This window comes from Telopea speciosissima, chromosome 2 (assembly GCF_018873765.1).
Source record: "Telopea speciosissima isolate NSW1024214 ecotype Mountain lineage chromosome 2, Tspe_v1, whole genome shotgun sequence".
Lineage (NCBI taxonomy): Eukaryota > Viridiplantae > Streptophyta > Magnoliopsida > Proteales > Proteaceae > Telopea > Telopea speciosissima.
This window is the reverse complement of record NC_057917.1, coordinates 48,689,836-48,761,924: the sequence shown is the minus strand read 5'-3', so window position 1 is coordinate 48,761,924 and position 72,089 is coordinate 48,689,836. Positions and strand designations below refer to the sequence as shown.

The following is a 72,089-nucleotide window of genomic DNA, read 5'->3' as shown; positions in this document are numbered from 1 at the left end:
TAGGTGCTATCAATAAATGACAGAATGTTCTCTCTAAACTTTTATAAAAAAAAAAAAATAATAATAATAAAAGAATATAATAAAAAAAAAATGTACAAAACAAAATACAAAAAAAATAAATAAATAAATAAATACCATAATATGTTTGTCTGGCTAACCCTTGTGTGTACTAACCGCATCATGCATAGTGCTCGAAGTGAAATCAAATGACAAGGGTACTCCCTGTCATGCCTTTACCCCCGGGGAGGTGAGGCACGTCATGCTAAGTACTCTGAGATCGGATGATAGCCGCTTCCTGTACCACTTTCTTGCACACATACATTGCATGGGAACCCCTCTTACCCCCGTAGTTAGTCGTTGGACCCCATGAGTAGTCATGGGTAATTCACGGTGAAGCTACAACCCTTGATATTTACTGTACGAGTTTAGATTCACCAGCGAGGGTATTCACTAGTGTGTTGTGGAGTGCTTTGCCACTCAAAAAAGCCACTAGCTCGATTACTCTGAGTTTGTATGACCTATTCTCTAGGTATATCAAAAGAACCACGTGCCTACAATTCACGATCACGAGCGATAGGTATATCGGTTCTGTCAAGGGTGGCCTTGTTTTGTCCTATGGAAGCCTACCTATTACATGCATCATGTAGGAAAATAGACCACATATGATTAGGGTACGATACAAACTAACCTTTGTTAGCTGTAAGAAAGATCGAGTTTAGGGTCATTTGACGATTAACCTAGTTTTGATATGAGATGCCACCAAAGATAAGGAATTCCATAGTCCCACGATGGTCCCTCAAAGAAAAATGGAAGTCCACTTCCATATAATGGAACCTTACATGTCCCTCGAAAAAAGAGGGCATCTCATTTTGACTCCAGATATAATCGTCAATAACCCGGTAACTAAGATCTTTCTTCTGTTTGTTTTTTTTTTTGTGTGTTAAAAAATGCTTGGGCAATGACGGCATTCGAAGTCTGGTCTCAGAAGGAGTCTGTTGAAACTCTGATGACCACTCCGATTACTTGAGTCGAATAAAATAATAAAATAATATGAAACAAATGTTATAAAATACCAAAAAATCATAAAAAACTCAAAAGGAAAAAATGATAAAAAAAATAAAATTCTGGTCTAAACTAGGTATTCTTCTCTCTTTCGTAGAAGCACGATTCCGTCCTTATCCATCTGGGTCCAATGCGACGGAAGGTTGACTCGAGCCAGCCCACCATTCTCCTCAAGATCCCTGATTCCTTCTCATTCTTCTAGTTCATCTTCTGAGATATCACTTGTGAGTAACATGAATCCTCCGGAGGATCACTTGTCTGAAAGTCACGTCGAAGATCGAGTGGATAGGCTGCAAGTAGATATGGCCGAAATGCGGCAACTCATGGCACAACTAGTTCAGTCGGTCAATGAACTATCTAGGGGTGGATCCATAGCTGGACCAGCAGAGCAAGAAGTCTGAAAAACCAACCTCGACACCCTCAAGACTCCAATCATCATACCAGCAGAAGAAGGGGAAGATAGCCACCCTATGGACCCTCCTGAGACTGAACGGGAGAAGAAAATGAGAGAAAAAGTAGCCGAGTTGGAAGTGGTTGTCAAGGGCAAAGTCAAAGAAAAAGATGAGGAAGACCTGGTGTTCTTTCCCGAAGGGAAAATCCCCGAAGATTTCAAATGGAAATTGGATAAGTTCGACGGATCGGGAGATCCTAGGGCTCATCTCAAGATTTTTGCCACTATTGTCAAATCATGGGGACTTTCTGAAAACCAAATGGGACAGGCGTTCTTGTATTCTTTGGCCGAATCTGCTTTGAGGTGGTTAACCCAGCTTGATCACACTCAAACCCAGTCATGGGCCTCTGTGGTTAAAGCCTTCACTAAACAATATTCATACAACACCGAGATGGATATTACTCGAAGAGAATTGGAAACCTTGAGGCAAGAACCAAGTGAAGAGTTCTCAAACTACATCATGCGGTTCAGGGAGAAGGCCGCAAAAATGTGGAACCGCCCTACTAAGGAGAAGCAGGTCGAGATATTGTTAGAAAATCTATACAGGGAGTACCGTGAGAAGCTATATTACCAACATATCAAGACATTTGATGCTTTTATGACAATTGGGAAGAAGATTGAAGATAAGATCTTTCAAGAAAGGTAGAATCAGGGTATGACCCGTGAAGCATCAGGAAGCTATTCGGCAAGGAAAAGCCCTAGAGCCAAAAGAGGAAATACTATAGGGACAAGCAGCCAGGCGGCAGAAGTCCAGGTGGTAGCCACAGGATCTACCCCTCTTGTGATCCAAACTGAATCTGAAGCATCCAGGAGGAATTTTAACTTTGAAGGAATGACACCCTCGTTGTTATTCACCAAGCTCAAGAAGCAGGGAATGATCAATTTAGTTCCTCCTAGGCCTATGGATTTGAACAATCCACCTACCTAGTATAAGCCCAATCTGTACTGTCATTACCACGACCAATAAGGCCATCATACGGATAGATGCCTAGCTTTTAAGCATGCGATCCATGACTTGATTGACGAGGGCAAAATTGAACTTCAGAAGAAGCAGTCGCCAAATGTCACCACAAATCCTCTGCCTAACCATGGAGTAAACATACTTCAAGAGGATGCCGAGCAAGCAGATCCTACCACTTTGATCCATCTAGTCGAGAAGAGGAAGCTAATGAAGGCACACGTCTATATAGCAATGTTGACCAAGAAACTTAAGGAGGGAAAAGAGCCACAGATTTGACAAGAGGTGTCTCAGGAAGTGGATCGGCCCAATTCCCCTTTCTATCATCCAAAGTCAGAAGGTGCCACATGGGTAGAAAACCAGATACCTGCATGGAAAATCTCACAACCACTGGTGAAGGGGACCTATTCCCCAGAGTCATCTACAGGGTTAGTAAACATGTTGCAGGAAGAGACACCATTCTAAGATCCTACTACATTGATCTAGCCCATCCCGTGGTATTTAGGAAAAGATGAGCAGTCATGGCAAGCACGGGCAGAAAGGATGCAGGTTTGCATTTACTGCGCCCGAACCAACTGTGATGGGAATATCCGAATAGGCGGGCAACCATGTGATCAAGGCAGAGGTATAACATCCGTCAACCGACTTCGAAAGTTGGATTTCTTGGAGTATGGATTAGAGGGTCTCGAGACAATGACACCATTGTGCAAGTATGGTTTCTCATCATCCAAAATGTGTCACCTGATTCCTGAAGAAGAAGAAGGGACTGAAATCACTAGAGTCACACCTCAGCTCCTTAAAGCAGTCTCAGCACTAGCTATTGGATAAGCTCTGACCAAAGAAGTCTCTCTTATCCATATAGGAGGGGATACTGACAATAGCTCAGATGAGGTAGACGATCGAGAAATCCACGAGGGATGGATAGAGTATGCCGAGCAAAGTCCAACGATGGAGGACGAAGGAGTAGAAGCGATGGATTGGGTAAATAACATCGAATGCGATGATAATAATGACCCTACCAGCCTTATTCAACCCATATCATTAGATGAGGATGAAAGCAGAGATGATGAGGAGATATCATCTCCAGAGGTTCCCAAAGGCGATAGGACAGTGTCCAGAGAAGATTTCGAGCGTTGGAACATGAGCGCCTTCTACCAGGTCACAGATATACTCGATGTTTCCACCAATACTCAAGAGATCTTGTACAAGGCTACTTCTCTATTTCCAGATCTGGTGTGTAGTAACTTCACAGCATGTTGTGAGAGCTTGGTGATGCCAAATGAGAGCGATGTACTGGCTCGAACCCTCCATGAGCTGAAAAACATGACTTGGTTAGTCAATGCTTTGGCTTGTGATCTGTTCGAAACTCCTCTAGAAGACCTGATCTTGTATTCAGATTCATTCTCCTATCCGGATCCACCCCGAAGAAGTGAAACATGGGATGCATGGATCAATGATATCAACCTCGAGGAATTTTAGATTGACCCCACCAGAGGTATCTTTCCTATGGATATCGATGATGAAGAAGAAGGACAATCATCTGAAGAAGATGAAAGTGAGCAAGAATCTGCATCAGAGGAATCCAATGATGAAGTGTTCGAAGGGGAAGAAGAAACAGAGGATGAGGAACCTTGGCAACTAAGGACGCGCCTGGAGAAGTATGAGAACATTTGTGGACCTGCGCCATGGGACTTATCGTTTCAGGTGAAAAAGATCCACCGGGACATAGATAAAATCTAGGAAATGCTCATGAGAACGGTGTTCTTGGATGATAAGTACTAGGAGGAGCTTCAACAGCTAGAACCTATTAGAGAATAGTGGGCGCTCCCTCAAGCAATTCGTCATTTGGAAAACTCTATAAAGCTAACTTTGGCCTTGGCACAAGACCTATGTGGGACTCCTCCCCCATCTCCGTATCAAGGTAACAGAGAATACTATGCGTGGGCAAGAGCACATGATGATTTCTATATGTGTCATGTCAATGAGGGAGGAACAATAAATGACCCAACAGGGAATATCCATCCAGTTATTTCAAGCCTGGAAGAGAGGTCCGAAAGTTCGGTTTCTCAAGGAGAAAAGAAGGATCATAACTTCTATAAGTCATTGGTGGAAGCAAGGAAGATGTACCAAGCGGCTTCGGAAGCCTTTCATGCCATTGGCCAATTGATACCAGAAGAATCCCATACAGTCCAGCAGGTTGCTAAAAAGCAAGAAACCCTGTCGGGAATCCTAAATCAAGCCCGGAAGTCTATTATGACCTTATCTGGTGAAGAAGGTAAAACCCAAATTTACCCAAAGGGTCCTCTTATCATCACTGATAGTGACGAAGAAGATGGAGACTTTTGCCTAGTCCGATTGGTTATCAAAGAAAGAGAGTTAGATGTGCCAAAAACCAGGAGTGGCCGAAACTTCAAGAATAAAGAGTTGACAGTGGAAAAATATCGGTCTAGCCAATCAACGGCGGTTTTTGAGCCAGAAAACTGAGTGCTAGACCAATTGAAGAAAGCCCAAGCTAATATCTCAATCTAGGGATAATTAATGGCGTCACCAACCCACCGAGAAGCTGTTTTGAAAGCTCTTACCAAGGTTCAAGTGCCCATAGAAATGGGGCTTGAGGAATTATCTCACATAGTGGGGGCCACTTATGCCATCCAGTTACTCTTTTTCTCAGAAGAGGATTTACCCCCAGGAGAAAAGAATCACAACCGGGCACTTTACATTACTGTGGAATATAACAAGAATCATGTCCCCCAGGTTCTGATAGACAATGGGTCCGCCCTCAATGTAATGCCCCTCAAAGCAGCCAGATGCATGGGTTTATCTCTAGACAAGATGAAGTCGTCCAGTCAAACCATCAGGGCATACGACAATTCCAGAAGGGAGGTAATTGGAATTCTTACCACCAATGTCAAGATTGGACCAACCTGCTTTACCATAGACTTCCAAGTCATCGACATTCAAGCATCCTTCAATATGTTGCTTGGAAGACCATGGCTGCATTCAACGGGAGCCCTAGCATCAAGTCTTCATCAAAAGCTGAAGTTCATATATGACCAGAAAGTAATTACCATCTTTGGAGACCCAGAAATGGTACACACTTTGGCCAACATTGAAGTAGGTGGTTCATCCTCACAGGAAGTGCAGCTGGGTGGGTTTGAAATTGGCCACATTTGTACTACTTCTGCAAGTGAAGAAGATCAGAGTCTAGGGAAAATCCTGACAATGTGGAGCGAGGCCTCTGTAAAGATTATGAAAAAGATGAAATATTTCCCTGGATTAGGATTGGGAAAAAACTAACGGGGGTACCGGCATTCTCAAAGATACCAGCCAATGCCAACCGTTGTGGATTAGGGTTTAACTTGAAGAACCCAAGGAAGAAAGCAACAGGACAGAAGAATAGTGCGGCAAATGTTGAGCCATACTTCAAGACTCTAAATGGATACTTCGTGAAAGAGGGAGAAGACTTCCCTTACTGTGGAAATCAAGAACCATGGTTCGATTAAGAGCAGGGCAAACGTCTGCCAGGCCTTAAAATATTCTTCGAAGATAAAGTGGACTGGATTGCCATGGAATTGGATCAAGCTAGCAAGAAAGAAGCTCAAGGAGATCATCGAATTGATGAGCTATTCGATGTGGCGGTGATCATTGAAGAAGAGGAAGAAGGACCGGCACCACATCTTCTCATACAACCTCTCCAAGGATCCATAGCAAATTGGGCAAGAATGATGGAAGATTTCCATATTAATGAGTCTGAAGTTGTAACCAGCTCTAGCATAGTCCTGTCTAAGTCTATCTTTGAGTCTGTATCTGAGTCCTATGGAAACGTCCAGTCCATTGGGTCCGTTTGTACTCTTCCCCTTATCATGAATGAAATTGCTGATTCTGAGTATGTTTCTTCTTCTTCTTCCTATTCTTCTGATGATGATAATGTCTTAGAACATCGTAATCTATTAGAACAATTGGAGCAAGGAAGAGCTTAACCCGTCCAAGAGGACACCCACCCCGTAAATATAGGGACCAATCAATACCCTCGAATAATCAAAATTGGTGCTTCTCTCAACAATGATGAAACATCCTAAATGATCTCTCTCCTTAAGGAATTTGAGGAAGTCTTTGCCTGGTCCTACAAGGATATGCCCGACATCGATCCAAAGATTGTGCAACATGAACTACCAACATATCCGGAGGCTCCCCCAGTCAAGCAGAAGTTAAGAAGGATGCGGCCGAAATGGAGTGAGAAGATCAGGGAAGAAGTCATCAAACAATGGAATGTAGGATTTCTTCAAGTAACCCAGTACCCTCAATGGTTGTCCAATATTGTCCCAGTCCCTAAGAAAGACGGGAAGGACAGAATGTGTGTGGATTTTCGTGACCTAAACAGGGTCAGCTCGAAGGATGATTTTCTGTTACCCCACATTGACATTTTGGTAGACAACACTGCAGGCCATGCTCTACTGTCATTCATGGATAGTTTCTCAGGATATAACCAAATTAGTATGTGCCCAAAGGACAGGGAGAAAACTGCCTTCACCACACCCTGGGGCACATTTTGTTACAGAGTAATGCCTTTTGGGTTGAAAAATGCTGGGGCAACATATCAGAGAGCGGTCACGGCTATCCTACAAGACATGATACACAAAGAAGTAGAGGTATATGTTGATGATATGATAGTCAAATCTATTGACCGACAAGGCCATTTTGCAGCTCTCAGAAAGTTTTTTTAAAGAATCAAAGAATACAAGCTAAGGCTGAACCCTCAGAAATGTGTGTTTGGGGCCAAAGCAGGAAAATTACTGGGGTTTCTTGTCAGCGAAAGAGGGATAGAAGTAGACCCTGACAAGATAAAAGCCATCATGGAAATGCCACCACTCCAGACAGAAAAAGAGGTACGAGGGTTTTTGGGCCGCATCCAGTACATAAACAGATTCATATCTTGGTTGACATCCACTTATGAACCTATCTTCAAACTCCTAAGGAAGAAAGAGCCGAAAGAATGGAACGAGAAATGCCAGGATGCCTTTATGAAAATCAAAGAATATCTACTTTCTCCTCCTATACTTGTCCCTCTAGTGTTCGGTGAACCTTTTCTCCTATATTTGTCAGTAGGAGAAACAGCGGTCGGATCAATGATGGCCCAAGTTGGCAAGGCGGATGGAGAAGAGCATGCAATCTACTATGTAAGCAGGAAAATCCTCGAGTATGAAACTCGATATGCTCCAGTAGAAAAGACATATACATCTCTGGTTTGGGTAACTAAGCGCCTGAGGCACTACATGGTGTCACATCCCATCAGGTTGATCTCTCGAATGGATCCAATTAAGTACCTCTTTGAGAAACCAGCATTGACAGGGAGAATGGCTAGGTGGTTGTTGCTATTATCGAAATTTGACATAACTTATGTCAGTCAAAAGTCTATGAAAGGGCGGGCAATCTCCGACCATCTAGCAGCATTTCCCTCGGAGGATGATTCCCGAGCAACAGAGGACCTCTTCCCAGATGAAGATTTGCACTCCATAGAAGCCGAACCAACTAGAGGTTGGCAATTGTACTTTGATGGAGCCGTCAATCAAAAAGGATTTGGCGCAGGGGTATTATTGATAACCCCAGAGGACTTTTACTTGCAAATGGTCTTTAGATTGGAATTTAGTTGTACCAATAACATAGCAGAGTATGAAGCTTTTGCTATTGGGTTAGAAATGACTCTGTCTGTAGGAGTTGACAAAATTAAAGTTTACGGAGATTCCTCTGTTGTGATCTGTCAAACACAAGGAAAGTGGAAGGCTAAGGATGAGAAGCTGAAGCCCTACCAAGTTTATCTGGAACAACTGACACAATGCTTCAAGGAAGTTTCTTTTGAGTATCTGCCCAGGGATAGCAATCGGTTTGCCGATGCTTTAGCCACTTTGGCATCCATGGTAGAATGTGATGCTCGGGACAAGATCCAGCCCTTCCTAATAGAAAGAAGGACCCGCCCAGCATATGGAGAACCAGTCAATGCACTCACCGAGGATGGAAGGCCTTGGTATGCTCCAGTGGTCAACTACATCAAGGAAAAGAGGTACCCTAATGAGTTTTCAGAAAGAGAGAAGAGGCATTTGCGAAAATATGCTACTCAATTTATCCTCCAAGGAAACTTGTTGTATAAGAGATCTTATGATGGTATCCAACTATTATGTGTAGATGAGGATCATGCTTGAATCATTATGGAAGAAATCCATCAAGGAATATGTGGACCACACATGAATGCAAGGATGCTGGCCAAGAAAATTCTCAGGATGGGATACTATTGGGTCACTATAGAGGCTGAGTGTGCTGCCTTCGTAAGGCGATGTCATAAATGTTAGATATTTACCAACATCATTCATATTCCTTCGACAGAGTTGCACTCATTAAATGCCCCTTGGCCATTTTCTACCTGGGGAATTGATGTAGTTGGTAAAATAACTCCAAAGGCTTCAAATGGACATCATTCGTGTTAGTCACCATCGACTATTTCACAAAATGGGTAGAGGCTCAATCTTATGCAGCTCTAACTTTCGCCAAGGTGGCAAAGTTCATAAAAGAGAATCTCATCTGCAGATACGGTGTGCTGCAACAATTGATTTCAGATCAAGGCCTGCATTTCAGGGGCAAAGTGGAAGAACTCTGTAACCAATTTGGCATTAAGAGGCATAAGTCTACTACTTACCGGCCACATACTAATGGAGCAGTAGAAGCAGCCAACAAGAATATGAAGGTCATATTGCAAAAGATGGCAGATACACACAATGACTGGGCAGAGAAACTTTCACTAGCCTTATGGGCATATCGGACATCCATCTGAACCTCTACCGAAGCTACCCCGTATTCCCTGGTATATGGGATGGAAGCCGTATTACCGGTAGAAATTCAGGTCCCTTCTCTTCGAGTCTTACTCGATAGTCAATTGCCAGAAGGGGAATGGGTAAGGGCCAGATATGAAGAGCTCAATCTCCTGGATGAGAAAAGGATGAAGGCCATGGATAATCTCAAGAAATATCAGCAAAGAATGGCTAGGGCATTCAATAAGGGTGTCCGCACTCGAAGCATTGAAGAAAGAGATTTGGTCCTTAGAGAGCAGCGAGCTCCAATCCACGACCCAAGAGGGAAGTTCTGACCCAATTGGAGTGGACCCTACAAAGTCAAGACCATATTGCCAGGACAGGCAGTCCAACTCTCTGATCTTGACGGAGAAGATCTTCGGGGATTGGTCAATATGGACCAGCTAAAGAAGTATTTTGTCTGAGATATGTGAAGCAATTTGAACTATGTTTGACCTGATTCATCCGAAGGGATACATAGGCAACTCGATGTATTCGGGTACGATCTCAAAAAAAAAAAAAAAAAAAAAAAAGAGAGAGGGCATTGTATTGGTTTCCTCCCATAAATTCCGTCAGCCGGCGTTCCTTGCACATATGAGTAAATCTCGCCATTTGGCCTTCTATTCCTTGACCTAGCTTAGGGGTAAAGTCATCTAGAGCTGGTTATTAACAAAGGATTTATTCATTCTGTGTCGCAAAATGCTAACCCAATCCTTGATGCAGGTAGTATGAGGGGACCAAAGAAAGAAGGACTCGACGACGATTCTGTCGATGGACTCTCCGGATGAATGTGGACGAGCCTACACTTCTAGAGGATCACCATCTGATAATATTGGGAAGAATCGGTTACTTCAAGCTCCATCATGATTTACTAAGGGAAGTGTCAAAGTGCTGGAACCCCTAATTGCACGTGTTTTGCTTCAAAAAAATCTAGCTGGCTCCGACAATTGAAGAATTCCGGGCTTGCATGATGTCACCCCCTCGAGGAAAGTTGTTCCTCCCAACTATGAAGAAAGAACAGTTTTTCAAAAATTTGGGAGATTTCTTTGCCTTGAATAAGAAGGAGTTAAAGCAAGTTCTCAATTATGATAAGGTGGATGCGTTGAAAGTTGCAAAGATCTTCAACAACAATGGATTTGAAGAAGAAAGACAGATCCGATGCAGAAAGTGGGCGTACTTATTCTGTATGATTGGGAGGTACTTGTTAGCATCTCCGGGAAAAGGCATGTCTCCAATAATTGCAGAAGTGGTTAGGCAAATTGAAGAAGGATGCGACATCGCTCCTACCATTTTAGCAGAAACATTCAAAGGGTTTGATACCATGAATCAGTCTTAGAAATACGGAACAGACTTCCTTCATGGATCTCCGACGGTGTTCCAAATGTGGTTGATGGAAAAACTAAAATTGGCCACGCCAATTCCGTGTCCTCACCTCCGGCCTATGCATTATCAAATACAAAGGGAATAGTCAAAATTCCATAAAGTCCAAGACTGGAAGAAATATTTGGAGGAGAGAGATGTCCTAGAAATCCAATGGAACTGCCCTTGGATGAAGGCCGAGATAGAAAAATCAGAAACATCGGGGTACAATTATGTGAGATTCATGGGTTTAACTGACACCAGTTTTTATATCCCTTCCTTAGTATCTCCAAGGCAGGAACAACCTAAGATGGAGAATTTCAGAACCCCAGAGATGTGACACAAGAAGTGGTGATTCTGTTATCCGAAAAATGTTACAAATAAGTGATATCAATTTGATGTTCCTATCTTTACTTGTTTGTCTGTCCTTTCCCAATTTCTCTGTCCTTTCTCATGTAATGAAACCATTTACCAATGGAATTTGTGCTTCTAAGGAAAGGGATGGAGTCTCATGTACATTTCAAAGAAAGAAATATCCAATGAATTCATAAACAATTCGTTTATGTGTACAAAAAAAGAAGAAGAAAAGTGTACATAAAAATTGCACCAGTATCCATACCAAAATGTATAAACAAAAACAGAAGAGGGGAAGGAGAGTAAATGTACGTAGTTGTAACAATACTTCCAAACAAAAAAAAAAGAAAAAAAAGAGTGGTCATGACTCAGGGGAGTAATCGTCAACATCCAAGCCTTCCCCCTCTTCGCTTTGGGACGCTATCAGGGCATCCCTCTCGACCTCAACCCACGTAAGGTTGAACTGCAGCTGCTTATTTGTAAGCCTGAGTCTCTCAATCTCTCTCCGGCAATGGTCGAGCTCAACCCTCTAAAAAAAAAAAAGAGAAAGAGAAGAAAAGAGAAAATAAGATAAATAACCACTTTAGATTTACCTCGGTAGGCTACAACTCGTTCAGGAGGCCGCGAATGGACCTAAGGTCCTTATCGCGACCACTCCTGAGCAAATGGGGCTTACGCCATCGCGTAGTCGGAAGAAAAGTAATTTTGGGGTCATCCCCAGGTCTGAAAGTGGGGACCCGGAACCGAAGGATCTCATAGCTCCACGTCTATAATAGGTAATCATAAATGAGCTCAAATAAATAAGAATGGGATAAAAATAAAAAAGGGAAAGAGAGAAAGGCAAAGGTGAGAGAACCAACCCATAGGACGTAGCAGCATCCGATCAGGTTCGGCGACCCCACAACCATATAGTTTAACATATCCAGGAAGTAGGCGTACGCCGAGCCCCCCCAATCGTAGCACGCGGCCACGTCAAAGTGCTCAACGAAGCGAACATATGCGGCATCGGCTATCACCGTACCCATCATATCGCTAAAGATCACCTCCGCCAGCAAGAAGAGGAGGAAGCATCGAGCCTGCTGATCCTGAAGGACGGACGACGACTGGTCTGTAACGACCCTCTCATCCCAGGTACCCCTCAGGACCGACGCAGGGATCTCTCTCCTTGTAACAGCAATCCTCAACTGTTGCCTGTAATACTCTAGGCGCTCTGATGGCTCCGTCGAGGCTATAATCCTCTCCTCCGGAGTCAGTGTCACGGGTAACCCACCAAAGGGTAATCCCATAATCATGTAGAAATCTAGGGGGGTGACCGTCTCCTCACCAAAGGGAAGGTGAAACGTATGGGTGCTCGACCACCACCTCTCTATCAGAGCCCTCGCAGTCGGACTGTCCAACTCGTGAGCTAGAGACGAGGCGATGTGTCCCAGCCTGGTCCGAACTACCCGCGACTGTACCGCCTAGCAGAGTGTACGGTACCACTCTGAAATAGCCTCCAGCCCACAATACTTCTTGGGCAAAGGAAGGGGGCTGCCCTGCAAAGAAAAATAAGGCAAATGGTTAGCCAAAATAATTGGGACAACAATTAAATAAATAGTTAAAAAAAAAAAAAAAACAAAAAAAAAAGAGAGGGAGAAACTGTAAAAAGGGGGTATTACCTCGATTTATGTGTCAAAAGACACTTAGGGTAGTGTTTGATGGCATTGCTTTGATTTACGTGCCACTAGGTGCCAAGGAGGGTATCTAGAGGCGTTACCTAGATTTGCATGCCAAAAGACTCTTAGGGTGGTATCTGATGACCTTGCTTTGATTTGCATGCCACTAGGTGCCTAGGAGGGTATCTAGAGACGTTACCTAGATTTGTGTGCCAAAAGACACTTAGGATAGTATCTGATGGCCTTGCTTTAATTTGCGTGCCACTAGGTGACTAGGATGGTATCTAGAGGTGTTACCTAGATTTGCATGCCAAAAGACACTTAGGGTAGTGTCTGATGGCCTCGCTTTGATTTACGTGTCACTAGGTGACTAGGATGGTATCTAGAGGTGTTACCTAGATTTGCATGCCAAAAGACTCTTAGGGTGGTGTCTGATGGCCCTGCTTTGATTTGTGTGCCACTAGGTGCCTAGGAGGGTATTTAGAGGCATTACCTAGATTTGTGTGCCAAAAGATACTTAGGGTAGTGTCTGATGGCCTCGCTTTGATTTGCGTGTCATTAGGTGACTAGGATGGTATCTAGAGGTGTTACCTAGATTTACGTGTTAAAAGACTCTTAGGGGGGTGTTTGATGGCCCTGCCTTGATTTACGTGCCACTAGGTACCTAGGAGGGTATTTAGAGGCGTTACCTAGATTTATGTGCCAAAAGACACTTAGGGTAGTGTCTGATGGCCTCGTTTTGATTTGCGTGCCACTAGGTACCTAGGATGGTATCTAGAGGCATTACCTAGATTTGCATGCCACTAAGGTGCTTAGGGTAGTATCTAGAGGCATTACCTAAATTTGCGTGCCATTAGGTGCTTGGGGCAGAATCTAGGGACGTTACCTCGAATCTATGCGGTGAGGTATGAAGCTAATAAATAAAATGCATAAATTGAAAGGGAAAGAGTAAGAGTACTGACCTGGCCCCATATGGAGCGACAACCATGGCAGGCAGTATCGGCTAAGTTAACCCTTGAAGGATACCATGCAGCTCGTGCATCGCGAGCAGTAGTACCGAGTAGTGGCTCCCGGTGAGACTGGCGTCCTCGTTGGCGGAAAGACATGATATGAGTGAATAAAAAGGGAGTGAAGTCAAAAATCAAAAACAGCAGAGCTTCGCAGTAGAAATGAGAGTGAAGAAATGAGGGAAGGAGCCCTCTATTTATAAACTCTCCATCGCGCCCACGGCGCCGTGGAATTCTCCATGGTCCCGTGGGACAGTGGCCCACGATGCCGTGGAGGTTTGCCCACTGAGCCATGAAGCCTGGCATGGAGCCATGCACGAGGGGCCGTGTAAGCACGGTGCCGCCTATACACAGGGCCGTGCGGACCCCCACACGGCGCCGTGGACCAAAAAAAAAGAAAAAAGAAAAAAAAATCCCCAATGAAATCCCTCAATACTGAATGCTTCAGTCGAGTGGTGCCTTATCACCCCCCAAACTTGATGGTTTTGGTCGAGTGGCACCTTATGACCATCCAAGTTTGACTATCGGTCGAGTGGTGCCTTATCACCCTCCAAACTTGATGGTTTCGGTCGAGTGGCACCTTATAACCATCCAAGTTTGACTTTCGGTTGAGTGGTGCCATATCACCCTCCAAACTTGATGGTTTCGGTCGAGTGGCACCTTATAACCATCCAAGTTTGACTTTTGGTCGAGTGGTGCCTTATCACCCTCAAACTTGATCTTCGGGCCGAGTGGTGCCTTATCTAGATCTTAGGTCGAGTGGTGCCTTATCACCCTCAAATTTGATCTTCGGGCCGAGTGGTGCCTTATTTAGATCTTCGGTTGAGTGGTGCCTTATCACCCTCAAAATTCTATCCCAGTAGAGTCCCTCATATTCGATCTTGTGGGTCAAATGATGCCTTATCTTGATCTTTGGTCGAGCGGTGCCTTATCACCCTCAAAAATTGTTTGAGCAATGCTCACAAGATAAAGATTTGGTTCTTCCGAGTTTTTCTTTTGAGGATTATCGAAAGATTTCATCGTGATTAATCGCTTATTTTTAGCAACTCTGTCGCCTTTGAGCAAAGCGTCAGCAGTACATGCTCTTGGTGACAAAATTAGTCGGTCTTTTGTCTTTACCCTTCAGCTGTTGGCACAGGCCTCGACCAAAGAGGGGCAAACTGTAGATGCTGATTTTTTGTCACCCCCTAATTGGCGATGATGACAACGGGACATGGACGATGGACGACGGACGACGCACTCTCCCTCTTTTTAGACCCAAGATACCTGACCCATAAGACCAAGAACCATGTTGAGCACAAAATGACCCATTTTAAGCCCAAAAACAAGGAAAAATGGCACTGTGCTCCCACGGCACCGAGGACTCTTCCCAAGGCACTGTGGACGCCTTCCCAAGGCACCGTGGGTGCCTTCCCATGGCACAGTAGGGATGTGTACCAGATTTCCACGGCGCCATGAGGGGGTGTGACATCAGCCTACTGACGTCACCCACGGCGCCGTGGAAAAGTCCCCCACGGTGCCGTGGACATCTCCACTGCGCCGTGGAGTACTTATCCGGCCAGGAGAGAGAAGGGGTCCCTCCCTATAAATAGGAGGGTCCCCTCCCACATTTCCCAAGGAAGATTGGGTGGAGAGACCCTCCCCAAGTGATTCCTAGCCTCTTTTCCTCCCTTTTCACCCTCATTTCTCCTCCTTCTCTCATAAGAGTGTGAGTACTTGAAGTTTTCTTGTGGCGGACAGATCCTTCGATTGTCCCTCTGAGTATAGAGCGCTTTGGCTCTTTGGCATTGTTATCCCGTCTGTGCACGGATAACCATTAAAACTCCTTTATTACAAACATTATTCTGTCTATTTATCCCCCTCCAAATCACTTGAAAGAGCTGTTACTCTGCCGAGAAAGAATCATCGTCAGTCCATTCGTCCATCTCCCCTGAGCCAGGGGAATACAACCATACAAGTATAATTACTGCATTTTTGTTGATTCAATGTAGTCCTTTCATATTTCATCATTTTAGTCCATATTTTACACATATGTAATGTAGTTTATTATGCTTTAGTTCAATTCATAGCATCTGAATGTAGTTCATAATATTCTCCATCCTCGCAATAAAAGAGAGAGAACATTCGTCCTTATGTAGCATCTAACACAGAGAGACCAGTTTTGGCCGGGCGAGGTGGGTGCCTAACACCTTCCCACACTCGTAACCTGACCCCTTACCCGAACCTTTGGTCGGACCATATGGAGTCACGTAGCCCGATTCTGCTCACAACGAGTAGGGCTACACTTAATGGGTCCTAGGCCCTAACCCTAGGTGGCGACTTCACATTATATTAGCATATTTTAATGCATGATCCCAATCCCCTATTTATCAATATTATACATTGATAATATTATCCATATCCATATACGCACACACTCACATCTCCTAAAACCCTATGTCGCCATAGACCATAAGGGCTGAGGAAACCCTCATCCCGAGGGCCCACGGTACTTACACTTACCATTGGCATTCATCATTGCCTTAGTCTTATTGTAGAATGTTACTCCAACAGGAGTTCCTGTACTCTGCTCAAGAACAACACTTTGATCATATCTAGTCCTCACAGTAGTAGGACTCCTCACATTAGGCTGACTCCTCAAAGTAGGCTGACTTCTGCGAGTATGAGGACTCCTCAAAGTAGGCTGCCTTCTCACATTATGAGGACTTCTTACATTACGATGCCTCACAGTACTGGTAGGACTCATCTCAGTAGTACTAGGTTTCACATTTTAGCTGCTTTGGCTATCACTTCCCATCCCTGCACTGCCTTTTAAGGTTGCCAATATTGGTATACTACCACCACTCCTTTGGAACTCTTCAATTTGATGTTGAATGGGATGCACAAAGGGCTCTGATTTACTTGGTCTTGTAACAACAGTATCACCATCCAACACTCCCAGTAAATGACCATTGATGGTAACATTGGCAGTGGGTTCACTTACATCTAGGTTATATATAACCAAGTGTATGCAATCCGAGTCCTTAAAAATAGTAAACAATCTCACTACTTCAGCATCAGTCATCACTTCCTCATCTATATTATGGTTAGGTGTCTTGTATCTGACATTGAATCTCACAGTCCTTCCTTTAGGTATAAAAGTCAGCACTGTATTATAGATGTCACCTATCATGCCCAAATACCCAAACCTTTCCACATCTATGATTTTACAATGGAGATTATTTGCATAGTGATATCATATTGTGCATACTTCCATTTTGCAGAAAACAGGATAACAAAAGGAGAAATATAATCACGACACTACATGTCTCATCAGTTTCAAAGTACAGATAATAGAAACAAAACCTTACCTTTATCCTAATTATCAAAGTGATAAATAACCTTAGCATGTATATTTTGAATGTTGTTGTTTATTGATATTTTCTTTTTCTTCCATTCAGGGAATTCCAAATTGCATGCAGATAGTAGCCATGGCAGAGACCTTGATATGGACATCCTTCTGCTTTCCTCTCTCCCACATATATATTAGTCAATGTGTAGAATATGGAACCTGTTATGTGAGACACTTAAAGCATTTTGATACTCAGATATGCATAAACACAGATGAAACCTCTGATGACTACTGGTTCCTGTTTTAGCTCAGGAGTGGGCACAGCTCTACATCTTCTTGTATATTGGGTATGTTATAGCAATGAAACATCTACTGCAACATGTCACTAAGAATTTGAAATACTCAATGGTCCATTGTGTGAGTCATGCTTACAAGTATCCCTTTATTTTTTTTTTAGAATAGAGCTCAAATATTCAAAAGAAGGTACTATTATCACGATCAAGGAAGAAGAGTATATAACAATAAATCAACTAGACCCAACCACACAATTAGGGATAATGAAATATAACCCGCACAACCAAATATAAGAAGCAGAAATTAGTAAGAAAGTTGTAGGTGCTATCAACCATTGCATGAGTTAGATTGGGACCACGAGGTCATTTATGTCATCATTTATGTCAAATGCATGAGAGGAAGATTTGAGTTGACTCTGAAACTGACAATGCAAATCTATATAGCATAGAATTTCGTACTAGCTATCAATCAAATGAATTATATAAATGATGTCCATAAATTATATCTGCAATTAGGGCTAATGTATATCTGCAAAAGTTCTGTTTTTCCCTTCTAAGAAAAACATAGAAGGGAAAATACCATATTGTTCTAGCAGTTCTGCAAAAGTTCTGTTTTTCCCTTTCATGTATGGACTATAAGTTTTTAAAAGGATTTTGTAACTTGCATCAGTTCAGCCCCTTCCACTCTATGAAATAGAGAGAAAGACAGTCCCATTATGAACTCTGGTTTAATCAACAAGTTGTAACAATCCATAAGCAGGCTTAAATTACCTGTTTTCTCCTGTCCCCCCTCCCTCACCAAAAAAAAAAAAAAAGTAAAGAAAAGTGCCTGAGGCAAGCAGATAATAGAAACAACAATTATAGTGAAAAAAAATGTAGAATACCTTTTCCAAGGTCATCAGGATCAGCATGGACAACAGCAGCCCTTCCAACTATTGAATTGGTCCACTAAGAGGAATCTATAACCATAAATAAAAGTTCTATTTTTCCCTTCTATGTCTGTACTAGCTTAAGACACTAGTAAAGACCATATTGTTCTTGGGTTTTGTTTGTTCTTTACTAGAATCGTAATTTCATGTTTTATCACTGTTGTTTTAGAGTTCCCTTTCCTAAAATTGTATGAAGCCATATTTTCTAAGAAAATGAGAATTGAGATATATTGGGGGGGGGTGGAAAGGGAACAAAGCAAATCATGCAAACCTCCCTCTTGAAGTGTTTCTTAGACATGCCTTTTGATGAAATTTGTGTACCCTAGGAATATTGAATTTCCTCTCTTCTGTGACTCTGTGCCAGGTGAGCAAAGAGTGGCATCCAACGTAGGGGTGTAGGATTTCAAGACCCTTTGGTTTGAGTGGATAACTTGCTTGGTGGAAAAATAAACCAAAGAAGATATTTTGCATTATGTTTCTCAAATTACAGTATAAGCACACTGAGAATGTCGAGGCAAGAAATCTACTCTTACCCTTACTCTTGTTCTTCTTCCTTCTTCTCCTTTATTTATCAAGATGCTTACTTGCGCTTGGGTACACTCCGGCGAGTAGTAGCGCCACCGAACTCCAAACCTCCACCTATTTGATAGATCGGAGAAGATGAAGGGGGGGTGCCACTGAACTCCAGGTAGGGTTTAGGGATACGGGAATGTCCCTGTTCTTCGATCGCAAAAGGCTTGCATCATCGTCGTCTCCAGCTAGTAGCAGTGCCGCCGAACTCCAAACTTCTACCAATTTGAATGAACGGAGAAGATGAAAGGGGGGGGGGGCGCCACTGCTGAGCTCCAGGTAGGTTTTACAGTACAGGTCGCGAAAGGGAAAGTGAGAAAGAGAAAGGAAGATAGGGAAAAAAGAGAAGGGAGGGTGTTTTGGGTATTTTACATTTTCACTTTTCTTGTTTTTTGTTTAACAACTTAAGGCTAATTGGTAAAGGGTACAATTGTACATTCACTTAGTCCTGTTAGTAGTTTTCGTCTGAAGTTAACGGAATGGACTAAAATGGCCTTATGTTGTAAAGTAGGGGTGTATACTGGAATTTTGGAGGGTCCAGGTGGAATTGTCGAAAAATTAGGGGTGCATGTGTCTTATTTGGTCCACTTAGGGGGGTTTGCGTATTTAACCCTTCTTTAAATCTTTGATTTTTAAAGATTCTGAAGTCTGAAACCCTTCTTGTAGACTCTGAAACTTGTCTTAGAAAAATCCCACAAGAATTCATATATAAATACTCCGAGGTGTTCTTCTTTTTCTCTCCATTGGGTTAGTTCTTCATTTCTCTATGATCAAATCGGTTTTAAGGGTTTACAGAGTGAAGATGGTTCGAGCGAGTAACAATCTGTTAGGGATCTTAAACTTCGTAACATTCTTGATTTCTGTTAGGGATCTTAAACTTCGTAACATTCTTGATTTCTGTTCCAATCTTGGGAGCAGGGATATGGCTGAGTTCAAGGGCCGATACGATTTGCGAGAAGCTTTTGGAAAAGCCCGTTATAGCTTTGGGGGGTTTTTTCTAATGGTGGTTTCTCTTGCGAGACTCATAGGTGCTTGTTGCTGTGTTTCATTGTTTCTTTGGCTATATCTTCTTATGATGTTCCTTCTCATAGTTCTGCTTTTCTGTTTTACCATTTTGGCTTTCGTTGTGACTAACAAAGGTGCTGGAGAGGTAGTTTCTAAGAGGTTATAAGGAGTATAAGTTAGGGGATTATTCTAATTGGTTGCAGAAGAAGGTTAATAATACCAAGAATAATAATACCAAGAACTGGAACTGTTATATAAGGCAAAGACTGTAAGACTAATTTGTAACACAGTAATAAGAAAAATACCTGTTATCAGCATCGACACACGAACCAGAGAGGAGAACTCCAAACAGCACAAACAAGAACAAGCACGAACAGGGTGAGTTGAGTCTTATCTAATAGATACTCTCCTTAAGGTTTTGGATGCCCCACTTCTGCAAACTGGGTTGACCTTGGACCTAGCCCTCCAAGATGAAACAATTCCTAAACGTATAGGTTTGCAGTACCTAATACGAGTACAGTAGGACTCCAACGGCTATACTATCACTCTGTTTATAGAAGATACAGTAAGGTAAAACTGTCTCTGGAATGAACAATTGCAGAGACAAAAAACGAAATCTGTTGGATCTTTAATGACAGGCAAGACCTGGTATTTGTAGTGTTGGAGTACCCTTTCATGAAGGTATATACCCATATGAATACAGGTGACCTACGTACAGGGGAGCAACTCTTGCAAGGGAGGTGTGATAGTACGTATTTCCTTCAGGTACAGGGAGGGGGTGTATCTATTCATATACATGTATATTGTATACGAATAGGCATGTATGGTTCAACCGTATAGATGAACCATGGGTGAACCAAACCAAGTTTTAAAATGAAAATTAAAACTCAAAAGTGCAAAACTTCTACTATCTAAAAAGAAGGTTTTGCCCACACCCACACCCCGACCCCAACCTCGACCTCGACCTTGACCTCGGCCTCGGCCATAGCCACGGCCCAGCTCGACGTGCGCGTGCGATTCAAAAGCACCCCATGGACCCCCCACACACTAGAGAGAAGGGTGACTACCTCTCCAAAAGGCTCACACCTTAAGATTGTTATACAAGGCAAAGACTGTAAGACTAATCTATAATACAGTAATAAGAAAAATACCTGTTATCAGCACCGAACACGAACCAGATAGGAGAACTCCAAATAGCACAAACAGGAACAAGCACGAACAGGGTGAGTTGAGTTGTATCTAATAGATACTCTCCTTAAGGTTTTAGATGCCCCACTTCTGCAAACTGGGTTGACCTTGCACCTAGCCCTCCAAGATGAAACAACTCCTAAACGTATAGGTTTACAGTGCCTAATACAAGTACAGTAGGACTCCAACGGCTATACTATCACTCTATTTATAGAAGATACAGTAAGGTAAAACTGTCTCTAGAATGAACAATTGCAGAGACAGAAAATGAAATCTGTTGGATCTTTAATGACAGGCAAGACCTGGTATTTGTAGTGTTGGAGTACCCTTTCATGAGGGGATATACCCATACGAATACAAGTGACCTACATACAGGGGAGCAACTCTTACAAGGGAGGTGTGACAGTACATATTTCCTTCACATACAGGGTGTATCTATTCATATACGTGTACATTGTATACGAATAGGCATGTATGGTTCAACTATATAGATGAACCATGGGTGAACCAAAACGAGTTTTAAAATGAAAATTAAAACTTAAAAGTGCAAAACTTCTACTATCTAAAAAGAAGGTTTTGCCCACACCCACACCCCGACCCCAACCCCGACCTCGACCTCGACCTCGACCTCGGCCTCGGCCACAGCCCAGCCCGACCCGGCTCGACACATGCGTACCATTCAAAAGCACCCCATGGACCTCCCACACACTAGAGAGAAGGGTGACTACCTCTCCAAAAGGCTCACACCTTAAGATTGTTATACAAGGCAAAGATTGTAAGACTAATCTGTAACACAGTAATAAGAAAAATACCTGTTATCAGCACTAAGACACGAACCAGAGAGGAGAACTCCAAACAACACAAACAGGAACAAGCACGAATAGGGTGAGTTGAGTCGTATCTAACAGATACTCTCCTTAAGGTTTTAGATGCCCCACTTCTGCAAATTGGGTTGACCTTACACCTAGCCCTCCAAGATGAAACAACTCCTAAACATATAGGTTTGCAGTACCTAATACGAGTACAGTAGGACTCCAACGGTTATACTATCACTCTGTTTATAAAAGATACAGTAAGGTAAAACTATATCTGGAATGAATAATTGCAGAGACAGAAAACGAAATCTGTTGTATCTATAATGACAGGAAAGACCTAGTATTTGTAGTGTTGGAGTAGCCTTTCATGAATGGATATACCCATACGAATACAGGTGACCTACGTACAGGGGAGCAACTCTTGCAAGGGAGGTGTGACAGTACGTATTGCCTTCACGTACAGGGAGGGGGTGTATTTATTCATATATGTATACATTGTATACAAATAGACATGTATGGTTCAACCATATAGATGAACCATGGGTGAACCAAACCGAGTTTTAAAATGAAAATTAAAACTCAAAAGTGCAAAACTTCTACTATCTAAAAAGAAGGAAATACTCGGTTTTATTAGCTTTTTTTTTGTGTTTTTTTATCCAAACAGTTTTTTTTCCCTTTTAATCTTTTATTGAAATTGGTGTAAACTTACACTGAATTGAATTGTTTATTGTTAGATATTTTCTTTTAATAATTGTAAGGTTATAGTTGTTTATTGTTTATTTTCTAACTATAACTGATATACTATATATATGTTAATCTAGTTTAAATGGTTTATCATCAATTTAAAAGGTTCGATTTCAATTTAACTTGTTTAACTAAACGGTCTCAATTTTAAAACTAAAATTGAACCATTTATAAAATCGTTTCACATTTTCGATTTAAATGGATCAGTTCAATTTCGGTAAACAGTTTTGATTCAGTTTTAACACCCTTACACTGCATGCATGGTGCATAATAAATAAATACATAGCTAACATTGAATTTTAATATATATTATTTGAAGATGGAGCAAGAGAGAGGACATGTTTGTTCGAGTATTGAGTGCTACATGAAACAACATGGTTTGACCGAGCAAGAGGCATGTGATGAATTCAACATAAGAGTAGAGAACGCATGGAAAGATATAAATGAAGGTTGCATCAAACCGACTATTGTCCCAATGCCATTTCTGATACGGACTGTCAATCTTGCTTGTATGATGAGCATCATATATAAGCATGAAGATGGATATGTTAATGCCTCAAAAGTGTTGAAAGAGTATATCACCTTGTCGTTCATTGATCCAATAAATATGTAAACGGCAAATGCTGATGAGCCCCATTATGATAAATTTAGACAGAATTGCAATGTTTTTCGGTTCCTCACTTCCATCACCTATTTCTCCTCCGACAACCATTCATACCATGTACGCCGAACAACTGGTATATAGTCATTCCTATCGATAGACATCAACCATTGGCTCACCACAAACACACAAAATATAAATGTAACAGTAATTGCCTCTCAGGTTTGGAAAAAGTAACTACCAAAACTTCTGTTGTCTGACAACTGACGATGAACCATCAGGAATTTCAAAAGGATCAGCGTTCAACACATTAAAGTGTCTGAATTAATATTTCCATCCAATTCTCATTGGAAAAATATACAATACGACAATCTTAGAACAGAGTGCCCAAATTTGTCCATAATTGTGAACAAGAAATGAATATGTCTTCGAGTCTTAGATGAACTGAAATATAAAACAAACCATGTTCCAGTTCATGCATTAACACCTTGACAAATTAACACCAATGCAAGACATATGTATTCCCTGTGAAAAATCACAAGATACCCAAGATATTAAAATATGGAGAAAAAAAAAAAAAAAAAAGGAATTCGCTCATCAGAGCTCAAAAACCCACTCAACCAGTCTTCGTATGAAAAGGTTAAATTAGTTAATCAAATAACTAATGATTTTTATGCTTAATCAATTAATCTATATAAGCATAAGGGTAAATTACACATCACCCCTTGGTTTTCAAATGAAACTCAGATCACCCCCTGGTTTTTGAAAAAACTCAAGTCACCCCCTGGTTTAGACCCCAATATGCCAAATTAGTCTCTACTGTTAGTTTTATGCTGCTAAGTGATGATGTCAGCCAGTTAAATAAATTTAAATCCCTAAACTACCCTTGACCAATGTTGAAGATGAAGGAAGGATAGTATTGTAACTTTAATTCTAATGTTTTAGTACAAGGGTAAAATAGTCCTTTCATGCCAATAACTAACAACAGAGTAACACAGTTACTGTAGAGGGGGTGATTTGAGTTTTTTCAAAAACTAGGGGTGATCTGAGTTTCGTTTGAAAAGCAGGGGGTGACGTGTAATTAGGGTTAAATTACACATCACCCCCTGGTTTTCAAACAAAACTCAGATCACCCCCTGGTTTTTTAAAAAACTCAAATAAACCCCTCTACAGTAACGATGTTAGTGTACTGTTAGTTATTGGTGTGAAAGGACTATTTTACCCTTGTACTAAACATTAGAATTAAATTTACAATACTACTCTTCCTTCATCTTCAACATTGGTCAAGGGTAGTTTAGGGATTTAAATTTATTTAACTAGTTGACATCATCACTTAACAACATAAAACTAATGGTAGGGACTAATTTGTCATATTGGGGTCTAAACCAGGGGGTGATTTGAGTTTTTTTTAAAACCAAGAGGTGATCTGAGTTTCATTTGAAAACTAGGGGTGATGTGTAATTTACCCATTTAAATTTATTTAACTGGCTGACATCAACATAAAACTAGGGGTGTAAATGAATAGCCGAAATCCGTTTTCGTATCTGTGTTTGTATCTGTTTAGCAGTATCCGAATCCGTCCGAAAGCTAAACGGATGCGGATAGGCTATAGCTATCCGAAAAGCTATATTTACATATAAAAGGATACAATATCCAATTCGTATTTGTGTCCGTATCCGTTTAGCACTATCTGCATCCGTCTGAAAGCTAATCGGATGCGGATTTTGATATAGCACTATCCGAGCCGAATCCGATCCGTTTACATCCCTACATAAAACTAACGATAGGGACTAATTTGTTATATTGGGGTCTAATACAGGGGGTGATTTGAGTTTTGTTTGAAAACCAGGGGTGACATGTAGTTTACCCTAAAAACAAAGTAATGTTGTGCAACTAAATGGGCTAAGACTTCTCTTTTATAGAAAAACCCTAATTTGAAGATTTCAAATAGACTAACGAAATCGAATCATGTGGTGTGATCTTAAAAGACAACCATTAAGTTATCCTTAATTGCACAAAAAGGACAATCCTACCAATGGTGTAATATGAAATCCCCTTTAGTAGATAATTTCATTACACTTTACCCATGCACTTATAACATCCATAATGCACGCTCACAAGTATGGAATAAAATAATCCACCAACAAAGCAAGTGCATTGTTAATTAAACCACGAGTGTTAGGACCAATGACTAATGAAAATATTTGAAAATCCTTTCAAATAATAATATTAAAAATAATATTACTGAAGCCCCAGATCCTAATCAATCATAGTTTGACAACTCATATACTTGGATTTTCACCCTTTTGGGGTGCGGAAATCTTATTGAGGATTAACCCCATTCATGCATACACGTATACAAGAAATGTCCGGTGTGTAGTTAGTTCTGTTAGTAGACATCAACCATTGGAACACCATGATTGCATGAAAATGTAAACGCAATAGTAAGTGCCTCGGTATACAATGTTGGTAAATCGAATCAGGAATTTCAATGGATCAAAGTTCAACACAATTAAGTGTCCACGTTTGTATTTTTATACTCATCTCTATTAGGGAAATATACAATGCGGCAACCCTTGAACAAAGTGCCGAAGAAGAAGTGAGTTTAGATGGTCCCTAAATTCCAATGTGCACCTGAATAGTCAAGTTCCTTAGACAAAGGAGAAGTTGAAGATTCCAATGAGCAATGGTGAGTCTCAAGGACATCTTAGAGTATTGAAGCTTTATACAGACTAGTGTTTGTATGGTTTCTCTTTGTATTTATTTTAGAACATTGTTTATATCAATATATCTATGCTAGACATAGGGTTGTATGTTGAACCCACGCTTGATGTGCATCATTTGTAAGGCATTTTCTTGTTGCTATTTTTTGTGGGAGAAGAGAGGAACATTGAACATAGGTTGTAGGGACCCAAGACCATAATATTTGTAATACTGTCCCAACCTAAAGTCACTAGCTTCCACAATGAATAGGATTGACTTATCTCTAAGAGTGAAGGATCAAACCTGTTAATGTATATAGACTAGTCCCACCAAACTACTAACTCTGTAATTAATTAAGCCTACTTAATTGAAAATTCTAACATATCTGACTTTCCCTAATATAGAATGTGGGAGAGGGAGAGCAATGAGGGAAAGTGCGTGTGAGAAAAAAAAATCTCCAAAATAAACAAGAGAATGAAAAAGAGAAAAGGAAATTTTCAACAGAGGAGATAGAAGAAGAGGGAGAGCTTTTGGATCGAAGGTGATTAAGTTGAGATGGTAATTGATAAACCCAAATTCACACCAACCAATCAGAGGCCGCCATGTGTCCTGACCCAAGGAGGTGGACCATGACAGGACCAGTGAATGACCACACTCCGCGGGCGCTGATCTGAATGACCACACTCAGTGGGCGCTGCTCCGAATGACCACACTCCGCGGACGTTGCTCCGAATGACCACTCTTCGAGGGAGCTGCTCCGAATGACCACACTCCCCGGCCAGTCACGTAGTCCTGATGGACTCAAACACCAGGGACCTTATCTACCATGTAGAAGGGTCTATCCACTAAGAACATCAACTCTACTGGGACACTACCTCCTAGAGGAAGACAACCAACCAAAGAACAACCCTGCTACCCAGGGACTCTATCAACTACAAAGGCCACTCTACATCGCTTAGTTAGTAAGTTCGGGAACAGCAATTGAACGGGAACGGATACGTACGACAATTAAACGGACTAGACAGTAATAATACTTTTAAAAAATCCGGCTTCATAAAATGCATACGGTAATAATATGGTACGCATTTAATACGGGTATAATACGGCATAGACGGCAATAATACTTTTAAAAAAACGAACATATATTCATTATATAACATGCATTCACCACCTAATAAACAAAATAATATCATGATTTTATGAACTAAAATAAACACAATAATATAATATGCTATATAACATCTCTAAGATTATCATTTAACATACCAAAATATCAATAATCTACAAGAAATGAATGTAGATTGTCTGAAAATGAGATGAGCAAGTTGATTACCTTATCATTAAATCATTCTTCCAACATTACATTTCTTTCTATCTACAATGAGATAACCATATATTTTTAACCAGATGTGTTCTTGTGAAGGGGGATGAGTTCCCACTAATTAACCAATACAAGACAAGAGGGAGAGTTCCATATATGGATCTCCACTGTACACATTAGCTACAAGAGACAGAAAAACAAGACTAAAATAGAATAGAGATTGAGCCGTTCTCGCCAATATCACACCAGATTCATTTGCTTCACTACCACCATCAAAGTTCAAAGACCAGAGAAACAAGAGGAGAGTACAAGACTTAAGTGCCGCTTTGTTGAACGGAGATGGGGAGGATGATTGGAGATGGAGGGCGGCTACTGTTGCCTGCTACGGTTGGATGTTCAACGCAAATCGAAAGGGGCGAAAGGGAAAGTGAAATCGTTTCCCTAAATTCTAATCTTTTGGGTATTTTTTTTTAAAAAAAAAACGTAAAATATGCATATTATACGAGTATAATACTAGATCGATTAAAAATGTATTTTTTTAATAAAAATATGGGAAAATACGGAGATGGGAGTATTATACGTTTAAAAATTTGGGTACGCATATTATACTTGTATTTACTAACTAAGTACATCGACTAGGACTCTCTACACCGCCACACTCCATTATAGAAGGAAAGGTACTCAACCCTATCAGGGGACATCCTAACTCGTATTGAATTCTACTATTCATCTGTTTGCTCAGAGAGATCTAACTTAGGCATCGGAGAGTCCTAGGCCGAAACCACACCAGTTCTCCTTTGTCACCCCTTGGTCCTTTCGCAGGTTACGACACTCGAAGGACCGCCTAACGATTTCTTGACGCAATAGATTGGCACCGTCTGTGGGAACGACGCTAGTCATTACCTCTACTAGAAAGTTTTCATATCTGTTCAACCATGGCACTGCGAGGCAAGAAGGATGCTCCCTCCACCAACAATGCTGTGAGGGAGGGGAATGGATCACCTCCTCCAGAGAGTTCAAGTCGTAGAGCCACAGACCATGTCTCCCTGGACAGGGAGATCCCAGCCGACGATCAAGTTATAGAGGTCGAACCCAACAACGAAGTAGTGGTAAAGGTAGTACCTGACCCCAATGCACCAGCAACTGTGGGTTAGATCAATGACCTGCAACATCATATCCTCGACGACCAACGACTCTTCTGCGAGTACCTAAGGCAGAGAGCGGTGAACCACCATCGTAGATGGGAGGAGAACCCCGGGAGGTTACCTCCCAGGGGTGACAGGTCCGAGAGGCACACTGGACAGCAGGGAGAGCCATCCCAACCTCCAAGGAGGACAGCAGACCTCCCAATGCGGTCAGATCATGGGAGAACACCTTCACACCGAATTGTGGCACCAAGTCTAGTGGGCTCGATCAGGAGATCAATATTCCAAGGTCCGTTAGGGGGGAGTTATGTACCAAGGAGGAGCCACTCCGATGGGGATGATGGCCCCTCACGTTCACATCAAGGCTTATCACGACGTGACCCTTCACCGTCCTGCCAATATTCAAGGCGGGAGGGGACTTCAAGGAGAGGAAGAGAACGAGGCCACAGTAAGGGACCAGCCAGGCGTGAGCGACCATCATGAGATGAGGAGCTAGATAAGAGACTCTGGGAGTTGGACGAGAAGTTGGAAGGACTGAAGAAGCAGACCAAGGGTGAGACACACTCGATCCCTGGACAGCATCCATTTCAGAGGAGATCATGTTAGCCACACTCCCATCCAGGTTCAGGTTACCCACCTTTGAACTCTACAGTGGAACCACGGACCCCAATGATCATATCAACTACTTCAATGGGATGATGACCCTATATGGTGGGTCGGATGTGGTCTCTTGTCGAGCATTCCCTGCATCCCTCAAGGGTGTGGCGACCTCATGGTTCTCCAGACTACGATCGAGGTTGATAGGTTCGTTCGCAGAGCTATGCGAGCAATTTGTTATCCGCTTCCAGACCAGCATCAAGCAAAAGAAGACCACGGTCAATCTACTGAACATGATCCAAAACCCTGGGGAGTCCCTCAGAGAATATGTCACCAGGTTCACCAAGGAGTCCTTAGAAGTCAGAGACCTAGATTACTAGACCCAACATGCTGCCTTGGCTGGTGGTATCCGAGACATGGAACTGATCAAGGACCTAGCAAGTTATGAAACCAAGACCATGAAAGAACTCCTAGAACGATGCAACCAATTTGCCAACATGGCAGAGATAGTACAAGAATAGAAGAAGGCGATTGAAGCCAAGCCCCAGGACAACAAGAGGTTGGCGACGAACGATCGCAAAGAAAGTAAGAGGTCGAGGACTGAGCGTCAGGAAGACAAGGGCGACTGCACCACGGGAATGGGAGATTGTCACCCATAGAGGAGTGAACGAGCAAGCAGTCCAGAGTTCACACCCCTAAACACTACTAGGTCCCAAATCCTTATACAGATCCAAGACCGTGACCTAATCCGATGGCCATGACCTATGCTAGCAGGACCTGAGAAGAGGAACCCTAACAAGTACTGTTTCTTCCACAAGGACAATGGGCATGACACAGAGGATTGCTACCAACTGAAGAGGGAGATAGAAAACCTTGTGAGAGCAGGAAGCTTGAACAAATACATAAAAGGAAGGCGTGGCGGCCATTCGGGCCAAAGAGATAGAGGTCATGACTGAGAAAGAGAAGAACCTAGAAGGGAAGAAAGAAGGACAGACCGAGAGAAAGATCGCCCAGAGGAACGGAGGGATGCCGCTGAGCCTAGTGGCACCAAGGGAGCCCCCATCCTCATCATACTTGGAGGACCGGGGTAAGAGTCCACTAGGAAGGCCAAAGCCCATGCCAGGTTCGTGGGAGTAGCGGAGAGGCCAAGCAAGGTAGCCAAGTCCAAGACAGTGATCTCCTTCTCGGATGAAGACTTGGAAGGACTAAACTTCCCACATGAGGATGCCCTGGTGGTACAGGTGGAGGTAGCTAACTAACCTGTACACAGGGTGTTGATAGATACAGGAGCATCAGTAGATGTACTCTCCCTGGAAGCCTACCGACAGTTCGGGTTTGGAGACGATTAACTCAAGACAGAGCCAACCTACCTCCATGGATTCTTGGGCGCCACCGCCTCCATCAGAGGCACCATAGAGCTACCCATCACCTTTGGAGAGCATCCTCAATAGGTGATCATCATGGTAAACTTCATGGTCGTCAGGTCCGTGGTGTCATTCAACGGCCTCTTAAGGCGACCATCTCTGATAGCCCTTAGAGGTGTTGTATCTCCACTACACCTAAAGATGAAGTTTCGCACTGACAATGGAGTAGGCGAAGTCCGGGGAGACCAGAAGAAAGCAAGGGAGTGCTACGTGACCTTCGTCAAGAAAAATAATGGTAACACCCATGGGATGGCACTCTGCATAGAGAACTTGATCAGCGACCAAAGAGATGAACTGATAGAGAGAAGAGGAAGGCCAGTGGAGGACCTCGTCCCATGACTACTTAGCAAGGATGACCCCTCTAAGGTCGTACAGGTTGGCTCATTGTTGAGCAACGAGCAGAAGGATGAGCTTGGACGTCTACTCCAGGCAAACATGGATGTCTTCGTATGGTCGACCCCTGACATGCCAAGCATACCACGGTCCATAGTAGAGCACCGACTACATGTCGATCCAACCAGGAAGCCCATTCAGCAGAAGCGGTGCAACTTTGCCCTCGACCGACAACCAGCTATCAAAGCAGAGGTCGAGAAGTTTAGCTGATCGGGGTTCATCAGAGAAGAGAAGTTCCCTACCTGGCTCACCAATGTAGTTATGGTACCCAAGCCTAATGGGAAGTGGAGAATGTGCGTCGACTACACTGATTTGAATAAGGCATGCCTGAAGGATGAGTACCCACTTCCCAGGATTGACCTATTGATCGATGCAATTGTCGGCCATGAGAAGTTGAGCTTCATGGACGCCTACTCTGGATACAACCAGATCCTCATGCACCCTATTTGAGTGAGCATGACATTAGATTCCAACCACGGACGGCCATCAAAGGCCAAGCTTTGGCTGGCTTCGTCGCCGAATGCACCCTATTTGAGGTCGAACCAGAAGCAAAAGAACCGGAGGAGCAGGATCCAGGATCGTGGGGAATGTTCATGGATGGCTCGAGCAATGCAGCAGGAAGTGGGGCTGGCTTCATACTCACCAGCCTCGAGGGATTTCGAATCCAGTATGCTCTCCGATTCACCTTCTAAGCATCCAATAATGAAGCAGAGTACGAAGCACTACTAGCTGGACTCCGAGTAGCCAAGGCCATCCAAGTAACACACCTATCCATTCGGAGTGACTCCTAGCTTGTAGTGAACCAGGTGAATGGAGAGTATGAGGTAAAGGACAAGCGAATGACGTCATACCTAGCATGCGCTCGAGCTTTGATCGAGGGGTTCATGAAGTTTGAGATGGTTCGAGAATGCCACCGCCGATGCCCTATCAAGGCTAGCCAATGACGAACTCCGAAACTTGGCCAGTGCAGTCTACGTTGAGATCTTACATGAGGCAGGAGAAACAGGTTAATGAGATTGAGGAAGGGCCTAGCTGGATGGACCCTATACTCAAACTACCTACAGAACGATGTCTTACCAGAAGACAAGGTCGAGGCAAGGAAGATAAGGATGAGAGCTGCAAAGTACACCATTCTGGACGGAGTACTATACAAGAGGGGGGTCACAGCACCACTACTCTGGTGCTTGGGACCCAAGGGAGCCAAGTATGCCCTGACAGAGGTCCATGAGGAGATTTACATAAGCCACATGAGGGGACGAGCCCTAGCCTACAAAGTCCTCCGCCAGGGGCTCTACTGGCCATGAATGCAAGAGGAAGCAATACAGTATGCCAAGAAGTGTGAGCAATGTCAGTTGTTCGTCCTAGTACCCCATCTACCCGCCACCAAACTGACATCAATCCTCAACCCCATTCCCTTTGCCATGTGGGGGCTGGACATCTTAGGCGACTTCACCGCAGCATCAGGGAATCGCAAGTACTTGGTGGTCATCATAGACTACTTCACCAAATGGGTTGAGGCGAAGCCATTGGCCAAAATAACAGAAAATGAAATGGAGAAGTTTGTTCGAGACAATGTCATCTACAGGTTTGGGGCACCGAGGATACTAGTCTCAGACAATGGGAAACAGTTCAACAACCCCAAATTTAGAGCATTCTGCCAGAGCTACAACATTGACTATCGGCTTGTATCGATAGCCTACCCACAGACCAATGGTGAGATGGAGGTGACGAACAGAACGTTGCTAGATGGAATCAAGAAAAGGCTAGAAGGAGCCAAAGGGAAGTAGGTCTAGGAAGTACCAAGTGTCTTATGGGCATACCGAACCATAGTAAGGACACCCATAGGAGAAAGCCCATTCCGCCTAGCGTACGGTACAGAGGCACTGACACTAGTAGAGGTCCTCGCCATGTCCCACAGGGTACTGCAATTCAATGAGCGCACCTATGATGACAGACTCCGAGCAAACCTGAACTTCCTGGATGAGGTTCGTGAGAAAGCACTCCTAAAGAACGTAGCATACTAGCAAAGCATTGCCAAGTACTACAATGCCAGAGTAAGAGAAAGACTGTTACACCAAGGGGACCTAGTCCTAAGGAAGGCAAGTGCATCGCAACCACGGAAGGAAGGTAAGTACATAGTTTCCAAGCAGATACGTCCGGGGACATACCGCTTGAAAACTCCGAGGGGCAAGAAGGTAGACTGTACCTGGAACTTAGAGTCCCTGAAGAAGTACTACCAGTAAGAGGAGCAGCAATAGTAGTAGCATAGTCGGCTGTCAGCCATAGTACACAGTGAGTCACATTACAATTACAGGTTTTCAAGGATAATTTGAAATTTTATATTGGGATACATTTGTCTACTCCTACCCATCAATCGGATCGCTTCCACTACACCAAGGTCCGTAGACCACCAAGGCTCAATGCCACCAGGGTCCTTAGACCACCAAGGCTCAATGCCACCAAGGTCCGTAGACCATCGAGGCGTAATGTGTCACGCCCCTATTCCAGACAAGGAATATAATATCATATAAAGGGTGACTAGGACGACGCGTGTCATCCTACTAAACCGCCCGGATCACTGACACAGTGTCCCAACGCACAGTCATATCCAATATTAACACAATATAATATCAGAATGCAGAAAAGAGGAATATTACATTCCAAGGATCAGTAGTATTGCGGAAGCGTATAAATCGAATAGTTACAAGATGTTCAAAGCTAGATGATAAATACAGTAATTAGTTACATTTCCAATGATCATCTAATAACTATCAAAAATGGTATTACAGTAAGTATTTCACCATAGGCCTTAGCCTCAAAAGTAATCAAAAGGGATCGAGTCCCGAATATCCTCACGGCCCGTAGGCACAATCATCGCAAGGACACCCGTCGCCATGTTCCTCAAACACGGCCTCCGGTTCCTCCTCACCGATCTCATCGTATCCCGAGGGCTGAACTCCAAGTCCCGCGAGATATCCGTCACCTGCACCATAATCTAAAAAAATGTGCGCACGAGGGGGTTAGCTCCACTGAGCCGTGAGGGGATGGGAATGCACAAACACGCAATTCACATAGTCCAATGATGCATGCACATGTTAAGTCCATTTTTCCACCTAACAAACAACTAAGTCAATGGCATATGCTACTGTGACAACTCGGGAGACACTGTGGGTCACTTAACTTATCGCCACAATGAAACCTCAATTGTCACGTGGGACCTACGCCGATCGAAGCCTCCAAGACCACTCAGTGGCAGACCCCTGATAACCAATACTACCATGACTGGCCTCTCCCACCTCCACAGAATCCGGTGTCGATTACCCAACACCTAAACCCCTGTTGGTAAGGGTCGTAGCATAAGGGTGTGAAATCCTAGCCACAAATATACTACATGCAAGTCCTATCGTCCCGAGAGGTAATCCGGGCGCATCAACTTTTCATCTGGTTTAGTGCCCGGTTACCAGCACGGCACGGCGCATACAGTTCAACATGACATTCAACATAATTTCTTCATAAATGTTTATAGAGTTCGGGGTTCCGGCACCGGTACCCACCGGCACCGAGACCCATCAAGATACAACATTATCAATCAACATTATAACACATAGATATAAAATTATGCAATATGCGCACACATGCTTATTAATTATAATGAGTACATAATATATAGTGCAATAGTAATAACAAGCCCAAACAACCAAACCCACTCACAACGTATATGCCAAGCACCCAGTTTATCAGTTGTCGCCTCGATCAAGCAATAAGCCACAAAAGTGAATATTTTAACCTATACAAAGAGTGGAATAAGGTTAAACGAGCGAAAGGAACGGATCCCCAAAAGATCTCCCATAAACACTTAAGTATAGGGTTTCGAGAGAAGTGGTTGCGGGAGTGGTTTCATGCCCAAATTCCGCAACCACATGTAAATCCTAGGAAACCGGGACAGTTTTAGTCAAGGTCGGATGCGGATGTGGTTTCGAGAAAACTGAATCCAAGTGTAAATCCGAGCTTCACAGGGGCTCGGGACAATTTTTGCCAAGGTCGGATGCGAGATGTGGTTTCGAAAACTGAATCCGAGTGTAAATCCGACCTTCACAGTAATCCTTCTCGGGAAGGTAGTTTCGAGGGGTTTCTTGCAGTGCGAAATCACATGTAACCCTCACACCTTCAGGTCCAAAATCCGAAGGATTCCCCTCCAAGGACCCCATTTCAAGTGGTTTTTAAGGCACAAGGACTTCTAGAAAACTCTATCCTAAGCTCCTTAGGGTCCAACCTTAAATCCCCCAAATGGCAATGAGAACCCTCACATTAGAGCTCATAATGGAGTGAACTAACTCCACCATAGCTTGGCTTTAAAGCTCCATCTACTCCCTAGGTTCCAAGAGAGATCTAGGTCAATCTCTCCCATTACCCAACCCCTTTTTTGAAATCCAAAATAGAAGAAGGAAGAAGCTTACCTACCCCCAAGATGAGAGCTCCACGATTTCTGCCCAAGAGATGGGGTTTCCACCTTCCTCCAAGCCTCTCTCTCCTTCCTCCTTCTCTTTCTCTCCTCTTTCTCTCCTCTTTCTCTCCTCCACGATTTAGGGTAGAAGAGGATGTTGAAGAAGAAGTAATGTTCTCTCCCCCTCCTCCTCTCTTTATAATAAATGGGTCTATGGGTACCCTTAGTCAAATGGGTCATGAGGCCTAATGGGTCAACCCATTAGTCCTATGTGGGTAAGTGGATGGAATAACCCATCATTGGGCCAATAGGTTAAATGGGCCTGCCCACAACCTTAATTAAGGAAAAGCCCATTCTTAGATGGGCTCATATGAGATGGGTATAAGTCCCCAATGTACTTCCTAAAGGTACGCGGGACCCGAACTTAAATTATTCCCTTCTCTCATGAAATAGCTCGAGCGGTTCAAGCCCGGACCCGCACTTCGAGGTTACCAAGGGAAGAATAATTAATAAGACTTGAGGCTAGAACTTACTTTTCCCCCTGTCATGGTTTATTACCCATGACCCCGAACAGCTTCGCCACGGCAACGCTAAGCTCATCACCGAACGAAATATCCAGCTGAGGTGACGGTCCAGGATGCTCTCTCCTGAACTCCTCGCTTCCCGGGCTGGTACTTGGAGGGTAGTCGACGAAGTCGCCGTCCACGAACTTTCCCCACTGGCGGTTGAGGAATCTTTCCTCCACAGGCAAACCCGTGCTGTGGTCAACGATTTTGTAGCTAGGTTTGACCATCATGGAGAACAGGTCACCAGCATACATGGCAGCGGTATCTACACGTCACGAGAAGAAATGATATTTAATTATATCCCGGGGTACGGGTATAACATCCCCCCCACCTTATAAGAAATTTCGTCCTCGAAATTTGACGTACCTTGTAAATAGGCAAGAAAAGGGTATTTTGCCCGCATTTCTACCTCTGCCTCCCAAGAAGCTTCCTCTTCCGGATGGTTGCACCATTTTATCTTCACATAATGAATGGGCCGGTTGCGAAGATGAACAACCTTGCTGTCCAAAATCTTTTCAGGCAGCTCTTTATAGGACATGTCGGCCGCAAGTTCTGGTGGTTCATGCGTCAATACATGGCTTGGATCATGGACATACTTCCTCAACATAGACACGTGGAAGACGTCGTGCACACCTTCTAAAGATGGAGGGAGTGCTAACCGATATGCCACCGGTCCAATCCGTGCAAGGATCTCAAAAGGTCCTATAAATCTCGGACTCAGCTTGCCCTTCTTGCTGAAACGCATCACCCCTTTGGAGGGTGATACCTTAAGGAACACTTTATCGCCAACAGTGAACTCAAGGTCCTTCCGTCTCAAGTCTGCATAACCCTTCTGCCTGGACTGAGCCGCCTTGATCCGCTCACGAATCAAGTCCACCTTCTCGCATGTTGCCTGAATCAACTCGGGTCCAAGAATACGCCGTTCACCTACTTCGTCCCAATATAACGGTGTCCGACACTTCTTCCCATACTGAGCCTCAAACGGTGCCATGCCTATAGTAGCCTGGTAACTGTTATTGTAAGCAAACTCAATAAGTGAGAGATGCTCGTCCCAGCTGCCTTGCATATCAATGGCACAAGCTCGGAGCATATCTTCTAATGTCTGAATAGTCCTCTCCGACTGTCCGTCGGTTTGAGGGTGGAAGGCTGTACTAAAACTCAACAGTGTACCCATTGCCTTCTGAAACCCTCCCCAGAACTTAGATGTAAATCTGGGATCCCGATCGGAGATGATGCTCACAGGAACTCCATGCAGACGAACTACATTATCAATGTACAAGCGGGCCAGCTTGTCCATCGAATAGGTAATCTTCATGGGGATGAAGTGAGCCGTCTTTGTCAATCTGTCAACGACAACCCATATGGTATCGACACCTCTAGGCGTGCGGGGCAACCCGGTGACAAAATCCATGGTAACATGCTCCCACTTCCACTCGAACAGGCAATGATGTAAGAGGCCATGAGGTCGTTGTCTGTCCGCCTTCACCGGCCGACAAGTAAGACATTTTGCCACATACTCAGCCACATCCCTCTTCATTCCACTCCACCAGATAATATTCCTTCGATCTCTATACATCTTCGTACTACTGGATGAATAGAATAGGAGAGTCATGGGCCTCGCTAACACTTCCTTCCTCAACCGAGGGTTACTAGGAACACATAGCCGTTGTCCGAACATGAGAACACCACTCTCTGTTAAAGTAAAATCCAGCCTCATGCGTGTCCCCCTTGATAGCCTCAATAACCTTTTGAATCTCCTCATCAGAAGCCTGGGCTGATTGAATTCGCCCTACCAGTGTGGATTGTATTGATAAAGCTGATAGAGATAAGGTAACACCATCAACCAGAATTCCAGGTCCATCCTTCTAGCTTCCTCGATGAGTTTCTCACTGGTGCTAGTGATGCCAGTGACAAGGACCGAGATTTCCGGCTCGGCGCATCCGCTACTACATTTGCCTTGCACGGTGGTAATGGATAGTACAATCATAATCTTTCAACAACTCCAACCACCGTCGCTGCCTCATATTGAGCTCCTTTTGTGTAAAGAAGTATTTGAGGCTCTTGTGATCACTTGTATATTTCGCTCTTCTCACCATATAAATAATGTCTCCGGATCTTGGAGCGAAAACCACAAGGCAAGCTCCAAATCATGGGTCGGGTAGTTCTTCTCATAGTCCTTCAATTGCCGAGAAGCATAGGCCACTACCTTCCCATCTTGCATTAGAACACAACCCAAGCCCATTTTAGATGCATCACTGTAGACTACCATCCCTCCAGTACCATTAGGAATGGTAAGTACTGGAGCGGAAACCAGCCTCTGCTTGAGCTCTTGGAAGCTCTTTTCACAGCTATCAGACCACTCGAACTTCACTCCCTTTCGGGTCAGTCGTGTCATAGGAGCGGAGAGCCTTGAGAAGTTCTCAATAAATCTCCTGTAATAGCCAGCTAGTCCCAGGAAACTACGAATGTCTGCCACATTCTTGGGTATCGCCATCAACTCACGACTTCACCTTGCCGGGTCAACCTCTATACCCTTACCGAAACAAGGTGTCCCGAACGCCACCTGTTGTAGCCAAAACTCACACTTACTGAATTTGGCGTACAACTGTTTCTCCCTTAGGCGTTGCAATACTAGGCGAAGATGGTCTGCGTGCTCCTCCTCGCTCTTGGAATAGACCAAGATGTCATCAATGAAGACAATGACATACTTGTCTAGAACATCGTGGAACACCCGGTTCATCAACTCCATAAAGGCGGCCGGGGCATTGGTCAGCCCGAAGGACATGACCAAGAACTCATAATGACCATAGCGAGATCTGAATCTTGTCTTGCGATATCACTATTTCGATCTTCAATCGATGGTACCGACCGGAGATCAATTTTCGAGAACACCTTCGCACCCGTAGTTGATCGAATAGATCATCGATCCTAGGCAAAGGATACCGGTTCTTGATTGTCAATTTGTTGAGCTCACGGTAGTCAATGCACAGACGCATACTACCGTCCTTCTTTTTCACAAACAACACAGGTGCTCCCCAAGGAGATACACTGGGTCTAATGAAACCCTTCTTCAACAGGTCCTTCAACTGCTCTTGTAGCTCCTTTAACTCAGTTGGGGCCATCCTGTAAGGTGCCTTGGATACTGGGGCTGCACCAGGAATCAGATCTATCATGAACTCTGTCTCGCGATCTGGTGGCAACCGCGTTAGATCCTCAGGAAAGACATCTGGAAAGTCTTTCACCACGTACAACTCTTCCAAAGGCCTGCCTTTGGCTTCAGTGTCTATCACAGATGCTAGATAACACTGACATCCCTCTGCCAACAACTTCTGTACTTGGAGGGCAGAGATGATAACTTTCTTGGGTCTCTCCCGCTTAGTACCCATAAACACAAACTCTTCACCTTCAGCTGGTTTGAATAGAACCTTCCTCTCTGAACAGATTAGACTGGCTTTGTGAGTTGATAGCCAATCCATTCCCAAAATCACATCAAAGTCTTTCATATCCAGCAGTACTAAGCTTGCTTCGAGTCCGTGACCACCCACACATACCGGGCAAGGATCACAAACCGAGTTAAGTTCAACCTTGCTACCCGTTGGTGTACTGACTATCAGTTTCTGGGCCATTAGCTTTGGTTCAATGGACATCTTCTTAGCAAAACTAGGGGACACAAAAGAGTGTGATGCCCCCGAATCAAATAAAGCATAAGCAGGCTGAGAGCAAACAAGAACGACACCTGACAAGCAACAGATAACCAATCATAGAAACAAAAGCTATTATATGCACATCTTAAGAGTAGAGTGCATTACCTGTAATAACACTGGGATCGGCCTGGGCCTCTTCATTTGTCACAGAATACACCCGACCTTGAGATCTATGGGCCGGAGCAGGAAGAAGAGAACGCACAACTGCCTTGGCTTGGGGTGCCTTCTGTGTAGCTGCACCTGGAGGACCTATCATCCGCGGATGAGGACAGTCTCGAACCATATGCCCGGACTCCTTGCAATTGTAACATATAAGAGTCTGGGAACCATAGTGAGGAGTTGATGTAGGCCTGGGTGCTTGCACCGCATCTGACCTCCGGGACTGGACCGGAAAAGTAGTAGTGTAAGATCCTCTCCTTTGGAATTTTGTGGATCCCCTAGGTTCGTGAGAGGTCATGGGCCTTTTACCAGCCTGAATGGCCCTGTAATTCTCTCTCTGCTGGTCCTCAATCACCTTAGCGGCCTGGACCGTCTCAGCGTAAGTAGGGTACTTGTGTAGCACCACAGAAGTACTAATGCTAGGTCTAAGCCCCTTCTCAAACTTCCTAGCCTTCACATTCTCGGCCTTCATGTGTACCGGGGCGAAGTAAAACAGCTCCTCAAAAGCTTGCTGGTACTCAAGGACCGATTTGGATCCTTGAAAGAAGCTCATAAACTCAGACTCCTTCCTATCACGGAAGTTTTGAGGGAAGAAATTTTTGAAGAAGACTTCCTTGAATTGAGCCCAAGTTGCCTCTGGGTGAGTTGCCCAAAAATGGTCTTTAGAGGAGAGCCACCACGCATCAGAATCACCCCGGAGCTGGTAGGTAGCACACCGGATCTTGTCCGTGTCATTGCACTGTATCACTTCAAAGATTCTCTCAAGATCCCTTATAAATGTTGCCGGGAAAAAGGAATCATGGGCCATCTTGTAGAAGGTTGGAGGACGATGTTTCGAAATCTCTCCGATAACCTAGCAAGATCCACCCAAGCCGGAGTCACCGCTTGGACCGAAGGAGCCACGAAGTGGAAGGTAGAATAGGTGCTGGCACCTCTTGTGTCAAAGGAATTTCGGCAGTGGCTTGAGCCAGAGGAACACTAGGTACAGCAGAACCCACAGGGGCAGGTGGGGGGAGGATTGACTTGCACAGGAGGAGGCACTGGCTGCCTTTCCCTAACAAAGGCTTGGAACATAGCCGTCATGTTTTGCATAAATTGGCGCTGCTCTTGTTGCGCCTCCCTATGCTCTCGTTCCATGGATTGCAACCTATTGCTCAACAACGCGGCGACATCCGCATTATTACTAATTGGCGGTGCTACCGGTAGAACCGTATTCAAGCCTCACCGGCCTCTTCCCTAGCAGGAGAACGGTTGGCATTTGACCGTGTATTAACCATGGTTCACACCTGGTTACAGTCAACACCCACAGTTATAGGCACAATTGCAATATTAAGCAAACCAATCAAAAAATCGATTTGCAAAGGTAAACATAGGTTACACGAGGGGTAAGGGAAGCAATTATGAGGGTAATAAACATTAGAAACAAGTTGGTTAAGCAAAACAGGGCCAAAAAACCTTTTCTGGCAGGGTCGGATTTACATGCGGTTTCACTAGGCTGCATCCGAGTGTAAATCCGACCTTCACAGGACCAAAGGCTGGTCTCGGGAATCCGCGGATTCACAGTCGGATTCAAAATCTTGCATCCGAGTGTAAAACCGCATGGCCCAAAAACAGAATTTCTCACTCGAACTCTCTTTCAAAACCCAAATTTCTTTTTCCAAACACCCCCTACGCTCTGGAGAACCCAAAACCGCACTCGTTCCTTGCTCCCTCTCCCTTCTAGGTGGATTTTTGGCACTCAATCCACGCACAACAGCTCCGATCGAGTTCAGGTATGCCCTCTTCCCTCTCTATCGATCTATCTCTTTCTCCTTTCGACTTCTATTATGGAGAAACCCCAAAATCCATTTCGGGTTACCAGATTTGGGTTTTTTTTTGTTTTCTCCAAGCTATTTAGATGGATTTTTGTCCATCCTACCTTCGTTTCCCTTCATATGCAACCTAGTTGGGGCATTTCCCCCAATCTTGCACCATCACCAAGGGTTTGGGTTGGATTTTGGAGAAATCCCCAAACCCTAACCGAAATTCTATGTCTTTTTGCCCAATTCAAGTTCGGTTTTGCTAGGTAGGCTTGGTGTATATCATTTGGGGTTGTCTCAAGCCATTACTTATTTATTTCTTGCAAATTGGAACTTCAAGAATCACATCTGAATTTTCTTTTAGAGATTCAAGCATTATTTACCACAATTTAGCTCCATATATTGCTTGAACTAGGTATTTAGTATAAACTTCATGTGTTAGGTGTACTATGGCCATGTATATATATTGTGTACTATATCATTCAACTTCCAACCAAATTCTGAAAATTTCCTCTTTGGGTTCATAGTATAATTTTGTTTTCAATTCAGTCCAATTTTGTTTGAACTAATTGCTTGTATGATATAATGCTTCTCCAAGCATAATGTGGCCATGTACCTTTATCCTCTATGATTGCATCTACATAGTGGCCATGCATCAAGGTCTAGGTTCTAATTCCTTGTTTCTTTTCATTGTATATCTTCTTAGGCCTTAATATCCAAGCATTAACTTAATATATTTCTGTATTCTCGGCCTTCTTTGGTTGCAGGTTAGGGAATCTAAATGGCTCCTAGAACAAGGCGTGCACGGGCCGAACAAGCTGCCCCAGTTGCTTTGGATACGCAATGGTTCCAAGACCTAGAGAAACAGGAGATGTACCAAGACCACTTTCGCTTTAAGAATATCTTGGAGGGAAGAGATGTGGTACTGGAAGACCTCAAGGCCTACAAGGTAGGGCCGAGATTTGAAGCACTGGGGTGGTCCAACCTCCTCAACCTTCCAGAGCCATTCTATCCCAAGCTCGTTCGTCACTTCTACGCCAACCTCGCACACCGAGAACCTAGGCACGCGAGATTACCGATCCTCTCTTATGTCAAGGAGTCACCATATCCTTCACAGGGGCACGGTTGGGTGCATCCTCAATGTAGCCATCCGGGAGAGAAGACCTCACGCACCATGGAAGAATCCCTACTCCTTTCTCGGAGAGAGGCATACAGGGAGTTATACAGGGAGCTTACACGTGGGGCATTCGAGAAGAAAGTGCTCGAGACTTCTTTTGCCAATTCTCCCGGATACTCGAGTCGGATTGTGCAGACAACATCGTGCCTATAGCAGGTCACCGCACCATGCCTTCCATCTTCGTAGGCTATGTGGCCTATCACCTCTACAAAGGCATTCCCATCTGCCTGCCCTACATTATCATGCGGACCATGGATCATGCGGGGCGAAATCCCAGGAGGAACTTAGATTTACCCTATGGGAGGTTGCTCACCACTATTTTCCAGCATTTTGGAGTTGACTTGAGTGAGGAGGATCAAGACTTAACCGAAGATCCACCTCTAGATCGTAACGCAGTGGCGAGGATGCGAATTGCGATGGATGCATATAGTGATGGGGAGCCATTGGTCCCAGCAGAGGGTCACGGGCCGAGCCTCAGTGCAGGAGCCTCCTCCTCGCCCGGCCGTGCATGCGGCCTCTTCATCCGCACTTGCTCCTAGTGGGTCTGACATCGATAGGATTCTTGCAACTCTGGGCCAGATGAGCACCAACATGGCTCAGGGGTTTGAAGGAGTGAACACTAGGCTCGATGCATCAGACAGACGCATGGAGAGCCTCGAGCAGCAGATGGAGGACTTGCACTCCTACCTCCATGATGAGGGCACAGAGGACGAGCCTAGTAGTGATGATGAGATGGAGCAGTAGACCTCCTGTCCATTCCCACCATGCTCTCAATGGACCCCTAGCTTTTTGTCTTACCATGTAGCAAATTTATTTTTTTTTTTTTTTTTTTTTTTTTTTTTTTTTTTTTTTCTTTTTCTTGGTTGTAAGAACTCGAAGTCTCCAGTTCAGCTGAATTTTTGTAATCACTCATTTGGCTTATGGAAATGTATTAACAGCTGAAATTAAGGAATATATCTATAATTATATACACATGTCTTTCATTTCACTGTTGTCTATTATTTGCTATTGTCTTCGGCTTTCTCCCTAAGCTAGTCTTCTCCCTAGCATTCACACACATTCCAATTATGCATTGTTGGAAGCTTTTAACTTAGCAACCTATTGTGGAGAGTAAATCACAAATCGCTTAGATCGTGGGTGGTGCAGAGCATCTCGCTCTGATACCACGCTGTCACGCCCCTATTCCAGACAAGGAATATAATATCATATAAAGGGTGACTAGGACGACGCGTGTCATCCTACTAAACCGCCCGGATCACTGACACAGTGTCCCAACGCACAGTCATATCCAATATTAACACAATATAATATCAGAATGCAGAAAAGAGGAATATTACATTCCAAGGATCAGTAGTATTGCGGAAGCGTATAAATCGAATAGTTACAAGATGTTCAAAGCTAGATGATAAATACAGTAATTAGTTACATTTCCAATGATCATCTAATAACTATCAAAAATGGTATTACAGTAAGTATTTCACCATAGGCCTTAGCCTCAAAAGTAATCAAAAGGGATCGAGTCCCGAATATCCTCACGGCCCGTAGGCACAATCATCGCAAGGACACCCGTCGCCATGTTCCTCAAACACGGCCTCCGGTTCCTCCTCACCGATCTCATCGTATCCCGAGGGCTGAACTCCAAGTCCCGCGAGATATCCGTCACCTGCACCATAATCTAAAAAAATGTGCGCACGAGGGGGTTAGCTCCACTGAGCCAGTGAGGGGATGGGAATGCACAAACACGCAATTCACATAGTCCAATGATGCATGCACATGTTAAGTCCATTTTTCCACCTAACAAACAACTAAGTCAATGGCATATGCTACTGTGACAACTCGGGAGACACTGTGGGTCACTTAACTTATCGCCACAATGAAACCTCAATTGTCACGTGGGACCTACGCCGATCGAAGCCTCCAAGACCACTCAGTGGCAGACCCCTGATAACCAATACTACCATGACTGGCCTCTCCCACCTCCACAGAATCCGGTGTACTGATTACCCAACACCTAAACCCCTGTTGGTAAGGGTCGTAGCATAAGGGTGTGAAATCCTAGCCACAAATATACTACATGCAAGTCCTATCGTCCCGAGAGGTAATCCGGGCGCATCAACTTTTCATCTGGTTTAGTGCCCGGTTACCAGCACGGCACGGCGCATACAGTTCAACATGACATTCAACATAATTTCTTCATAAATGTTTATAGAGTTCGGGGTCCGGCACCGGTACCCACCGGCACCGAGACCCATCAAGATACAACATTATCAATCAACATTATAACACATAGATATAAAATTATGCAATATGCGCACACATGCTTATTAATTATAATGAGTACATAATATATAGTGCAATAGTAATAACAAGCCCAAACAACCAAACCCACTCACAACGTATATGCCAAGCACCCGGTTTATCGCTTGTCGCCTCGATCAAGCAATAAGCCACAAAAGTGAATATTTTAACCTATACAAAGAGTGGAATAAGGTTAAACGAGCGAAAGGAACGGATCCCCAAAAGATCTCCCATAAACACTTAAGTATAGGGTTTCAGAGACGAAGTGGTTGCAGGAGTGGTTTCATGCCCAAATTCTGCAACCACATGTAAATCCTAGGAAACCGGGACAGTTTTAGTCAAGGTCGGATGCAGATGTGGTTTCAGAAAAACTGAATCCAAGTGTAAATCCGAGCTTCACAGGGGCTCGGACAATTTTTGCCAAGGTCGGATGCGGATGTGGTTTCGAAAAATCGAATCCGAGTGTAAATCCGACCTTCACGAGAATCCTTCTCGGGAAGGTAGTTTCGAGAGGGGTTTCTTGCAGTCCGAAATCACATGTAACCCTCACACCTTCAGGTCCAAAATCCGAAGGATTCCCCTCCAAGGACCCCATTTCAAGTGGTTTTTAAGGCACAAGGACTTCTAGAAAACTCTATCCTAAGCTCCTTAGGGTCCAACCTTAAATCCCCCAAATGGCAATGAGAACCCTCACATTAGAGCTCATAATGGAGTGAACTAACTCCACCATAGCTTGGCTTTAAAGCTCCATCTACTCCCTAGGTTCCAAGAGAGATCTAGGTCAATCTCTCCCATTACCCAACCCCTTTTTTGAAATCCAAAATAGAAGAAGGAAGAAGCTTACCTACCCCCCAAGATGAGAGCTCCACGATTTCGCCCAAGAGATGGGGTCTCCACCTTCCTCCAAGCCTCTCTCTCCTTCCTCCTTCTCTTTCTCTCCTCTTTCTCTCCTCTTTCTCTCCTCCACGATTTAGGGTAGAAGAGGATGTTGAAGAAGAAGTAATGTTCTCTCCCCCTCCTCCTCTCTTTATAATAAATGGGTCTATGGGTACCCTTAGTCAAATGGGTCATGAGGCCTAATGGGTCAACCCATTAGTCCTATGTGGGTAAGTGGATGGAATAACCCATCATTGGGCCAATAGGTTAAATGGGCCTGCCCACAACCTTAATTAAGGAAAAGCCCATTCTTAGATGGGCTCATATGAGATGGGTATAAGTCCCCAATGTACTTCCTAAAGGTACGCGGGACCCGAACTTAAATTATTCCCTTCTCTCATGAAATAGCTCGAGCGGTTCAAGCCCGGACCCGCACTTCGAGGTTACCAAGGGAAGAATAATTAATAAGACTTGAGGCTAGAACTTACTTTTCCCCCCTGTCATGGTTTATTACCCATGACCCCGAACAGCTTCGCCACGGCAACGCTAAGCTCATCACCGAACGAAATATCCAGCTGAGGTGACGGTCCAGGATGCTCTCTCCTGAACTCCTCGCTTCCCGGGCTGGTACTTGGAGGGTAGTCGACGAAGTCGCCGTCCACGAACTTTCCCCACTGGCGGTTGAGGAATCTTTCCTCCACAGGCAAACCCGTGCTGTGGTCAACGATTTTGTAGCTAGGTTTGACCATCATGGAGAACAGGTCACCAGCATACATGGCAGCGGTATCTACACGTCACGAGAAGAAATGATATTTAATTATATCCCGGCGGGTATAACATAATGCCACCAAGGTCCGTAGACCACCAAGGCGCAATGCCACCAAGGTCCGAGACTAACAAAGATCGAGAACTATCAAGGCGCAAGGCCATCAAGGTTGAACGACTACTAAGGCCTATCGGCCACATACGAGGGATGAGGAACAACACCCAAAAGGAAGACTACTTACTTAGGTGGTACTTCCCCAATGTCAAGCCACCGACCCAGGAGAGTGGAAAGCAAGCTGCAACGACCAACAAGCAAACTCATGAGGAAAGGTACAAAAAAAAAAAAAAAAAAATTTTTTTTGCCATGGCCAAAGGCCGTAGGCGACAGGCCATGGACATGGGCGAGGTCCAAGGATGAGGTTCGAGGTTCAAGGTTGAGGACAAGGACGGGGTCCGAGGTCAAAGTTCACGAGGAGTCGAGGTCAAGGTTCGAGTAAAGATGTGTCTATGGCCAAAGACCAAGGGAGAGCAAATATTTAATATACCAGAGAAGACAGGCATGGACCAATGGAGATGGGTGCGGATAGAATCGAACGAGCGTACCAGGCGCAGATAAAATCAAACAAGGGTCACAGGAGCGGATCGAATCTAATGAGTGTCACCGGACGCGGATCGGATTGAATGGGCGTCAACGGGCGCGGATCAGGATCGAATGGGCATCACCAGGTGTCGATCAAAGGGGCGTCAATGGGCGCGGATCGAACGAGGGTGCCATCAATGGGTGTCGACTCTTAAGAGAGAAGAAAAAAAAAGGCTAAGAGGCCACGACCAAGAGACCACGGCCAAAGGCCACGGCCTATGGGTGTCAACCCCTTAGGCAAGGAGAGCAAAGGAAGAAGAAGAAGAAAAAAAAAAAAGAAGCAGCCAAGGGTCCATGCCCAAAAGGCCATAAGCGCGGGCTCTTGAGTGAGAGCAAAGGTAGGAGATAGAAGAGAGAGAAGAAAGAGTGAAAAAACAAAAAACAAAAAAAAGGGGGAATATACATACCAAGTACGAACAGAAGCGGATCGAAGGACTCCCGAGTGGGAGCGGAACGAGCCCGAACAAGAGCGGATCGAAGGACTCCCAAGCAGGTGCGGATCGACAACGGGAGCGGATCGAGCCCGAACAGGAGCGGATCGAAGGACTCCCAAGCGAGAGCGGATCGAAGGACTCCCAAGGGAGAGCGGATCAAAGCAGATCGAAGGACTCTAGAGCGGGAGCTGATCGAAGCTGATAGAGGATCGAGCTCGAACAAGAGTGAATCGAAGGACTCCCAAGCGGGAGCGGATCGAAGCGGATCGAAGGACGCCCAAGGAGGAGAGGATCGAACCCGAATAGGAGCATATCGAACAGACGTGGATCAAAATGGGCGCGAACCCAGAGTGTAGCCCCGGCCATAGTCTTGGGCACGAAATCAAAGCAACCAAAGATCAAGACAGGAGCGCAGCACAAGGAGGCAATAGGCAATGGACATGGACGAGGTTCGAGGTCTGAGGTCAAAGTTCACGAGGGTTTGAGATCCGAGGTCGAAGCTCGCGAGGGGTCGAGTTCAAGGTAAGGAAGTGTCTATGGCCGAGGACTAATTTGACAAAAAAAAAAAAAAAAAGCGACAGCCAAGGGCCATAGAGGACAGGCCATGGATATAGATAAGGCTCGAGGTTTAAGGTTCGAAGCCAGCAGACCCGCAAGCTGGGCATGGATGAGGTTCGAGGATCAAGGTCTGAGGTCTGAGGTCAGGGGTCAGAGTTCGCGAAGGTTTGAGATTCGAGGTTTGAGGATCAAGGTTCGAGGTCGAGCAAAGATGTGTCTGTGACCAAAGACCAATTCAAAGGGGGGGGGGAAGTATGAGACATCATATCTGACATGACTTCGAGGTTTAGAGGCAGAGTTAGAGAAGTTTGAGATGGTTCGAATACCCAGGATCGAGTACTAAGGCGCAATGCCACCAAGGTCCGTAGACCACCAAGGCGCAATGCCACCAAGGTCCGTAGACCACCAAGGCACAATGCTACCAAGGTCTGTAGACCACCAAGGCGTAATGCCACCAAGGTCCGTTGACCACCAAGGCGTAATGCTACTAAGGCCCGTTGACCATTAAGGCGCAATGCCACCAAGGCGTAATGCCACCAAGGCCCATTGGCCACCAAGGCGCAATGCCACCAAGGTCTGTAGACCATCAAGGCGTAATGCCACCAAGGTCCGTAGACCACCAAGGCACAATACCACCAAGGTCCGTTGACCACCAAATGAAAAAAGCTACTCTCTTGAACACTCTGTTCCAAGAGAGTGGGGGGCAAATGATAAACCCAAATTCATACCAACCAATCAGAGGCTACCAGGTGTCCTGATCCAAGGAGGTGGACCATGACAGGACTAGCGAATGACCACACTCCGCGGGCGTTGATCTGAATGACAACACTCCGCGGGTGCTGCTCCAAATGACCACACTCCGCGGGCGCTGCTCCGAATGACCACACTCCGCGGGCGCCGATCCACATGACCACACTCCACGACCAGTCACGTAGTCCTGACGGACTCAAACTCCAAGGACCTTATCTACCACGTAGAAGGGTCTATCCACTAAGGACATCAACCCTACTGGGACACTATCTCCCAGAGGAAGAGAATTAACCAAATAACAACCCTGCTACCCAGAGACTTTATCAACTACGAAGGCCACTCTACATCGACTGGGACTCTCTACACCGCCACACTCCATTATAAAAGGAAAGGTACTCAACCCTATCAGGGGAAATCCTAACTCGTATTGAATTCTACTATTCATCTATTTGCTCAAAGAGATCTAACTTAGGCATTAGAGAGTCCTAGGCCGGAACCACACCGGTTCTCGTTTGTCACCCCTTGGTCCTTTCGCAGGTTACGGCACTCGAAGGACCGCCAGACGATTTCTTGACGCAACAGTAATCATGGTATCTAAGCTGGTGGTTCCATGGTTTATTTGGCAACAGTGGTTGGAGCTTCGAGTCTTTCTTGGGGATATTGAATGAAAATCCATGCATTGCTTTTGTGAAGCTAACTCAGTGGTAGATTTTCATACTAAATCTGCTGCTAAATATGAAGTTTCATCCCCCTATTGACTCATAGCCAACTTCAGTTGAAGGAGATCTCACAGTAGATGCTCAAGGAAGACCAAGGTTTTGTTGGTGTTAATTTGTAATTTCCTTTTGCTAGTGCTTTTGTCTGCTATTCTCTACCCCTCTGGGTTGAGCTTACCAGTTTTTGTTTTTGTGTGTGTAGAAATTTCTAGCAGAGGGTATTGTATAAAAGTATGATATATATATAATAGAGAGAGAGCATGGTTCCAAGTATCGGTATCAGATCGTCTAATCCATACCGGTTTTGCACCTTGTCGATCTCAATACTGTGTTGATATCATATCGGTGATACGGTACAGAAAAGGGGTAAAATGGTAAAAAAAAAAATATTTTTAACGGAGAATCAGTGGCAAATTTGTTTGATACAGCCGATCCTTATCGCTATCGATCCAATACCATATTGGTTTCCGAGTGGACTGATACCCGTTCTGATATTTTGCACTAAAACAAGAGAGAGAGAGAGATTAAATATTTCAACCAGAAATAGACACGCACAGAGAGAGAGAGAGAGAGAGAGAGAGAGAGAGAGAGAGAGATTAAATATTTCAACCAGAAATCAGACATCCCTGCTCGATCAGGTTCGTAGGTTCCTCTCATAAGAGACCGGAAATGATGACCTCACCCCCTGCCCGAACACACTACCCGGGTGGGGTGAGATCGTCATTTCCGCCTTCCCTATGAGAGGAACCTACGAACCTGACCAGGCAGGAACATGAGAGGAGAAAAATTCCTTCCACCTACGGTACCTACCTCACTCTCTACTAATTTGAGTCTTTGGCTACTCTCTTCTCATGGATTTGGTAAATGGTTGAAGTCACCACCTATCTTCGTTCACTTATAGAGAACAAATCCTTGATCCCTCAACCTCAGTCCGTCTTTCTTCATAGCTTAATTCTGTTCAGGAAAATCTCAAACTCCAAGCAATGACCACTGCTGGAATCTTAGCCGCTCTGTTCCTTCTCATTGTGGCTCTCTACTGTGGAATTGACCCTTTCAAGCACAGCGCCATCTCTGACTTCCCAGATTTTGAGGCTTACAAGGTGGATTTGCCTCCGTGGTCTCAGCTCCCCACCGACAAGGACACTGAAAATCTGTTGCAGAGATCCGAGATTAAGTTTCTGAACCAGGTCCAAGGTCCCGAAAGCATTGCTTTTGACCCTCTCGGTCGTGGTCCTTACACTGGAGTCGCTGACGGCCGGATTATTTTCTGGAACGGCGAGTCTTGGACCGATTTTGCTTATACTTCTCCCAACAGGTGAACTGGGTTCAGTTTTTGAGTTCAATTCTCTGCTTCGTGATTCTTTCTGAAACTCAGTAGAACTGAACTCGTAGTACAAACAATAGGACAAACTGTCATGGCTATTAATTACCTGCTAAAATTGGCTCTTGTTTTTTTCCTCTCCCCTTTTTGGATTTCTTTGGTTTTGCATACCATGGCTATTAATTGGTTGATATATGTTCTGTGATGGTTGAATCGATAATCCTAACCTGATATTGAATCAAAATCCTGCATTTCATCTTCTTCATCCATCAAGAAGTCAGAGTGGATTTGAATGTTTAATATATCCTTGGTTGTTTAGGCCATGATATAGGATGCTTTCGATAATTTGTAATGCATATAAGTGATATTTGGCAGAAGCCAATCTACTCTAAATATCTAAGCTGTATGTGTTCTCATACATGTTTTGTACAGGATGAGATCTTCCCCTTGCATCATAGCATAGAATTTGACCTGGTTGGAAATTGATCCAATTTATAGAAAAAAGAGAGGCCGTACCCAGTGCACAAGGCTCCCGCGTTTAGCAGGGTCTGGGGAGGGTCAAATGTACGCAGCCTTACCCCTGTTTCCAGAGAGGTTGTTTCCAGGACTTGAACCCATGACCAAGCATTCGGCAAGTGAGCACTTGACCAATGCGCCAAGCACGACCTTCAAATTGATCCAATTTAACTTCCAACTAACATGATGGCATGCAAATTATGGTTCCAGGAAAGGAACAAATTGATAACTGAAATTTTCAATTTCAAATTTGAATCTATTGGGGTGAATTTCTATCTCTGTTGGTATTCCCCCAACCAAATCTTCCCCCTAAGTAAGGGTCCAGAATTTGATTCCCACATTGGATTGTTTCTAAAAATTGGGCCTCCATATCATGGGGAGTGAATGGACGAAATGTCAATTTTACATCAGGATTGGTTTGGTTTGGCCCCAGACCTAACAATAGTCCAATGTTATTCTCACTGTGGAATCTAATGGTTGCTTAATGCATTTTGAATCACCCAGCTTCATTGTTTTTAATTAACTAGAACACAAAAGAAAAGGGTCAGAAACATGTTTTGTTTTCTGAAGATTTCTGAATTGTTGATGCTTACTAAGCCTTTGTTCTTTAATAGTTTCCACTTTTAAATTTTGTGCTTTCCTATCTGCTATCTGTGTGTAGGTCAGTACTATGCAGCACAAAGCCATCACCTTTGAGTTACTTGAAGAACGAGCACATCTGCGGCCGGCCTTTGGGGCTTCGGTTTGACAAGAAAACAGGGGAAATGTTTATTGCCGATGCATATTTTGGGTTGATGAAAGTGGGGCCAGAAGGTGGGTTGGCAACATCACTTGCAACGGAGGCAGAAGGGGTGCCATTAGGATTCACAAATGACTTGGACATTGATGATGAAGGAAATGTTTATTTTACAGATAGTAGCACCAAATACCAGAGGAGGTATGTTGTTTGCAGAATGAACCCATTTGTCAATTCAAGTAGTTTAACTGTTGAGTTATTGCTACATCAACTGTACGAAACCCCGAATGTGGCTTTTGTCCTTGCTGGACTTCAACAAGAAGCATAATCTAAGATTTAAGTTTATAAAGAACACTCAAAGGCCGGATGTTACGTGCACACATGGTAGAGCAACCCCTATTGGTAGTTATAGCTTATGTTAGGTTATAGTATGGGAAGTTATCTGGTAATGGGAGAAATGGGTTTAGTAATTAGGAGTGGATAGTTATTAGAAGTTATCTTAACCGTGTTATGTAATCTTTAAATAGTTTACAAACAATGAATGAAGAGGTCTTTGAATCCCTAATTTATCTCTTAAGAGATGAGGTAGGCTTCCTCACCCAAGCATAGAAGCAAGCTTTGTAGTAAAGTCAAACATTCTCTATTTTCTCTCCTCTCTCTTTTTTTTTTCTTCTATTTTCTCTCTTCCCCGATTGCTTTATCAATATTTTCCCTACATTTTCTCCCTTCTTTTATCACCATCCGGAAACTCTACAAGGCTAATTCTTCTCAACCTCAACCCGCCACCCGTATCTTGTTTTAATTCCTTATTTTCTTTCCTATTATTCACCTTATCACGGAAACGTGTACGACTCACAGGATTTGAGAAAAGTAGGATTTCAGTGCTGATCAGGATCCTTTTGGCCTCATAGGTCGTTGATATGCAACCTATTGAATCAATAGAGCTCAGAAACCTGAAATGAATGTTGGAGAGTTATGAGATAATGGAATTCTCTGACTATCCGTAAAACTAGTTTAGCAAATCCTAGTTCAGAAACTTGCAGACTGAATCAGGTGATTTTGGCTTTTAACTTGCTGAGCACTAGTTACAAAATCCAGACTCCTTTTAAAATACACGTGTTCTATTATATTGAAACTTGTTTGTATTAGAATAGTTTGATGAACTTCCTCTTGATCATAATCCATTGCTTTTATTGGGACATAGTTTTTCTTTGTGACTAATTGCCATTAATGATCTTCATTTGTAATTGTTATAAAGCTTCTTCAATCACTGTTCAAAACATGTGTATAATTGGAACATGATCCGAGCTTCTACTCCCAAATTTCAAATCATTTAAAAATAAAGTCTAGGTTTTAGCAGTAGTTTTGTTGGATGTTATATTTAATTCCTAACTGAAATTATATTTCTTTTCTGATTGTTACAAAAGTAATAGCCTTTTTATTGTTTGTGGTAGATTGGGATTTGGGAAGGTAATTCTTGGTTGGATTCCCAAACTCATAAATAAAGAAAAGCCTTTGCACCTTTGCTCTTTGCTTATAAATTCTTCATTTGTTTCTTCTGAATAATGCATTTTATTTTTAAATTTACTTGTGGGTTGTGGAATTCCTTGCTTATGTGGTGCATTTTGATCCACTGGAAACTCTTTAGTTCATCTTACTGATTTTTGGGCATCAGCTGCTTTGGAATGCCTGAACATCTGGCTCTCCAACTTGGATTTTCTCTTGTCAGACCCTGAAGCACTTTGGTAGGTTACTTTTATCCTTGTATGGCGGTTTGGAGGTTGTATTCTTCTGGATTGTGTAAGTATATCATCTGCTTCTATGATCCAGTTCCTATGATTGGACTAAATGTTATGGAGAGTTGAATAGGTGCTCTGTGTTGCTTTTCTTTGTATATATTGGTTCTTATAGGATGTTGTTCCATTACCGGTGAGCTTTTTGTCCATGCCGAAATCACTAAATGTCAGCTTAAATTTCTGTTAGAACATTTATATCCCCTGCCAATGTTCTGACACTCTAGCTTATTGTAGGAACTTCATGCAGCTGGTTTTTTCTGCAGAGGATAGTGGGAGGGTCTTGAAGTATGATCCAATTACAAAGGAAACCACTGTCCTTGTTCGTAGCCTCCAATTTCCAAATGGTTTGTCCTTGAGCAAGGATGGATCTTTCTTCATCTTTTGTGAAGGCTCCCCTGGCTGGTAATTTCTACTTCATTCAAAATGCTTGCATCTTTTCAGTGGTCATTTCTCTAAATTATCTGTGCTTGTTCCAGAAGAATATGATAAAATGGTTAAGGGTTGCAGGATCCATTGAGTTTTTTTTTTTTTTTTGGGTTTTTTATCTTTTAAATTTTTTTTTCTGGGGGTGGGGAGGGGGGGGGGAAGGGTTTCAAGTTCCTTGAACAAGTTTTTGGTGGGTTGCAAACTCCTGAAAACAGGCCACCTTCACAGCTTTCCTTAGAAAATCCTAGAGTTCCTTCTATTCCTGCTGATTAGTGTTGCTTTACGGTATGTGACCTTTTAGATTGTTTTTAGATGCTTTTCGATTGGACTGAAAAACCTCTATCCATGTCAACTCTTATTTCTGGTGACTTAGGTTAATGAGATATTGGCTGAAAGGCGAAAAAGAAGGGACATCAGAGGTATTTGCAGTCTTGCCTGGAATCCCAGACAATGTGCGAACCAATGAGAATGGTGAATTCTGGGTAGCACTTAGTCGCCGTCGTTCTTTGTACAGTCATATATGTGGACTCTACCCTAAACTCAGGAAATCCTTACTCAAGCTCCCTGTTACAGCCAAGTATCAGTATTTGGCAACCATTGGAGGTTGGCCTCATGCAGTGGTAGTCAAATACAGCCCTGAGGGGAAACTTGTGCAGATATTGGAGGACAGTCAAGGGAAGGTGGTGAAATCACTTAGTGAAGTTGAGGAAAAGGATGGAAAACTGTGGATGGGGAGTGTCTTGATGCCTTTTGTTGCAGTTTACCAGTTGGGATGAGGTAATGAATTTGCTCAACTGTTCTATAATTCGAGAATTGGATCTTGACCTAGTCTCGAATTTGTCAATTTTCATTCTTTTCAAGATCATGTGGCTTTTAGTCTTTTTCAAGTGTGACATTTCTCCCTTAACTTCAAAAAAGAAAGGGGTAAATTACACGTCACCCCCTGATTTTCAAACGAAACTCAAATCACCCTTGTATTAGACCCCAATATGACAAATTAGTCTCTACCGTTAGTTTTATGCTGTTAAGTGATGATGTCAACCAGTTAAATAAATTTAAATTCCTAAACTACCCTTAACATCCAAACATGGATTTTGAAAGGTAGTATTGTAAATTTAATGTTTTAGTACAAGGGTAAAATAGTCTTTTCACACCAATAACTAACAACAGTCTAACATTGTTACTGTAGAGGGGGACAGATGAGTATTTTCAAAAACCAGGGGGTGATTTGGGTTTCGTTTGAAAACCAGGGAGTGACGTGTAATTTACCCAAAAAAAAAAAAGATGAAGAGTAGCGACTTTTTTTTTATTTATGAGAAAAGGCATAAGTTATATTACCAAAACCATAAACGCATGTACATCATACAAAAAAGGTTTTGAGTGAGCTTGGGTCCTAATTGATGTCGGAGTGTAAGATCTTACGGCTACAGTCCATTGGTTGTGCCTATGATATATAGGTGCAGTGGTAAAGTTTGAGGTTAGTTCTACTAGTTCAATATAAAGAGACAGAAGTGACCAAGGTACTCCAGAGGTATGTCCTGGTCTCAAAATCTGACTAAGGCTAAAACTAGTAACCCAAATTTCTTTTAAATGGATCCCCTCCTTGAGAGCGTGTTTCCACCCCTGCAAGATTCCTATCAGCTCAGCTTCCTTTGGATTAGATGAACACGAAATTCTTGCAGATGCTGAAACACTCTTGCCATCTAACAAAAAGCAATACCCCCATCCGGTTAGTCCCATTAATGGTTTAGAAAGGCCTGCACAGCAGAGAACAGGGAATTGCATTTCGTCGTTAGGCAACAGGTGTGTGAAAACTGGAGTGCAATGTGTGGTTTGATGGTGAGCTATAGTGAGTGCATTTAAAATAGGAGGGCAGAGATCTAAATAGTGCATTTAGCGATTAACATTTGATAATACGAAGTGTGGATTAGCTGGGGCTAATCCAAGGGATACTTTGTTTCTTGCAGATCATATGAAATAGCAAGTTATAATAACAATAGAAAAAAACCAATAAGCAGAGTTCAAATCCAGGGCCTTAGAATTGAGGAGGGAAGCACAGAGCTGGGCCAAATTGGGGCTGCTAAGGTGCTCAGTTCTTAGCCCGAGGGGCCCAGATGCCCAGATACGCTTAGTCCATTCACAAGATATAAAAAGATGCCATTGGGTTTCATCCCGAGCACCACAGAGAAAACATGTAGGCTCGATCGGCAACCAGTGCGAGATAGTATCCTTGACAGGTAAACCTGTATGTCAGATACGCCAAAAAAACATCTTAAATTTCGGAGGAATTTTTAGTTTCTAGAAAAAACGCCACCATTTGGAAAGAAGCTGATCATTATGAAAATGGGAATTCAGGTAAGAGGCAGCTTGTCGAGTGGAGAACGTCCTAGTTTTTGTCAAGAAGCATCTCCACTGATCCTCAGAGTTTGAAATACACACCTTTGAAATTTTAGAAGTGAACCATGTAGGAAAAATATTGGTGAGTAAAGATAGATTCCAGTTTGAATCAATAATAAGATCGCTTACCTTGCAGATCGAGGCAGTCTGAAAAGAGTGGCGACTTTTAAAAGTGTGTGATTATTGATTAATTCTAAACTCAAATCAATAATTAAGGTAGTGTTTGGTATGTATTCTTAGAATGCATTCTAAGTCGATTTTGCATTCTCAGATGATAAAAATAGTTGTAAATTATTGTCCCCTCTCCTATATACCTTAATGACAGTCCCCTCCCCTGCATATTGAATAATGATACTTCCTTCCCCTAAAATAAAAAGATTCTATCAACTGTACCCATATTGGCTGACGAAGTTAGAAATGCAATGAAAAAGACAATAATACCCTCATCTCTAACCTCATATCCTTCTTTCTTCTTTCTTTTTCCTCCTGCAACCCAACCCGCCCCGCCCCCACTCCTCTGCACCTCTAAGTGACTAAACATTGCCGTCCCCACCCCTCTTTTTCTTCTTCTTCATCTTCTTCCTACTGCATCTCTGTGGAGGGCGGAGTTTAGGCTGTGCCATTATTGAGGGTAGAGAAGACTTTTTGAGAGCCAATGGTACCAAGGTGGAGGAGACCTAGTAAAGGGGTTAAGGATCAACGGCGTAACAGGGCTCAGAACAAGACCAGGAAATCACTTGCAATGACGGTAGCAAAACCCCTTCGAGTTTTGGTTCAAAGATGAACCGTCCAAATCAATGTAAGGGACACCAAGGCAAAAAATATAGAATCAGATTCTATGGCAAAGGAGAAAGCAATTGCAGAGAAAGGGTTCTATTTGCATCCGTCTCCGATTACGACTCCCAGAGACTCAGAGCCCCGGCTTTTGCCCCTGTTTCTGGTGACATCTCCTTCGATGTATCTTTGATCTGCCCTTTTCTAAGAACCCTTAAACCCTACTAAAAAACCCAGAAGCAATAAAACACCAAAACCTGAACACCAAGACAGTCAAAGTTTAAACCAACTTCATTTCTCAAATTGGTTTACTGGACCTCTCCATTACCATTAACTAATCAGCAAACTTAACTGTCGTTTTAATCATAAGCCACCCCCAATAACCCAGCTAGATTTCAGGCAAATTAAGAAACGAGCAAAATGATAAACAAAACAAAGGAGAGGAGACTAGAGGGCCCATTCCAGGAGCTGGGTACAGCACTATGGATGTGGGTAGTATCATCTCTTGAAGTATCAAAGGTAGCAGAGGGGTAAGAGTGAGGGCGGGTGGGTAGCAGGAGGAAGAAGAAGAGAAGAAGGATAATCTTGGAATATCACATTACATAAGGGTATTTTTGGGTTTAAGTAAATTTATTAATGCTAATGTCAATATTACGTAACAATGTGTTTTCACATAACAATGTGTTTTCACAGAATGGGTTAAGGTGTGATATAGTGGAGGGGATAGTAATTTTCCTTTGTTTTTATTGTCCGAGATTGCAAAATCGACCTAGAATGCAGTCCAAGAATGCATATCAAACACAGCTTTAAATCTCATGATGTAAAACCATGGATGTCTCCATAAGCTATCCAGCGTAAACGTCAACAAATAAATGAAAACCTTAATGCAAGTAAGAAGTGGCGACTTTTAAAAGTTCTATTACAACCTTTAAATTTTTCTGAAATAAAGAAACATTGTCTTCCAATAGGACCTACTCTATAGAAGTAAAAGGCCATAATGAGTCAAAAGATCCTCAAAGCATGTCGAGATAGGAAAAAGATCCTCTCCAACTCCTTTCCAACTAACCATCCAACGTCTGGGAGGATTTGGACACGCATCCCTAGGTGTTGACAGGTGTTGGGATGTGTGTCCACCTCCCAATCGTTGGATGGATGGCCCAAGTAGTTAGAGAGGATCCAAATCGAGATATCCTTCCTAAGTATCCGAGAAAAATAGGAGAGTGAGCAAAGGTGCCCAACGAGATAGGTCAGAGTCCTTATAATCATGCATAATCTTTTCCATTTTTTCTATAAACATTAGACATGGAAAAACATGATAGTATAGCTAGAAAGAAATGTATTCTATCGGTAAGACATGCATATCATATTTTAAATCACTAAACCATGTAAATCTTTGTGTAAAACATAACGACAAACTGTTAATATGCATGCATAGGGGTGATGGCACTCCGTTGATCAAACGACAATCCTTTCCTATAGCCTGATTGCACTAGTTCACACGTAGCTCTCTAGTGTGGCAGTCATGCATCAGATCTCATCTCGGCCTCAAGCCAGGCCCACGAAAAATTATCATCTTAATTTTCCTGCCCGACAATTTCCTCAATTCCTCTAATAGAGGGAGGTGGACCCCCACCCAGGTAGTATGTTTGGGCATGGGGTAGGGTGGTCATTTCTGCCCCCCTATTAGATGGAATTGAGAAAATTGAGGAACAGACAAATTGAGGGGATAAAGATCCCAGGCCCACTAGTCAACTCCATTGGGTATCTTGCGGCTAAGCAAGGATAAAACAGTAATAGCGTGTTTCATCCAACACCTAACCCCCTACTGGATAGGGTTGCAGACATTTCCAAAAACATAAATCTTTCATTCATTTAATTCTGTCCATTTCTATCTTGTGCATTAAAAAAAAGGTCATAGATGGAACTTACAACATAATACCTTTAACTGAAACACATGCTTGTCGTCATTTAAAATCAAATGTCATATAGCATTGATTTAAAGTAAAGCTAGTCGGCATGATAAAGCATTCTAGTAGTTCAAAATAAATGCATACAACAACAACAAACTCAGGCTTATCCTGACTTAATGGGGTTCAACTTTATGGATCCAATCAAACAAAGTAGGTAACAACTGCGAAGTGAAAGAGAAGAAAGGTAAATGAGATGACAAGTGAAAAATGAAAAATGACAAATAAACAAAGAAAAATATATGAAAAGTGAAAGAGTAAAAAGGCATAACCCAGAAAGTCAAGAGAATCTCAGCTAAATAGGGTCTGCTACATAGATCTTTGCCTTTCAATAGACTCTATTCGAGATCATACATGACACGAGACCTAGTCTATGCGTGTTCTTTCTCACAACTTCTCCTATGGTAATTTTAGGCATGCCCCTCATTCTTTTAGCGCCATCGATCGAAATCATATCACTCCTCCTTATTGGGGTGTCCCTAGGCCTCCTTGAATATGACCAAACCACCTCAGACGACTCTCTCGGAGCTTGTCATTGATCGGATCAACTCCCAAGTCTGCTTTGATACGATCATTCTTTACCTTATCCATCCTTGTTTTTTCCACACATCCATCTTAATATCCTTATATTTGCGACACAAAGCTTTTCAATATGACAGTTTTTAACTGCCCAACATTCTACCCCATACATCATAGCTGGTCAAACAACAGGTCTATAGAACTTTTCTTTAAGCTTTAAAGGAATACGTCGATCTCACAACACTCCAGATGCACCTCTCCATTTCAACCATTCCACTTTAATTCTCTGTGAGACATCATCTTCTATGTCACCTTCTTTATTTATAATTGACCTCAAATGTCTAAAATTTCACTTTGTGGTATCTCTCTTTCCTCAATTTGTACCATGTCAGTATCCATCATAGTGTGACTAAAATTACATATTAAATACTCCATCTTCGTTCTATTAATCTTAAAACCCCTTGTTTCCAAGGTTGATCTCCATAGCTCTAACTGAACTTTAATCCCTGCTTTTGTCTCATCCATCAAAATAATATCATCGGCGAAGAGCATACACCACGAGACCTCATTTTGAATGCACTTGGTTAGGTCATCCATGATAAGCGCAAAAAGATAAAGGCTTAAGGGTGCTATCAGATGGAGCCCAATCGTAATTGGGAATAAATTCCTTACCTTGACCTCCCACAGATCTCACACTAGTCACCATATCCTCATACATATCCTTTATTATATTCACATATTTACTCGATACCCTCTCTTCACTAGAACCTGACGAATTAAATCTCTAGGGACTTGGTCATAAGCTTTTTTCAGGTCAATAAAGATCATATGAAGACCCTTCTAGCTATATCTTTCCACGAGCCTCTTCAATAAGTAGATAGCTTCAGTCGTGGATTTACCTGGCATGAAACCAAATTGATTCACCGAGATATGGGTCTCTCTTCTCAAATGAGCTTCAATAATCTTCTCCCAAAGTTTCATAGTCTGACTCATAAGCTTAATGCTTCTATAGTTATTGCAGTTTTGAATATCACCTTTATTTTTGTATATTGTGATTACAATGCTTCTCCTCCATTCATCTGACACCTTCCTTTTGTTCATAATCCCGTCAAACAGATTGGTTAATTAATAAACCCCACAACTTCCAAGGTTTTTCCACACCTCTATCGGAATCTCATGTTGAAAAATACACTCTCATATCTAGTCCTTTTTAACAGTTTTTATGATAACAAACATGATTTTACTAACATTTTGTAAAAGCTTATGATCTAAGAAGATTCAAGTGAAGACCCAAGATTCACAAGGCAGAGTCATATATGCTAGAACTTCAAGATAACAAATCAAGATTGAAAGAAGCTTGAAGATTGAAGAACATCACCTAAGAAGATTCAAGTGAAAACCCAAGAAGATTCAAGTTTCGACGGGCAGGCTAGGCCTAGACCAATGGGTATATTTTACCCCAATGGTCATATCCATAGGTTGATCGATAGAGTAAAAAACTAGTCGTTTTATAACCATTAGAGTTATTTTGATACATGTATTTTGAACATTAATTAAGAAGAGACAACCAAAGGTATAGAAATCAAAATAATTATGCTTTTCAATGTACCTCTCAAAGAAAGGATAGATCTCAAAGAGATTATATACCTCAAAGGCCACAGAGACAATATAATAGACCTCAAACTCCATATATGATGGAAAGACACTATAAACCTCAATAAGTCCGTGGATCATATATGACTCTAGTTTATTTGTATTCTTTTTTCGTTTCTCTTTTTTAATATACACGATCTTTTAACGAAAAAAAGAAGTAAAACACGAATGTGGAAAAAACAGAGTACGAGAAGAGCCGCCTTTCCCTTATATAGAATGGAGAAAGAGAGAGCAATGAGGGAAAATACGTGCGTGTGAGAAAAAAATCTCCAAAATAAACAAACGAGAATGAAAAACAGATAAGGGAGTTTCCAACAGAGGTATTGAGAAATATCAAAGTTTCTACAAGAAAATTCTAGTGGAGGGTATTGTATAATAGTATGATATATATAATAGAAAGAGAGAGCTTCAACCAGAAGTCCGAAATCAGACAGTCTTCCACCTACCTCTACTTCACTCTCCACTAATTTGAGTCTTTGGCTGCGCTCTTCTCATGGAAATGATGGTAAATGGTTAAAGTCACCACCTATCTTCCTTCACTTATAGAGAAGAAATCCTTGATCCCTCAACACCTCAGTCCGTCCTTCTTCATAGCTTGATTCTGTTCAGGAGATTCTCAAAGTCCAAGCAATGACCCCTTCTGGAATCTTAGCTGGTCTGTTCCTTCTCATTGTGGCTCTCTACTGTGGAATAGACCCTTTCAAGCACAGCGCCATCTCTGACTTCCCAGATTTTGAGGCTTACAAGGTGGATTCACCTCCTTGGTCTCAGCTCCCCACCGACAAAGACACTGAAAATCTGTTGCAGAGATCGGATATTAAGTTTCTGAACCAGGTTCAAGGTCCAGAAAGCATTGCTTTTGATCCTCTTGGTCGTGGTCCTTACACTGGAGTCGCTGACGGCCGGATTATTTTCTGGAACGGAGAGTCTTGGACCGATTTTGCTTATACTTCTCCCAACAGGTGATCTGGGTTCAGTTTTTGAGTTCCATTCTCTGCTTCCAGATTCTTATTTAACCTCTCTGTTTTTTTCATTCACTTGTAATTTTTTGGGTTGACATGAAATCTCCATGCTTTTTACTTTGATTCTACCTGAAACTTGCCTGTAGATGTTTCAAACTGAAACTCAGTAGAACTGAACTACTAGTACAAACAATAAGACAACATGCCATGGCTCTTAATTACCTGCTAAAATTGGTTCTTTTTTTCCCTCCCCTTTTTGGATTGCTTTGGCTTTGCATACCATGGCTATTAATTGGTTGATATATGTTCTGTGATGGTTGAATAGATAATCCTAACCTGATATTGAATCAAAATCCTGCATTTCATCTTCTTCATCCATCAAGAAGTCCGAGTGATTTGAATGTTTAATATATCCTTGGTTGTGTGGGCCATGGTATAGGATGCTTTCGAAAATTTGTAATGCATATAACTGATATTTGGCAGAAGCCATTCTACGCTAAATTTCTAAGCTGTATATGTTCTCATACAAGTTTTGTACAGGATGAGATCTGCCCTTGCATCATGGCATAGAATTTGACCTTGTTGGAAATTGATACAATTCAACTTCCAAATTAACATGGTGACTTGCAAATTATGGTTCCAGAAAAGGAACAAACTGATAACTGGAATTTTCAATTTTAAATTTGAGTCTATTGGGTGAATTTCTATCTCTGTTGGTATTCCCCAATAACAACAACAGAGCCTTATCCCAACTAAATGGGGTCAGCCAAATTTGGTTCCCACATCGGATTGTTTCTAGAAATTAGGCCTACATATCTTGGGGAATGAATGGACAAAATGTCAAATTTACATCTGGAATGATTGGCCCCAGACCTAACAATAGTCCAATGTTATTCGTACTGTGAAATTTACTTGTTGCTTGATGCATTTTGAATCACCCAGCTTCATTGTTTTTAATTAACTAGAACACAAAAGAAAGGGGTTGGAAACATGTTTTGTTTTTCTAAAGATTTCTTAATACTTTATGCCTACTAAGCCTTTGTTCTTTAATAGTTTTCACTTTCTAAATTCTGTGCTTTCCTCTGTGCTATCTGTGTAGGTCAGTACTATGTAGCACAAAGCCATCACCTTTGAGTTACTTAAAGAACGAGCACATCTGCGGCCGGCCTTTGGGGCTTCGGTTTGACAAGAAAACAGGGGAAATGTTTATTGCCGATGCATATTTTGGGTTGATGAAAGTGGGGCCAGAAGGTGGGTTGGCAACATCACTTGCAACGGAGGCAGAAGGGGTGCCATTAGGATTCACAAATGACTTGGACATCGATGATGAAGGAAATGTTTATTTTACGGATAGTAGCAACAAATACCAGAGGAGGTATGTTGTTTCCAGAATGAACCCATTCACCAATTCAAGTAGTTTAACTGTTGAATTATTGCTACATCGATTGTATGAAACCTTGAATATGGTTTTGTCCTTTCTGGACTTCAACAAGAAGTAAAATTTCAGCTTTTGGTTTATAAGGAACACTCAAAGGCAGGATTTGAGAAAAGTGGTATTTCAGTCCTGATCAGGATCCTTTTGATCTCATAGGTCGTTGATATGCAATCTATTAAATTAATAGAGCTCAGGAACCTGGAATGAATGTTGGAGATTTATGAGATAATGGAATTCTCTGACTATCTGAAAAACTAGTTTAGCAAATCCTAGTTCAGAAACTTGCAGACTGAATCAGGTAATTTTGGCCTTTATCTGGCTGAACACTTGTTACTGAATCCAAACTCCTTTTAAAATACATGTGTATGAGCTATTATATTGAAACCTGTTTGTATTAGAATTGTCTGAGAAACGTCCTCTTGATCACAATCCATTGCTTTTATTGGGACATATAATTTTTCTTTGTGTCTGATTGCCATAATGATCTTCATTTGTAATTGTTATAAAGTTTCTTCAATCACTGTTCGAAACATGTGTATAATTGGAACATGATCCGAGCTTCTACTCCCAAATTTCAAATCATTTTTAAATCAAGCCTAGGTTTTAGCAGTAGTTTTTTTGAACGTTATCTTTAATTCCTAACTGAAATTATATTTCTTTTCTGATTGCTACGAAAGTAATAGCCTTTTCTGTGTTTGCTGTAGACTGGGATTTGGGAAGGTAATTCTTGGTTGGATTCCCAAACTCATAAAGTAATAAGAAAAGCCTTTGCCCCTTTGTTCTTTGCTTATAAATTCTTCATTTGTTTCTTCTGAATAATGCATTTGAAATTGACTTGTGGGGAATTCCTTGCTTATGTGGTGCTTTTTGATCCACTAGAAACCCTTTAAGTCATCCTACTGATTTTGGGCATCAGGTGCTTTGGAAATGCCTGAACATCTGGCTCTCCAACTCCAATTTTCTCTTTTTGGACCCTGAAGCAATTTGGTAGGTTGCTTTTATCCATCGTATGGTGGGTTGGAGGTTGTATTCTTCTGGATAATGTATGTATGTCATCCATACTTCTATGATTGGACTCCATGTTATGGAGAGTTGAATAGGTGCTCTGCGTTGCTTTTCTTCTGTTACCTGTGAGCTTTTTGTCCATGCCGAAGTCACTAAATGTCAGCCATAGTTTTCAAGGCGTCACCTAGGTGTCCAGGCCCCTTGGTCGCCTAGGCAGGCGCCTAGGATGCCTAGTTGGTGTCGCCTGGAATTTGGACCCTCTCCACTGCCTTGGGTCGCTGAGACGCCGTGACAACTATGATGTCAGCTTAAGTTTCTGTTAGATCATTTATATCCCATGCCAATCTTCTGACACACTAGCTTATTGTAGGAACTTCATGCAGCTGGTTTTTTCTGCAGAGGATAGTGGGAGGGTTTTGAAGTACGATCCAATTACAAAGGAAACCACTGTCCTTGTTCGTAGTCTCCAATTTCCAAATGGTTTGTCCTTGAGCAAGGATGGATCTTTCTTCATCTTTTGTGAAAGCTCCCCTGGCAGGTAATTTCTGCTTCATTGAAAAATGCTCGCATCTTTTCAGTGCTCATTTCTCCAAATTAACTGCTTGCTTGTTCCAGAAGATTATGATAAAATGGTTAAGGGTCGCTGGAACCATTGGGTTTCTTTTCTTATTTTTGTATTTTTTTTATTTTTTTGGGGGGGGGGGGGTTGGTTGGGGGAGGGGGAAGGGGGAAGGGGGAAGGGGGGAGATTTTCAGGTTGCTTCAACAAGTTGCTCAGATTAGTAATCCATGAACTGTTGGTTTGCAAACTCCTATAAAACAGGCCACCTTCACATCTTTTCTAAGAGAATCCTAGAGTTCCTTCTTTTCCTGCTGATTACTGTTGCTTTACTGTGCGTGGCATTTAAGATTGTTTTTAGGTGCTTTTCAATTGGACTGAAAAACCTGTATCCATGTCAACTCTTATTTCTGCTAACTTAGGTTAATGAGATATTGGCTGAAAGGTGAAAAAGCAGGGACATCAGAGGTATTTGCAATCTTGCCTGGATTCCCAGATAATGTGCGAACCAATGAGAATGGTGAATTCTGGGTAGCACTGAACTGCCGTCGTTCTTTGTACAACCATATATGCGGACTCTACCCTAAACTCAGGAAATCCTTGCTCAAGCTCCCTGTTACAGCAAAGTATCAGTTTTTGGCAACCATTGGAGGTTTGCCTCATGCAGTGGTTGTCAAGTACAGCCCAGAGGGGAAACTTGTGCAGATATTGGAGGACAGTCAAGGGAAGGTGGTGAAAGCAGTTAGTGAAGTTGAGGAAAAGGATGGAAAACTGTGGATGGGGAGTGTCTTGATGCCTTTTGTTGCAGTTTACCAGCTGGGATGAAGTACTGAATTTGCTCAACTGGTCTATAATTCGAGAATTGGATCCTGAACTGGCTTATTATTTGTCAATTTTTGTTCATTGCCTATTTTCATTCTCTTCAAGATCATGTTGGTGTTAGTCTTTTTCAAGATCATTTCTCCCTTCTCTCACACTTCCACCTTCGTCCCTCTTGCTTTTCATTTATAGTTCTACGTGATTATAAAGCGAGTACCAAACTATACTTTAACTGTCTCAAATCTGAGAAAAAACTCAATACAGGCCTTCTACATGGAAAATAGGATTCAGATCCTCTCCTGCATGGGTACCTCTCCAGTGTGCATCCGACGGTGCGCATCATGCCAGCCCAGCCATCGAATGCACGCTGAAGACGTACCCGTGTGGGAGAAGATCAGTTTCCTGGAAAATATTGATTTTGCAATAAAACAGGGATGGCAGGAGGAGGGGGGGGGGTGTGAGGCGAGGTGGACTTCAGTCAATACCAGATCCAACCCATTTAAAGCATTGCTAAGCCTGGACTTGGCTAATCATTTGAAACATGCAACCGGGGCAGGGCCGTGGGTTGATGCAGGTTTTGGTCATGCCAGGCCTGGCGGCCCTGGCCCATTAGGGATGGGTTGGAGTGGGTACCGCATATAACCTATTTTTCGGGGTCAGAATAAAAAGAATTACAAAAGAAAATTCCAGGCATTTTGGGATAGCTACAGAAAAAAAGACTGAAATCTAGAACCCCCACCTTCGGCATTGCCATCAGCAGGAAAGCCAGACTCGACCGAAACACAATTTGGGAAATCTATATCTAGGCTTACCCAAAACATCACTTAGAATTTTTTGTTTTACAAACGACGGATACTCAATAACAAAAGAAGATATGCCCTTTTTAGCAGCATCTTTGGCAAAAAAATCCGTTATTCGCTTCACGGTAGCAATGAGAGTTTCCATTGGATTGATGACAAGAAAGATTGCAGACAAATCCAATCTTGCCAAAAATAACATGGAATTTTTTTTCTAGTGCTAGCAACACCACTACAGTAGAATCACATTCAATCTAGAGCTTGCATATTTGTTGAAAACAATAACCTATAACGATGTAGAAAAGAATGGAAATCGCAAACAACAATCACACAATCGAACACAAGGATTTACGTGGTTCGACAAGATTGTCTACGTCCACGGTGAGATAAGATCTGCTTCACTATCAATGGAGAATAGGGTACAATCGCTCGTCCTCACAACCCTATCAGATTGCATTACAGAGAAACATCCCTCGTTATAAATTTATAGCAAATTCTTATATGGGAATTTTACCGAAATACCCATATAGTCCTCAAAAAGTTTTCTTGGGGGGTCTTTTAACGGCCCTTCAGAATCAACCCACAAACCCAAAGCAACAGAATACAAGACAACATACCCCCAACAATATTCCCATCTCCTTGGTGTTGGGTCCTCCTCATTTATGAGGGCTAGCCACCATCCTTGTTGACAAATGTGTTGGGCGGTGGTATGTTGTGAAAAAAAAGTCAAGAGAAAACAAAGGGGAAGGTTTTCATACACGGTCGTGTAAACCGTGTATGTGAGAGGGTGAGAGTTTCAAAGCATTAATTAATGGGTGGGGATTTATGACTTTTCCAATTCTTTGTGAGAGACCCTATGAAAACTTTCCCCAAAAACAAATGAGAAGAAGAAGAAGAAAAAGAAAGAGAAGAGAGTCAAGAGAGATAGGACAAAAAGGGGTGGCCAATAAATGCAAAGAAGGAAAATGGAGAGGGAGGGGGGGTGCCTCCCACCTACTTGCCCCTTTATCTACACCCATTCAACACGCCATATCTTTCCTTGTTGATTCCTATAAATAGGGGTAAAGGATAAGGGTTCTAAACACTTGAATGATACACAAGTTCAAGAGGTGAAATGAGTTGAGTGGGTGGATTATTTGTGGAGTAATGGGTTTTGTGTTATCTCTTCAGGGGTTTGAGAGTGTGAGTTGAGAGAGGGTGTACAAGGGGTATCCGGCTTTGGATATAGGGTTGGATTTGGTTTAAATTCAAGTGTTATTACTTGTACGATTGTTGTCTCAGTTCTTTCATATTGAAGAAGTCCCAATTACACCCGTGGATGTAGGCATTGCCGAACCACATAAACACTTGTGTCTGTGAGTTTGTTTGCTTTTATCATTTTTATACACTCTTTATACTCTCTCACTTTGTGTTAATGTGGGTCCCACACGTGATCACTATTCACATTTGCTATTCATGTGTCACTATTCATGTGACACTATTTATAGTTACTATTCATGTACTGCCGTATTTTTTCCAGTTTTCTTTGCACACAGGTGGAAAAGGATTTCCGCACTTTTCCCAACAAATGGTATTAAAGCCTTGGTTAGCGTGAACGTGTGTAAAAGCTTGATTGCAGTACGATGACCGGAAAAAGAATCTCGATGGGTAAGTTCAAAATGGAACTCTTTGATGGCAAGAATAACTTCAGCTTGTGGCAAAGCACGGTTAAAGACATTTTGGTACATCAAGGGTTGTTTAAAGCATTGTCTGGCAAGGCCAAGAAGCCAGAATCTACGTTTGATGATGACTGGGAAGAACTTCAGATGAAGATAGTAAGTACCATTCGCTTATGTCTTGCACCTGAGGTAAAGTATAATGTGTTGAATGAAACTTCTGCCCCTGCATTATGGTTAAAACTAGAAAATTTATATATGTCAAAATCCCTGACAAATAAATTGTTCTTGAAAAAACAATTATATCAATTGAGGATGGAAGAAGAAACTAACCTTATGGATCATCTAAATGTTTTTAATAGAATTGTTACTCAACTGTTAAACTTTGAAGTAAAAATTGAAGATGATGATAAAACTCTTCTTCTTTTGGCTTCTCTTCCATCTTCATTTGATACACTTGTGACTATCCTATTGGTCGGGAAAGATACTCTCGAAGTTGATGAGGTGACAACGGTTCTCTTGGAGAATGAGACAAGGAGAAAATCCTCGAGGCTGTCTCAGCAAGAGACACTTGTCGCAGAAAGTCGGGGAGAAGCAGAGCCATACGACCACAAGATCGTGAGAAGTCACAGGAAAGATCTAAGTCAAAAGGAAGGATCACATGCTACTACTGCAAAAAGGTAGGGCATATGAAAAAGGACTGCAGAAAGCTCAAGGCAAAAAGAGAGAACCAGGATGACAAGAAAGAAGAAAATGACACCATCGCCGTGAGCTTAGATGGAGACATTGTCATCATCTCGAGCTGTGAAAAATCTTGTCTCACCCTCGCATGCAATGACTCAGACTGGGTCATCGATTCAGGTGCATTTACCATATTACCCCTCACAAAGAATTTTTTACTTCTCTTAAAATGGGTGATTTTGGTGTTGTAAAAATGGGCAACAGTGGCACCTCAAAAAGTATGGGGATGGGTGATGTAAGCATTGAAATAAATGTTGGTTGTAAATTGGTTCTCAAAGACGTGAGGTATATACCAGACGTCCGTTTAAATTTGATCTCTGTATGAAAATTAGATGAAGAAGGATATCACAATCACTTTGGTAACGGTCGATGGAAGCTTACCAAAGGATCTCTTGTGATGGCAAAGGAAAGTAAGTGCTGTACTTTGTACAAAACAAAAGTGCAAATTTGCAAGGTTGAAATAAACACAGCGGAGGATGAGTCCACTACGGACATGTGGCATTGGCAACTTGGCCACATGAGTGAGAAAGAGATGCAAATTCTCACAAAAGATAATCTTTTACCAAACATTAAAGGTACGTCCTTAAACCGCTGTGTTCATTGTTTAGTCGGTAAACAATACCGAGTTACCTTCAACAAAAGTTCTCCCCAAAGAAAAAGAGACATCTTAGAATTGGTATATTCTGATGTCTGTGGACCTATGAAAGTAAAATTAGTTGGTGGTGCATCTTCTTTTGTAACTTTCATAGATTTTTTTTTTGTTACTTTCATAGATTTTTTTTTTTGTTACTTTCATTGATGATGCATCTAGAAAAGTGTGGGCATTTGCATTAAAAACTAAAGATCAAGTTTTTGGTGTATTTAAACAATTTCATGTTACTGTTGAAAGAGAAACAGGAAAACCTCTCAAATGTGTTCTTACTGATAATGGCGGTGAGTACATTGATCCATTTGAAGAGTACTGCAAAGACCATAGAATTCGACATGAACAAACAGTTCCCAAGATCCCACAGCATAATGGTGTGTAGCTGAAAGGATGAACCGCAGCATCATAGAAAGAATCAGATGCATGCTTTCACATGCAAAATTGGCAAGGTGTTACTGGGGAGAAACTATGAGGACAGTCATTTACTTGATTAACTTATCTCCATCAACTCCTTTGAATGGAGATATTCTCGAGCGGGTATGGAGCGAAAAAGACGTATCCTATAACCATCTGAAGGTGTTCGGTTACAAAGCGTTCGTGCAAGTTCCAAGAGACAAACGGTCCAAACTTGATGACAAATCTAAACAATGTATTTTCTTAGGATATGCTAATGACAAGTTTGGCTACAGGTTATGGGATCCAGTTGAGAAGAAGATGATCAGAAACAGAGATGTGGTCTTTTTAGAAGACCAAACAATTGAAGACTTCGACAAGATCAAAAAATCTCAATCGTTCATTGATGACCTTGTGGATTCTGATCCAGATTCTCCACCCATGGCACATGATGATGGGGGAGATGTGCAAGAAGGTGTTGAAGATGCAACCGGTGATGTCGATGGTGAAAATGATGCTCCTACAGATGGTACCAATGATGGTGAACAGGGGAAGCAGGTAACTCAAGAGCCACCAGTCGAGTCCCAGTTAAGAAGATCCATCAAGGAGCGACAACAATCTACCAGGTACCCACCTTATCAGTATATTTCACTAACAGATGCAGGTGAATTAGAGTGTTTCGAAGAAGCAAAAGCTGATAAGCACAAGGCTGGATGGTTAAAAGCTATGCGAGAGGAGATGGACTCCCTGCATAAGAACCAATGGGTAAGAAGACACTCAGGAACAAATGGGTGTTCAAATTAAAGACCGAAGAGAACAACCCACAACCAAGGTACAAGGCAAGGTTAGTTGTGAAACATTTTTTGACAAAAGAAAGGTATTGACTTTGATGAAATTTTTTCACCCGTAGTAAAAATGTCATCCATACGGGTAGTGTTGAGTCTGGTTGCAAGCATGAACTTGAAAGTTCATCAACTTTATGTAAAAACAACATTTCTCCATAGTGATTTGGAGGAAGAAATTTACATGGAGCAACCAGAAGGCTTCAAAGTCAAGGGTAAGGAACACATGGTCTGCAGGTTAAGAAAAAACTTGTATGGTTTGAAACAAGCACCAAGGCAATGGTACAAGAAATTTGATTCATTTATGATGGATCATGGGTACACGAGAACAACATCAAACCATTATGTATTTGTTAAGAACTTTTCAGAAAATGATTTCATTATTCTTTTGCTCTATGTTGATGACATGTTAATTGTTGGTCAGGATGTCAGTAAAATTGATAGGTTAAAGCAAGAATTGAGCAAATCCTTTACCGTGAAGGATTTGGGGCAAGCACGACA

At 42.7% G+C, this 72,089-nt stretch overlaps 2 protein-coding genes and 1 long non-coding RNA gene across 3 annotated transcripts; all 3 read left to right on the top strand.

The window, feature by feature from the left end:
• Nucleotides 1-24,330: 24,330 nt before the first annotated feature.
• Nucleotides 24,331-57,767, top strand: LOC122651518. The gene is made up of 4 exons (XR_006331469.1): nt 24,331-24,341; nt 25,804-25,807; nt 43,473-43,478; nt 57,656-57,767. It is a non-coding gene; the product is annotated as an uncharacterized LOC122651518 (long non-coding RNA).
• Nucleotides 50,539-64,517, top strand: LOC122651517 (protein STRICTOSIDINE SYNTHASE-LIKE 3-like). Its single transcript, XM_043844926.1, has 6 exons — nt 50,539-50,945; nt 52,129-52,404; nt 54,234-54,401; nt 54,799-55,240; nt 60,744-60,749; nt 64,423-64,517. The coding sequence occupies exons 1-4, from the start codon at nt 50,614-50,616 to the stop codon at nt 55,199-55,201; spliced, it is 1,179 nt and encodes a 392-aa protein (XP_043700861.1). The 5' UTR covers nt 50,539-50,613; the 3' UTR covers nt 55,202-55,240; nt 60,744-60,749; nt 64,423-64,517.
• Nucleotides 62,290-66,669, top strand: LOC122651516 (protein STRICTOSIDINE SYNTHASE-LIKE 3-like). The gene is made up of 4 exons (XM_043844925.1): nt 62,290-62,697; nt 63,797-64,072; nt 65,508-65,675; nt 66,118-66,669. The coding sequence occupies exons 1-4, from the start codon at nt 62,366-62,368 to the stop codon at nt 66,518-66,520; spliced, it is 1,179 nt and encodes a 392-aa protein (XP_043700860.1). The 5' UTR covers nt 62,290-62,365; the 3' UTR covers nt 66,521-66,669.
• Nucleotides 66,670-72,089: the final 5,420 nt, after the last annotated feature.

Bases quoted from the DNA above. Each gene is read 5' to 3' on its own strand.
- LOC122651516 (XM_043844925.1), top strand. From the start codon at position 62,366: ATGACCCCTTCTGGAATCTTAGCTGGTCTGTTCCTTCTCATTGTGGCT. The intron at 62,698-63,796 runs GTGATCTGGGTT...CTATCTGTGTAG, and splicing joins GCTTATACTTCTCCCAACAG to GTCAGTACTATGTAGCACAA. The intron at 64,073-65,507 runs GTATGTTGTTTC...AGCTTATTGTAG, and splicing joins AGCAACAAATACCAGAGGAG to GAACTTCATGCAGCTGGTTT.
- LOC122651517 (XM_043844926.1), top strand. From the start codon at position 50,614: ATGACCACTGCTGGAATCTTAGCCGCTCTGTTCCTTCTCATTGTGGCT. The intron at 50,946-52,128 runs GTGAACTGGGTT...ATCTGTGTGTAG, and splicing joins GCTTATACTTCTCCCAACAG to GTCAGTACTATGCAGCACAA. The intron at 54,402-54,798 runs GTAATTTCTACT...CTGGTGACTTAG, and splicing joins TGTGAAGGCTCCCCTGGCTG to GTTAATGAGATATTGGCTGA.